This window comes from Erinaceus europaeus (assembly GCF_950295315.1).
Source record: "Erinaceus europaeus chromosome 6 unlocalized genomic scaffold, mEriEur2.1 SUPER_6_unloc_39, whole genome shotgun sequence".
Lineage (NCBI taxonomy): Eukaryota > Metazoa > Chordata > Mammalia > Eulipotyphla > Erinaceidae > Erinaceus > Erinaceus europaeus.
In genome coordinates this window covers 470,080-542,168 of record NW_026647146.1, presented here as the reverse complement: position 1 = coordinate 542,168, position 72,089 = coordinate 470,080, and the positions used below count along the sequence as shown (strand labels likewise).

General features: G+C 44.0%; 1 long non-coding RNA gene and 2 other non-coding genes across 3 annotated transcripts; all 3 read left to right on the top strand.

Annotated features, from left to right (window-relative positions):
- Nucleotides 1-2,098: 2,098 nt before the first annotated feature.
- Nucleotides 2,099-2,205, top strand: LOC132536196 (U6 spliceosomal RNA). Its single transcript, XR_009547859.1, has one exon. It is a non-coding gene; the product is annotated as a U6 spliceosomal RNA (small nuclear RNA).
- Nucleotides 2,206-14,873: 12,668 nt separating this feature from the next.
- On the top strand, nucleotides 14,874-14,980 carry LOC132536195 (U6 spliceosomal RNA). The gene has a single exon (XR_009547858.1). It is a non-coding gene; the product is annotated as a U6 spliceosomal RNA (small nuclear RNA).
- Nucleotides 14,981-23,448: 8,468 nt separating this feature from the next.
- Nucleotides 23,449-57,226, top strand: LOC132536194 (uncharacterized). The gene is made up of 3 exons (XR_009547857.1): nucleotides 23,449-23,507; nucleotides 55,903-56,035; nucleotides 57,166-57,226. It is a non-coding gene; the product is annotated as an uncharacterized LOC132536194 (long non-coding RNA).
- Nucleotides 57,227-72,089: the final 14,863 nt, after the last annotated feature.

Below are 72,089 nucleotides of genomic sequence, written 5' to 3'. Positions count from 1 at the left end.
TTATTATTGTTCTTATTGATGTCCTTGTAGTTGGATAGGACAGAGAGAAATGGAGAGAGGAGGGGAAGACAGAGAGGGGGAGAGAAAGATAGGCAGTGAAGCAGGTCTGCAGGTGTCTATCTTTCTCTCCCCCTGTCTTCCATTCTTCTCTTCTTCCCTTTGTCCCAGCTGCATCCACAGCAGCACCATGGAGCCCTGAGGCCCGCGCCCTGAGACCCTGTCGCCCCCTGTCACATTGAGTAGCATAGCATCACATCACCCCCAGGCAGCATTGAGTGATGTGGCATTGTGTCGCACCCATAGGCCCCAGCGCTGGGGCCTGGGCCCTGCGCCCTGAGCGCCCAGCAAGAACTGTGTGGAGGCCCCGTGTGGAAGTACTGCTGGGGACTCCCCAAGGTGCTGTGCCAGACAGCAGCCAGTGGCCAGGTCCATAGTGCTGGAGCCCATCTAGTGAGATTCCTCCAATTCCAAGTAAGTGGCCCCTGGTTCCTGTGCCCTTGAAGGCTGGGTTGTTTTGCCCGCCTGGGAAGGTGCTGGGTAGGGTGAGGGGCGAAGTCGGGGTACAGCTGCAGAGGGGCCAGTGCCCCCGGACCCAGTACCCTGGGACAGGCGCACCCCTTAGAGGTGGCTGCGCACCCCCCCAAACATCCAGCACCTAGCGGCCTTGAGCAGGGCGCTCCCCGAGATGGAGCCATGCACACCCCCGGCAGGGGCGCACCCAGGGGAGGTGTCCGCTAGCCCCCAGACCCCGCACCCCTGGCAGGGACAACCTGGAAGTATGGCTGCGCGCCCCCAGATCTGCTGCTTTTGGCTTCCGTGAGTGCGAGCGTAGGGACCCCATGCAGGAGGGGACCCCGGAACCCACCGACCTGGCTTCAGGAGCAGCCAGGCCCAGAAAACTTTCCGTGTGTCCGCCCACCTGAAATGTGCACCCGCTGTCCTTCCTCTCGGTGTGGCCCACGACGAGGTCCTCGGGGACGGCTGTTTGGAATCCTGAACTTCGAGTTTGGTCTGGGGCAACATGGCGAGCCAAGCTCCCAAATTAGGGTGAAGGAGGCTGGGGCACGGGGTGCGGGTCCAGGTTGGGGGTCTCCTCGCACTACTAGAACTGGAGTGTTTTCTCTGCCTCTGCCTCTCTCAGAAGAGACATGAATTTCAGAGGGGTGCCCCAAGCCAGCTGGCTCCAACCCTTGTTGAGCCCTGGGCCCGGGCTGTGGATTGGGTCTGGGCTGAAGGTCTGGCACTTCGCAACCTGCTGGTCCTGGAGGGCACTGCCAACACCCACCCCCAACCCCCCTCGTCCTGGTGGCCTGGGCCTGGCAGGGCTCCGTGTGTGGTGGGGGGTGGGCAGGGGTCGCCTGGGGTTCTTGTGTCTGTGGGGACAGTCCTGGGGAGACTGCATTCTGCCTACTCACACAATGGGGCAGCCAGGATGCTGGCAGGTGGGAGCTGCACTAGGAGCCCCACAGAGCCAGGCAGCAGCCGATCTTGGAGCTGGGTAGGAACCGGGCAGGAACCACGGTTTTTTTTTTTTTTAAAGGAAATTAAAAAAAGGAAAAATGTTATTTATTAATACAAAAAAGAGAAGCAGAGCATGACTATGGCACATGCAATGCTGGGATTGAATTCAGGACTTAATTCTTACAGAGCCATTGCCCTAGCCATTCTGCAATTCTAAAGTATAAATAGGTTATTTTATTTTTGTTGTTGTTGTTGTCACCAAGGTCTCATTGTCTCCCTTTCCTTTTTTTCTTGTCAATTCTTTTCCACTCTTTTATATTTTTATTTTTATTTATTTTTCCATTTTGTTGCCCTTGTTGCTTAACATTGTGTGGTGATTAATGTCATTGTTGTTGGATAGGACAGAGAGAAATGGAGAGAAGAGGGGAAGACATAGAGGGGGAGAGAAAGACAGACACCTGCAGACCTGCTTCACCACCTGTGAAGGGACTCCCGGGCAGGTGGGGAGCCAGGGGCTAGAACCGCGATCTTTCCTCTGGTCCATGAGCTTTGCGCCATGTGCGCTTAACCCGCTGTGCCACTGCCTGACTCCAACTGTCTCCATCTCTTAACACTTTTTAAATAAGATTATAATATAGTCCTAGCTTCCGTAGTACATATACTAAAATTGGCATGATACATAAAAGATTAGCATGGCCCCTGCTCAAGGATTACACACAGATTCATGAGGCATACCATATTTTTTCAAAAAAAGGATTATAAAATATATGTACACACATATAAATAATTATAATCTTTTAAAGAGCCAGTTAATGCAACCTGGGAGGCGGTTCAGTGGCAAGAGATCTGGATTTGTATGTGTGGGATCCCAGGTCTGTCTGAACTCTGGTTCTACATATGCTGAAGCTCTTTTAAAAGATTTATTAATCAGTGAGGGAGAAAGGGAGGAGAGAGAGAGAGAGAGAGAGAGAGAGAGAGAGAGAGAGGAAAAACACTATAGCATCAGTCTGGAACATGTGATGCTGGAGGTAGAATTCAGGACCTCATGCTTGAGTCCAAAACTCCAACCACTCTGCCAGCCTCCAGGACTGCAGATTGGCTTTTTTGAATAAAATCATGGTAATATTGTTCTCTTAACTGTAAATCTTTTAAATAATACGAAGTCTTTTTAAATTTTTTTCTCAAATAGTGTGCCTGGGGATCAATCCCACCCAGAACCTTGCACCTGCATGGGACAGCTGAGAGGCCTCCCTGCCAGTCTCCATTCTGTATCCTTTAAGAGAGGGAGACATGCAAAGCACTGCTCCTCTATGCAAGGAGTCCCGCCCATTGCCTGCCTGTGTTTTCACTTGCAGTGTGGAGGATCAGACCCCCAGCCACATGCTATGCTATGTTTTCTTTTTAAGAAACAGACAACCTGCGCCTAGATTTAGGCGGGTAACTGGACTCAACAGTAGGCCAGGCCCATTTAAAATCCAAATTCAACAAATTTAGAACCAAGGCAAAGGAAAGAACAGTCACTATAATTTTTTTAAGACACTGGGTAGCTTCTTTGCATTGGTCTCTCTATATAAACATGTTATTTTCAACATCTCTGTATTGATGATTGAAGTGGGTCAAGCTGACTTAGTTCTCCTTGAGACAGACAACGTGTGTATCTACATTTGGGTCACAATACCCTGCTGTATGTTGATCTTTGAAAGTAAATGAATGTGCTGGGGTGGGATTGGGAGGCAGAACTTGGAGAAAGAATCATCCTCATCAATAGGTGTTGCTACATTCAGCCTTCATATAGGAAACACCTCAAGATATCAGTATCAGAGCAACCATTTACAAGTATTTTTTCAAGGTTTATTTTACTTTACTTGTTTATTGAATAAAGACAGAGAAACTGAGATCGTAGGGGGAGGTAGAGAGAAAGACACCAACAGCACTGCTTAACCGCCTGTGAAGCTTCCTTCTTTACAGGTGCGTCAACAGTTATTACATCTTAAGCTAGGTATCATTTCTTCCTTTCTTTCTCTCTTTTTCTTTTTAATTTCTTTATTGGGGAATTAATGTTTTACATTCCACATTAAATACAATAGTTTGTATTTGCAGAACAATTTCCAGTTTTCCATATACCAATCTATGTATCATTTCTTTTCTTTCTTTCTTTTTTTTTTTGTTGTTATTGGATAGCGACAAAGAGAAATTGAGAGAGAAGGGGGAGATAGAGAGGAATAGAGACAGAGAGACACCTGCAGACCTGCTTTACTACCTGTGAAGTGACTCCACTGCAGGTGGGGAGCAGGGGGCTTGAACCAGGATCCTAAACAGTCCTTGCTCTTTGTGCCATGTGGGCTTAGCCCACTGTGCTACCTTCTGGCTCCCTTAGGTATCATTTCTAAAGCCTGTTAAATCTAAAATGTTCTTAAACTTTTGTAGTAATTTCCTGATTCATGTTTGCTTGTCGTAAATATATTGGTTCTGTTTTGTTTGCCTTGTGGGAACTCCCATCTGTCTTTGGTCTTGGTAATTTTCCAGGGCTTGTAGTTGAATGCCAGCAAGGACGCTCCCAGATAAAAAAAAAACAAAGAAATCGCTCTGCATGTGCTTCGAGATAGGCTTTACCAGAAGATTATAGAGAAAGACGTGTCGACAGCAAAATACCAGAAGAATGCAGGTTATATATATATATATATATATATATATATATATATATATACATTTAAATAAAAGAAAAAAAAGAAAGGTGGGGGTCAGGTGGTAGTGCAGGAGGTTGAGTGCAGGTGGTGCAAATCACAAGGATTGGTGCAAGGAACCTGGGTTGAGTTCGTGGCTCCCCACCTGCAGGTTGTCTCTTCATAAGTGGTGAATCAGGTTTGCAGATGTCTTATCTTTCTCTCACCCTCTATCTTCCCCTCCTCTCTCGATTTCTGTCTGTCCTATCCACAATGACATCAATAACAATAATAATAACCATAATAATGATAAAACAACAAGGGCAACAAAATGGAAAGGAAAAAAATGATTTATTTATTAATGAGAAGGTGTGAGGGAAGAACTAGAGCATCACTGTGACCTATGGAATGCCAGAGATTAAACTCAGAACTTCATGCTTGAGAGTCCAATGTCTTATTCACTGCACCACCTGTCAGGACACTGCAGATAAGATTTATTTAGTAGAATAACTTGACAACTGTTCGAAGAGTCATTCTGCACATGCCTTACATATGGGAGTCCCTCGGATTGATTCCTGGCACCACTGAACAGCAACACAGACACAGCAAGCCAAGTTCAGTGGATGGTAGATCTATGCTTAGGTCTCTATCTCAAAATCATAAGCATTGAACTGAGAGGTAGCTTATTGGTAAATTGCATACTGCACATGCATAAGGCCCCAAGATTGATCCCCAGCATACAGAAGTTCTGAGTGGTGCTCTATCCATAAAAATAAATAAACGAAGGGGTCCAGAGCTTGCTCCCCCAGTAGAGTGCACATCACATCACCATGCTTGCAGACCTGGTGTTTAGCCCTAACACAACATGGGAGCACCAGGCATGATGGCAGGTACTGTGATGTTTCTCACATGCTCTTTATCCCACTTTTTCTATTTCATTTTTTAAAAATTTTAAAGTCAATTTTCATTTATATATATTAATATATTTATTTATTATTGGACAGAGACAGAAAAATAGGGAGGGGAGGGGGAGATAGAACAGGAGAGAGACAGAGAACCACCTACAGCCTTGCTTTACCACTTGTGAAGCTTCCCCTACCCCCTGCAGCTTAGGACCAAGGGCTTGAACCTGGTTCCTTATGCACTGTAATTTGTGTGCTTAACCAGATGCACCACTGCTGGCCCCCTGTATATTTTATTCATTTATTATTTCCTGGATAGAAATTGAGAGGGAACAGAAGATCTAGAAGGGGAGACAAAGAGAGACACCTGCAGTGCTACCTCACCACTTGTGAAGCTTCTCCTCAGCTGGTTGTATCTTGGGCTTGAACCTTAGTCCTTGTGCATTGTAACATGTGCACTCCACTGGTTACACCACCTCCTGGACCCCATTTTTTCATTTTTAAATTTAAAAGGAGAAAACAACTATTGACAACAGTAGAATTATGTAAGTATGAAACTCTGGTGTAAGTATGAAACTCTGGTGTAAGTATGAAACATCTTTTTGTAAAGGTCACTTTGTGAGTGCACATGTTATAGTGTGAGAGGACCAAGGTTCAAGCCCCTGATCCCCACTTGCAGGTGGAAGCTTCACAAGCAGTGAAACAGTATCTTAATGCGTCTCACTTTCTTTTGCCACTCTATCTCCCCTTTCCATCTCCATTTCTTTCTTTCTTACCAAGCAAAAAGAAAAAAAACTTTTTAAAAAGTTTCTTTATATTAAAAATGTTTTTTCATTATTCTTGACCAAGTAAAAATCTCAGGACATATAGAAAATATACTCCGCTGTGAATAAGAAATAACTTGAAAGTTTAGGCTCTCTGTGTGTATGCCAGAAGGGGTTTGCTAAGAAGTAGTGGTTTTTAAATGCAAATTCCTATCTTCAAGTCTACCTACTGATGCTCCTCTGCAATCTGAGACCATCGCAGGCAAGGGATAAATATATTATTTGCACTGTCACTTACACTACGGCAGGCTAAAACAAGCATAGGGAAAGTGGAAAGGCCAAAAGTAGGGAAAACTAAGATATCTAAATCAAAGTGACTTGTGACAGTTATTATAATGCTTACTGTTATGCAGCCCACTTTTCCTAAAATGCTACAAGGTTTACTGCAAATAACTCAAAAACATGGCTATTTTGGGCTTCCAACTCCAAAATTCTCTTTCAACCCCATTCAGGTTTTACTTTTGTTTGTAAAGATTTATTTATTAATGAGAGAGATAGGGGAGAGGAAGAAGGAGAACCGCAGCATCACTCTGACACATCTGATGCCGGAGATCAATCTTGAGACCTCACACCTAAGAACCCCAAAGCTTTATCCACTGCACAATCTCCCAGACAGTGGCAGCCTTTACTTTTTTATAATTTAAAATATTATGATACTTTGCTCACTTAAGAGGCAAAAGATTTATACAATCTGAAGAGAACAAGAGTATACATACTTTGCTTATTTAAATGATACATACACTTTAGTAGAACTTATACATTTGAATAAAACTACATACATATGTAATTCAAAATCTAGGAAATAGAGAAAAATGAAGTGGGGGGAAAACCCTTTCCTGACCCTCGACCTTAGACTCTATCAGTAGTATGGTGTTTTTAAATGAATTAATTTATTTTCCCTTTTTAGTTGCCCTTGTTTAACATTGTTGTAGTTATTGATGTTGTTGTTGTTGGATAGGACAGAGAGAAATGGAGATAGCAGGGGAAGACAGAGGGGGAGAGAAAGACAGATACCTGCAGACCTGCTTCACTGCTTGTGAAGTACCTTTCCTGCAGGTCCGGGGAGCTGGGGCCAGAACCAGGATCCTTCCACTGGTCCTTGCACTTTGCAGTATGGTTTTGGCAGATATATTTATTTCTGAACCCATAGGGATTTGTAATAAATTTTTGTAATAATATGTTTCATTTTAAAACTTGAAAGTATCTTAATTTCCATAAAAAATTTCATAAAAATGACCTTTAAACCAATTTTCTCTTTAGACAGTTATGATACAAATCCTGAATAGAAATAGCTTGAGGAAAAAATTTGAGTTAACACATTAGTAAACTTGCTGGAGAACGGACTGATGAGGGTAAAATATAGTTTTTTATTTATTTTAATTTAATGAATTACAAAAGGTGGTAGAGGGGCACAGAAGCAGCACTCTAGCATATGCAGTGCTTGGGGTTGGACTCAGGACCTAAAATTTAGAAGCTCTAAGTTCTTCCATGGTGCAACCTACCCATCTTCAGAGATATTTTTCTTTTGTTTTGTTCTAAAGATCTTATTTATTCATTAATGAGAGAGAGAGAGGAGCAGGGAGGATCTGCACGTTACTCTGGTATATGTGGCACCAGGGATTGAACTTGGGACCTCATGCCTGAGAATCCTATACTTTATCCACTCTACCTCTTCCTCCCAGTACCACTGATAATTTGGCTTTGATTGGAATTGGAACTACTGAAGAAGCACTATTGGGTGCTGGGTGGTAGTGCAGCGAGCAGGTTAAGCGCACATGGCACAAAGCTCAAGGATAGGGGTTGGGATCCCAGTTTGAGCTTCCCACCTGCAGGGATGTCACTTCACAAGTGGTGAAGCAGGTCTGCAGGTGTCTGTCTTTCTCTCCCACTCATTGTCTCCCCCCCACCCTCAATTTCTCTGTCCTATCCAGCAACAATGATAAACAAAAAGAACAACAAAAGGCGGGGGGAGGGGTGATGGCCTGCAGGAGCAGTGGATTTGTAGTTCAGGTAGAAAAAAAAAGAGAAAAAGAAACACTCTTACTCCATAAGTAAACCTGAGATAACAAGAGTCTTAAACAATTAAATTCCTTCCACTCTTGCTCTTTGTCAATTGTATGTGCCTGACGTTCAGAAATAGAAATCCTTAGAAAAGAATTTGCGGTGCCTTTTCCATTGTAGTAAAGATAGTAATTATATTAAAATGTGAATTCCCTTCTATCTCTGCACAGGTTGGAATAAGAACCTAGTCAGAAAGAATCCAGACCTACAATTTTACCCAGAAGAGAGTCACTGACCACAGGGTAGGATATGAAGTCCATGATATTAAGGTAATATTACTGAATGTGCTTACTGTATCTTTGATTTATTAAGGAATCAAATTTTGGGGCCTGGTTTATTAAGGAATCAAATTTGGGGGCTCTAGCCGGTATCCTTAGGCTGATCCTTGTGCTTTGCACCACCTGTGCTTAACCCACTGTGCTACAGCCCAACCCCTGTTAATATTCTATTATCTTCCTTTCCTTCTTGGCTTGGTCCCTTTATCTTGCTTGTAAATCTGTCATCTGAACGGAGAAGGTTGAAAGAGGAGGGGAGGGGGCCCACTGAGGTAGAAGGATCCAGGGCCACATGTATGCCCTGCCCACTTCACTCCCAGGTCAGACTGGCTTCCACTGCCCCCTGGAGCCTATCTGTGCATGTGTGTGTGTGTGTGTGGGGGGGTGTTTACAAGTGTTTCCTGATGCTAGAACAGTCTCGTTGGAGTGTGACTGCTAACTGCTTTTTGGCAAGATACTATTTTAAATAGTCCTGGGGTCCTGATTGTGGTACACCTGGTTGAGCACACATGTTACAGTGCACAAGGATCCAAGTTCAAGCCCCTGGCCCCCATCTGCAAGGGGAAAACTTTTTGAGTGGTGAAGCCGTGTTGCAGGTGTCTCTGTCTCTCTCCCTATCACCTACCTTCCCTCTGAATTTATGGCTGTTTCTATTCATTAAATAAATAAATATAATAATAGAAAAATTAATTTACATGACAGAAGTCTACATCCAATTGGCATTTGAAATAAGAAACCTCTTTTTTGAGGTCCCCTGTTACAGAGCACATGGGTGGAAACAAACTGCTTCTGGAAAGCCTGTTTTTAGTAGCTTAACTTTTTCCTTTCTTTAATTTTCTTTTCTTTTTAAACTATCTTTATTTATTGGATAGAGACAGCCAGAACTTGAGATGTGATGGAAGGGGGAGAGAGAGGGAGGGAGAGACAGAGACACTTGCAGCCCTGCTTAGTCACTTTTGAAGCTTTCCTCCTGCAGTGAGGATCAGGGGCTTGAATCCATGTCCCTGTGCATTGTTGTGTGTTTAACCAAGTATACCACTGCCTGACTCCCCCCTTTTTTCTCTTGGCTTTTCTTTGTTTGTTTATTTTTCTTTCTTTCTTTCTTACTTGCTTTTGGGCTTATCACCAGGTTTCAGGGCCAGCACTATGAATCCACTGGTGCTGGCAGCCATATATTTATTGATTCATTTATTTATTTATTTTGGCTAAGACAGAGAGAAACTGAGAGGGGAGGGGGTATATAGAGAGGGATAGAGACCTGTTTCTCTGCTTGTGAAGTGTCCCTCTGCAGGTGAGGAGCCAGGGCCTCCAACCAAGATCCTTGCATGGGTCTTTGTGCTTTTATACTATGTGCACTAAACCCAGTGCACCCCCACCTACCCCACCCTCCCATTTGCATTCCTTTATAGGTGAGAGGAAATACAAAATAAGAGGCAAAATCTTCACCCAGCACTTTGTTTAGGGCAGAAGAAACTCTGCAAATGTCTCCCCTCAGCTTAGAGGGAGAGGGGAGTTTCTCTGCATGTGATGCCTCTTTTTTTTAATTATCTATGTCTGGATTGACTGATTGATTAGATAGAAAGAGAAATTGATAAGGGAGGAGCATATAGAAAGGGAAAGAGATACAGACACCTGTAGCTATATTTCACCACTTGTGAAGTTTTCCCCCTGCAGGTAGGGGGCCAGGGGCTTGAACCCAGGTCCTTGTGCACTATGATGTATGCACTTAACCAGGTGCACCACCACCTGCCCCCATTTTTTTGCTTTTAAAGAAGCTTCCACTGATTTTTTTGCATACAACTCTCTATATATGCTATTCTTTTTTAAAGGTTTATTTATAAAATGGAAACATTGACAAGGCCATAGGATAAGAGGGGTATAATTCCCACCACCAGAACTCAGTATCCCATCCCCTCCCAATGGCTTTCCTATTCTTTAACCCTCTGGGAGTATGGACTCAGGGACATTATGGTGTGTAGAGGTAGAAGGTCTGGCTTCTGTAACTGCTTCCATGCTGAACATGGTTGTTTACAGGTGGATCCATACTCTCAGTCTGTCTTTCTCTTTCCCTAGTGGGGCAGAGCTCTGGGGAAGTGGGGCTCCAGGACACATTGGTGGAGTCTTCTGTCCAGGGAAGTCCAGTAGGCATCTTGGTAGCATCTGAAACCTGGTGGCTAAAAAAAGAGTTGACATATAAAGCCAAACAAATTGTTGACCAATCATGAACCTAAAGGCTGGAATATTGCAGATGAAGATTTGGGGTCTCTGTTTTGAAGATAGCTAGTAGGCCTATTTTTAAAACGTTATATTCCAAAGGGATATATATTCCAAAGGGATATTATATTCCAAGGGATATATATTCCAAAGGTATATTATATTACTACTGCTTTGTTCTTCTTTCAGCCAGTCTCATCGTGCAGGTAGCAGGGATGGGTCTGGGCAAAGCCCTATTTCTTTTTCTGACTCTGAGATTTTGAACTTTACATCCTGTCTCTAAACTTTATTCAAACTTAAGTCTGTCTCTAAACCCTAACACCATCAACACAAAATGAGTTGAGTTAGATTCTTAAAATTTATTTTGGATTTGAGTCCCCACCACACCTGCAGAGGAAAAGCTTTGTGAATGGTGAAGCAGTGCTGCAGGTCTCTCTCTCTCTCTTCTCCCTCTTTACTTCCCCTATCCCTTTTGATTTCTGCTGTTACTATCCAATAAATAAAGATAAAAATATTTTTAAATTTTTAAAATATTTATTTTCCCTTTTGTTGCCCTTGTTATTTTATTGTTGTAGTTATTATTGTTCTTATTGATGTCCTTGTAGTTGGATAGGACAGAGAGAAATGGAGAGAGGAGGAGAAAACAGAGAGGGGGAGAGAAAGATAGACACCTGCAGACCTGCTTCACTGCCTGTGAAGGAAACCCTCTGCAGTTTGAAAGCTGGTGTACTTAACCCACTGTGCTACCTCCTGACTTCGCTTAGATTATTTTTAAGGAATTTGTATTTACAATTAAATTTTGATTTGATAGGACAAGGCAATTCATACAAGGAAGGGAGATAATGGAGAGAGAGAAAGACACGTACAGCTCTGCTCGCTTGTCAAACTTAACCCCACCCCCTAGCAGGTAGGCACTGGGGCCTTGAACCTGGGTTCTTAGTCATGGTTATGTGCATGCTCAACTGAGATCACCACCACCTGTGCCTAAATTATTAAAGAATTTCTTAAGAATCCCCTCAACACTTTATCTGTACTATTCCAGCTTAGGTCCATGATTGGTCAACAATTTGTTCGGCTTTGTATGTTAACTCTTTTCAACCACCAGGTTCCAGATGCTAGCATAATGCTGACCAGACTTCCCTGGACAGACAACACCACCAATGTGTCCTGGAGCTCTGCTTCCCCAGAGCCCTTGCCCACTAGGACAAGGGAGAGACAGGCTGGGAGTATGGATCAACCAGTCAACGCCCATGTTCAGCGGGGAAGCAATTGCAGAAGCCAGACCTTCCGTCTTCTGCATCCCACAATGACCTTGGGTCCATACTCCCAGAGTTAAAAAACAAGAAAGCTATCAGGGGAGGGGATGGGATACAGAGTTCTGGTGGTGGTAATTGTGTGGAGTTGTACCCCTCTTTTTTAAAAAAATATTTTATTTTATTTATTTATTCCCTTTTGTTGCCCTTGTTGATTTATTGTTGTAGTTATTATTGTTGTTGTCGTTGTTGGAAGTTGTACCCCTCTTATCCTATGGTTTACTCAATGTTTCCTTTTTATAAATAAAACATTTTAAAAAAAGGGAGTTCGGAGGTAGCGCAGCGGGTTTATCGCAGGTCGCACAGCCTAAGGATCCTGGTTCGAGCCCCCAGCTCCCCACCTGCAGGGGCCTGGCCTCACAGTAGGTGAAGCAGGTCTGCAGGTGTCTATCTTTCTCTCCCCATCTTCCCTTCTTCTCTTTTTCCCAGCTGAGTCCAGCTCAGTGCCATGGAGCCCTGCAGTCCGTGCCCTGAGGCCCCGTCGCCCCCACGCCGCATTGCTTAGCGTCGCGTCACGTCACGTCACGTCACCCCCATGCGCATTGCGTTGCGTCACGTCACGTCACCCCACGCCGCTTTGCGTCGCGTCACGTCACCCCCACGCCGCATTGCGTTGAGTTGCGTCGCACCCATAGGCCCCAGCGCTGGGGGCCAGGGTCTGAGACTTGAGCGCCAGGCCACGACTGTGCGGAGGCTCCCGGTGTGGAAGTACTGCTGGGGAGTCACGACGGTGCTGTGCTGGACAGCAGCGGCCATGTCCATCGTGCTCGGCCCATCTACTGCCATTCCTCCAATTCCAAGTAAGTGGCCCCCGGTGCCACCCGTCCTGGAAGGCTCGGGTGTCGCGCCCGCCCAGGAAGGTGCTGGGTGGGGGGAGGGGCGAAGTCGGGGTACAGCCACAGAGGCGCCAGCGCCGCTGGGCCCCTTACCCCGGGCCAGGCGCACCCCGAAGGAAGAGGTGGCTGCGCGCCCCCCCCCAACCACCAGGACCCAGCGGCCTTGAGCGGGGCAATCCCCGGATAAGGGCCATGCGCACCCCTGGCAGGGGCCCACCCGGGGGAGGTGTGCGCGAGCCCCCAGACCCCACACCCCGGGCAGGGACACCCTGGAAGGGTGGCTGCTCGCCCCAGATCCCGCTGTTTTCGGCTTCCAGGAGCGCAAGCACAGGGACCCCGTCTGAGAGTCTGGGTAGCCGGCCTTCCCTTTCCTTCCAGCCAGGAGAGGGGTCCTGGGGTCCCAGGGCCTTGCCCAGCATGTCCATGCCTGCGGCTCCGAGCGCCCTGAGGGTGAGGACCCGCCCGGGCAGCTCGAGGCCGGGCAGTGAGCCTCCCGCCCACCACAACCGCCCAGGCAGGAGGGGACCCCGGTGGAACCCACCAGCCTGCCTTGGCTTCGGGAGTGGCCAGGCCCAGAGAACTTTCCACACGCCCGCCCATCGAAATGTGCGCCCGCTGTCCTTCCTTGGTGTGGCCCACGACGAGGTCCTCGGGGGACTGCTATTTGGAATCCTGAACCTGAAGTTTGGCCTGGGGCAACATGGCGAGCCGGGCTCCCAGACTAAGGTGAAGGCCTGGGCACAGGGTGTGGGTCCAGGTTGGGGGGTCTCCTCACACCTCTAGAACTGGAGTGTTTTCTCTGCCTCTGTCTCTCTCGAAGAGACATGCATTTCAGAGCTGTGCCCCATGGTGGCTGGCTGGAACCCCTGTTGAGCTGTTTGCCAGGCTGCTGGTTGGGTCTCGGCTGAGGGTCTGGCACTTTGCAAACTGCTGGTCCAGGGAGGCCACTCCCAGTGCCCCCCCACCCCTTTCAGGAGGCCTGGGCCTGGCTGGGCTCCTTGTGCCATGGGGGATGGGCGGGGGGCGCCTGGGGCTCTTGTGTCTGCGAGGACAGTCCTGGGGGGACTGCAGTCCGCCTGCGCACAAGAGGGCGGCCAGGGCACTGGCAGGTGGGAGCTGCAATAGGAGCTGGGCAGAGCCAGGCAGGAGCCAATCTTGGAGCTGGGTAGGAACCGGACAGGAACTGTGGTTTTAAAAAAAAAGGAAATTAAAAAAAAAAGGAAAAAAATGTTACTTATTAATACAAAAAAGAGAAGCAGAGCATGACTATGGCACATGCAATGCTGGGGATTGAATTCAGGACTTAATGCCTACAGATCCACTGCCCTAGCCATTTTGCAATTCTAGAGTATAAATAGGTTATTTTATTTTTTTGGTGTTGTTGTCACCAAGGTCTCATTGTCTACCTTTCTTTTTTTTCTTTTCTATTCTTTTCCACTCTTTTTAATTTTTTTTTTTTTTTTTTGTGAAGACAGGTGTGTGGCACTGTTTTTTTTTAAAACTCTTTTTTTTTATTCCCCAGTTTCCCATTTAACAATACAACCCCCACTATTTAATTCATCATTTTTCATGGACCTGTATTCTCCCCACCCACCCATCCACCCCAGAGTCTTTTACTTTGGTGTAATACTCCAATTCCATTTCAGGTTCCACTTGTGTTTTCTTTTCTAATCTTGTTTTTCAACTTCGGCCTGAGAGTGAGATCATCCTGTATTCATCCTTCTGTTTCTGACTTATTTCACTCAACATGATTTTTTCAAGGTCCATCCAAGATCGACTGAAAACGGTGAAGTCACCATTTTTTACAGCTGAGTAGTATTCCATTGTGTATATATACCACAACTTGCTCAGCCACTCATCTGTTGTTGGACACCTGGGTTGCTTCCAGGTTTTGGATATTACAAATTGTGCTGCCAAGAACATATGTGTACACAGATCTTTTTGGATGGATGTGTTGGGTTCCTTAGGATATATCCCCAGGTGGGGAATATATCCTTTTTAAATTTTTATTTATTTTTCCTTTTGGTTTCCCTTGTTGCTTAACATTGTTGTGGTTATTAATGTCGTTGTTGTTGGATAGGACAGAGAGAAATGGAGAGAGGAGGGGAAGACAGAGAGGGGGAGAGAAAGACAGACACCTGCAGACCTGCTTCACCACCTGTAAATGGACTCCCCTGCAGGTGGGGAGCCAGGAGCTCGAACCACGAACCGCGATCTTTCCTCCGGTCCTTGAGCTTTGCGCCATGTGCGCTTAACCCGCTGTGCCACCACCCGACTCCAACTGTCTCCGTCTCTTAACACTTTTTAAATAAGATTATAATATAGTCCTAGCTTTGATAGTACATATACTGAAATTGGCATGATACAGAGAAGATTATCATGGCCCCTGCTCAAGGATTACACACAAATTCATGAAGTGTACCATATTTTTTCAAAAAAGTTTATAAAATATATGTACACATATAAATAATTAAAATCTTTTAAAGATCCAGTTAATGCAAGCTGGGAGGTGGTTCAGTGGTAAGAGGTCTGGATTTGCATGTGTGGGATCCTAGGTCTGTCTGAACCCTGTTTCTACATATGCTGGAGCTCTTTTAAAAGATTTATTAATTAGTGAGGGAGAAAGGGAGGAGAAAGAGAGAGAGAGAGAGAGAGAGAGAGAGAGAGAAAACACTGTAGCATCTGTCTGTAACATGTGATGCTGGTGGTAGAATTCAGGACCTCATGCTTGAGTCCAAAACTCCAACCATTGTGCCAGCCTCCAGCGCTGCAGATTGGCTTTTTTGAAAAAAATCATGGTAATATTGTTCTCTTAACTGTACATCTTTTAAGTAACACGAAGACTTTTTAAAAATTTTTCTCAAATATTGTGCCTGGGGATCAATCCCACCCAGAACCTTGCACCTGCATGGGACAGCTGAGAAGCCTCCCCGCCAGTCTACATTCTGTATCCTTTAAGAGAGGGAGACATGCAAAGCACTGCTCCTCTATGCAGGGAGTCCCTCCCATTGCCTGCCTGTGGTGTGCACTTGCAGTGTGGAGGATCAGACCCCCAGCCACATGCTACGTAAAGCATGTGCTTTACCCCCTGAGCTGCCTTCTGGTCCTGAGTTTGATTCCTGGCATTGCATGTACCATAATGATGCTCTCATTCTCTTTTATGAATAAAAAAGTTATGTATGTACTTGCATAACAATTCCCAGTTTTCCATAAAGCAATCTATGTATCTTTTTTTTTGTTTGTTATAGGATAGCGACAGAGAGAAATTGAGAGAGAGGGGGGAGATAGAGAGGAATAGAGACAGAGAGACACCTGCAGACCTGCTTTACTACCTGTAAAGCGACTCCTCTGCAGGTGGGGAGCAGGGGGCTTGAACCAGGATCTTAAACGGTCCTTGCTCTTTGTGCCATGTGGGCTTAGCCCACTGTGCTACTGTCTGGCTCCCTTAGGTATCATTTCTAAAGCCTGTTAAATCTAAAATGTTCTTAATCTTTTGTAGTAATTTCCTGATTCATGTTTTCTTGTCTTAAACATCTTAGTTCTGTTTAAGTTTGCCTTGTGGGAAGTCCCATCTGTCTTTGGTCTTGGTAATTTTCCAGGGCTTGTAGTTGAATGCCAGCAACAATGCTCCCAGATAAAAAACAAAGAAATTGCTCTGCATGTGCTTCGAGGTAGGCTTTACCAGAAGATTATAGAGAAAGACAGGTGTCAACAGCAAAATGCCAAAAGACTGCAGGTAATATATATATACATTTAAATGAAAGAAAGAAAGAGAGAAAGAAAGACAGACAGAAAGAAAGAAAGAAAAAAAGAAAGAAAGAAAGGTGGGGGTCAGGTGGTAGTGCAGGAGGTTGAGTGCAGGTGGTGCAAATCACAAGGACTGGTGTAGGGAACCTGGGTTGAGCCCCTGGCTGCCCACCTGCAGGGGGTCGATTCATAAGTGCTGAAGCAGGTCTGCAGATGTCTTATCTTTCTCTCCCTCTCTATCTTCCCCTCCTCTCTCTCTGTCCTATCCACAAACAATGACAGCAATAACAACAATAATAATAACCACAATAATTATAAAACAACAAGGGCAACAAAATGGAAAGGAAAAAAAATATTTATTTATTAATGAGAAGGAGTAAGGGAAGAACCAGAGCATCACTGTGACCTATGCAATGCCAGAGATTAAACTGAGAACTTCATGCTTTAGAGTCCAATGTCTTATTCACTGTACCACCTCTCAGGACACTGCAGATAAGATTTATTTAGTAGAATCACTTAACAACTCTTCGAAGAGTCACTCTGCACATGCCTTACATATGGGAGTCCCTGGGCTTGATTCCTGGCACCACTGAACAGCAACACAGATACAGCAAGCCAAGTTCAGTGGATAGTAGATCTGTGCTTAGGTCTCTATCTCAAAATTGTAAGCATTGAACTGAGAGATAGCTTATTGGTAAATTGCATACTGCACATGCAGGAGGCCCCAAGTTTGATCCCCAACATACAGAAGTTCTGAGTGGTGCCCTATCCATAAAAATAAATAAACGAAGGGGTCCAGACCTTGCTCCCCCAGTAGAGTGCACATCACATCACCATGCTTGCAGACTTGGTGTTGAGCCCTAACACAACATGGGAGCACCAGGCATGATGGCAGGTACTGTGATGTTTCTCACATGCTCTTTATCCCAGTTTTTCTATTTAATGTTTTTTAATTTTTAAAGTCAATTTTCTTATATATATATTAATATATTTATTTATTATTGGACCCAGACAGAGAAATTGGGAGGAGAGGAGGAGTTAGAAAAGGAGAGAGACAGAGAAACACCTGCAGCCTTGCTTTACCACTTGTGAAGCTTCCCCTACCCCCTGCAGCTGGGGACCAGGGACTTGAACATGATTCCTTATGCACTGAAATTTCTGTGCTTAACCAGATGCACCACTGTTGGCCCCTGTATATTTTATTCATTTATTATTTCCTGGATAGAAATTGAGAGGGAACAGAAGATGTAGAGGGGGAGACACAGAGAGACACCTGCAGCGCTGCCTCACCACTTGTGAAGCTTCTCCTCAGCTGGTTGTATCTTGGGCTTGAACCTTAGTCCTTGTGCATTATAACATGTTCACTCCACTGGTTACATCACCTCCCGGACCCCATTTTTTTCATTTTAAATTTAAAAGGAGAAAACATCTGTTGGCAGTAGTAGAATTATGTAGTATAAAACTGTTGTACTAAAATACATCGATATATTCATCTTTTTTTAAAGGTCATTTTGTGAGTGCACATGTATAGTGTGAGAGGACCAATGTTCAAGCCCTTGATCGTCCCACTTGCAGGCAGAAGCTTCACAAGCAGTGAAACACTATCTTAATGTGTCTCACTTTCTTTTTCCACTCTATCTCCCCTTTCCATCTCTATTTCTTTCTCTCTTACCAAACAAAAAGAAAAAAGACTTTTTAAAGGTTTCTTTATATTAAAAATGTTATTTCATTATTCTTGACCAAGTAAAAATATCTCAGGACATATAGAAAATATACTCCATTGAGAATAAGAAATAACTTGAATGTTTAGGCTCTCTGTGTCTGTGCCAGAAGGGGTTTGCTAAGAAGTAATGGTTGGGAAATGTGAATTCCTACCTTCAAGTCTACCTACTGATGCTCCTATGCAATCTAAGACCTTTGCAAGCAAGGGATTAATATATCATTTGCACTGTCACTTACACTACTGCAGGCTAAAGCAAGGGTAGGGAAAGTGGAAAGGACAAAAGTAGGAAAAACTAAGATATCTAAATCAAAGTGACTAGTGACAGTTACTATAATGCTTACTGTTATGCAACCTACTTTTCCTAAAATGCTACAAGGTTTATTGCAAATAACTAGAAAATCTGGGTATTTTGGGCTTCCACATTCTCTTTCAACACCATTCAGGTTTTACTTTTGTTTGTAAAGATTTATTAATGAGAGAAATAGGGGAGAGGAAGAAGGAGAACCACAGCATCACTCTGACACATCTGATTCCGGAGACCAAATTTGAGACCTCACACCTAAGAACTCCAAAGCTTTATCCACTGCACAAACTCCCAGACAGTGGCAGCCTTTATTTTTTTATAATTTAAAATATTATGATACTTTGCTTACTTAAGAGGCAAAATATTTATACAATCTGAAGAGAACAAGAGTATACATACTTTGCTTATTTAAATGATACATACACTTTAGTAGAACTTACACATTTGAATAAAACTACATACATATGTAATTCAAAATCTAGGAAATATCGAAAAATGTAGTGGGGGAAAAACCCTTTCTTGCCCCTTGACCTTAGACTCTATAAGTAGAAAATATTAGAGTATGGTTTTTTTAATGAATTAATTTATGTTCCCTTTTTTGTTGCCCTTGTTTAACATTGTTGTAGTTATTGATGTTGTTGTTGTTGGATAGGACAGATAGAAATGGAGAGAGGAGGGGAAGACAGAGGGGGAGAGAAAGACAGATACCTGCAGACCTGCTTCACTGCTTGTGAAGTACCTTTCCTGCAGGTGGGGAGCTGGGGGCCAGAACCAGGATCCTTCTGCTGGTCCTTGCGCTTTGCAGTATGGTCTTGGCAGAGCTATTTATTTCTGAACCCACAGGGAGTCGTAATAAATCTTTGTAATAATATGTTTTATTTTACAACTTGAAAGTATCGTAATTTCCATAAAAAATTTCATAAAAATGACCTTTACAGACTGGGAGTATGGACCGACCAGTCAACGCCCATGTTCAGCGGGGAAGCAATTACAGAAGCCAGACCCTCTACCTTCTGCAACCCTCAACGACCCTGGGTCCATGCTCCCAGAGGGCTAGAGAATGGGAAGGCTATCATGGGAGAGGGTGGGTTATGGGGATTGGGTGGTGGGAATTGTGTGGAGTTATACCCCTCCTACCTTATGCTTTTGTTCACTAATCCTTTCTTAAATTAAAAATTTAAATAAATAAAAAAAAATAAAAAAAATGACCTTTAAACCAATTTTCTCTTTAGAGAGTTATGATACAAATCCTGAATAGAAACAGCTTGAGAAAGAAGTTTGAGTTAACACATTATTAAACTTGCTGGAGAACGGACTGATGTGGGTAAAATATAGCTTTTTAATTATTTTTAATTTCATGAACTACAGAAAGGGGTAGAGGGGCACAGAAGCAGCACTCTAACATATGCAGTGCTTGGGATTGGACTCAGGACCTACAATTTAGAAACTCTAATTTCTTCCATGGTGCAACCTACCCATCTTCAGAGATATTTTTCTTTTGTTCTAAAGATCTTATTTATTCATTAATGAGAGAGAGAGGAGCAGGGAGAATCTGCACGTTACTCTGGTATATGTGGCACTGGGAATTGAACTTGGGACCTCATGCCTGAGAATCCTGTACTTTATCCACTCTGCCTCCTTCTCCCAGACCACTGATAATTTGGCTTTGATTGGAACTGGAACTACTGAAGAAGCACTCTTGGGGGCTGGGTGGTAGTGCAGCGAGCGGGTTAAGCACCCATGGCACAAAGCTTAAGGTTAGGGTTTGGGATCCTGGTTTGAGCTCCCCACCTGCAGGGATGTAACTCCACAAGAAGTGAAGCAGGTCTGCAGGTGTCTGTATTTCTCTCCTACTCCTTGTCTCCCCCCCACCCTTAATTTCTCTGTCCTATCCAGCAACAATGATAAACAAAAAGAACAACAAAGGACGGGGGGGATGGCCTCCAGGAGCAGTGGATTTGTAGTGCAGGAGGCAAAAGAAAAAGAAACACTCTTACTCCATAAGTAAACCTGAGATAACAAGAGTCTTAAACAATTAAGTTCCTTCTGCTCTTGCTCTTGTCAATTGTATGTGTCTGACCTTCAGAAATAGAAATCTTTAGAAGAAAATTTACAAGTGCCTTTTCCATTATAGTAAAGATAGTGATTGTGTTAAAATGTGAATTCCTTTCTATCTCTGCACAGGTTGGAACAGGAGCCCAGTCAGAAAGAATTCGGACCTACAATTTTACCCAGAAGAGAGTCACTGACCACAGGGTAGGATATGAAGTCCAAGATATTAAGGTAATATTACTGAATGTGCTTACTGTATCTTTGATTTATTAAGGAATCAAATTTCGGGGCCTGGTGGTAGCACAACAGGTTAAGCATACATGGTGCAAAGAAGCCACCTGGCAGCGGTCCCAGTTCATGCAGATGCATGTGGTCCTGGTGATACTGCGGGGCCCATCCATGCTGGCTCTGGGCACAGCTCAGTGCCCCCCATCTGTGCAGTACTTAGGGGCCGGGGAGCCCACAGTGGACCACAGGACAGCAGCAAGACCCCTGTGTCGCCCTAGTTACAACATCTTCACTGGAGTGACTGTCAGTATCACCTAGAGATGCCTGCTAGCCATATGCTGCTGGGCATTTCAGTGTTTGTTTTGCCTTTCTTTTATATTATTTTTATATAGTCTCTTTTGTTGCCCTTTTTTATTGTTGTTGTATTTATTAGTATTGATGTCATCCTTGTTAGACAGGACAGAGAAAAATTGAGAAAGGAGGGGAAGACAGACGGGGAGAGAAAGACAACTGTAGATCTGCCTCACTGCCTGTGAAGCAACTCCCCTACAAGCAGGGAGCTGGGGGCTCGAACTGTGATCCTTCAGAAGGCCTTGCGTTTTTGCCCCACTTGGCTTAACTGGCTGAGCTACTGCTCAGTTCCCTTTTTCCCCGCTTTTTAAAAAAATTATTTATTTATTCCCTTTTGTTGCCCTTGTTTTATTGTTGTTATTATTTTATTTTTAAATATCTATTTATTCGGTTTTGTTGCCCTTTGGTTTTTTTTGTTGTTGTTGTTGTAGTTATTGTTGTTTTGTTGGGTGGGACAGAGAGAAATGGAGAGAGGAGGGGAAGACAGAGAGGGGGAGAGAAAGATAGACACCTGCAGACCTGCTTCACTGCCTGTGAAGCGACTCCCCTGCAGGTGGGGAGCCAGGGGCTGAAACCGGGATCCACATGGTGATCCTTCTGCTTGCGCACTTGTGCTTAACCTGCTGCACTACCAACCAAATCCCCTGTTGTAGTTGTTGTTGTTACTGATGTCATCATTGTAGGATAGGACAGACAGAAATGACGAGAGGAGGGGGTCGGGCGGTGGCGCAGTGGGTTAAGCGCACATGGCGCAAAGCGCAGGGACTGGCGTAAGGATCCTGGTTCGAGCCCCTGGGCCCCCACCTGCAGGGGAGTCGCTTCACGGGCGGTGTTGTAGGTCTCCAGGTGTCTATCTTTCTCTCCCCCTCTCTCTGTCTTCCCCTTCTCTCTCCATTTCTCTCTGTCCTATCCAAGAACAAAGCAATGTCAACAATGGCAATAATAACCGCAATGAGGCTGCAACAACTAGGGCAACAAAAAGGGGGAAAAATGGCCTCCAGGAGCGGTGGATTCATGGTGCAGGCACCGAGCACAGCAATAACCATGGAGGAAAAAAAAAAGAAATGAGGAGAGGAGGGGAAGACAGAGAGGGGAGAGAAACATAGACACCTACAGACCTGCTTCACTGCTTGTGAAGCAACTCCCCTACAGGTGGGAAGCCAGGGGCTCCAACCTGGATCATTACCCCCATCCTTGCACTTTGAGCCATGGGCGCATAATCAGCTGCACTACCACCCAAGTCTCCTCTTTTCCCTTTGTATATGCACTGAGTATGTGCTTGTCTCTGAAGGTCATGTATACCCTATGAGTTTTAGTCTTTTTTTTTTTTACCTCCATAGTTATCATTGGGCTTGGTGGCAGCACTAGGAATCCACTGCTCCTGGAGGCTATTTTTACCATTTCATTGCCCTTGTTGTTGTTGTTGTTGTTGCTATACCTGTTGTTGTTGGACAGGACAGAGAGAAACTGAGAGAGGACAGGAAGACAGAGGGGGAGAGAAAGACAGAAACCTGCAGACCTACTTCACTGCTAGTGAAGCGACCTTCCCCACACACATAAGGAAGTGGGGCTCAAACTGGGATCTTTATGCCCATCCTAGTGCTTTGAGCCATGTGTGCTTCTCCCGCTGTGTACGGCCCAGCCCCCGGTATTTGCCTTTAATGACTTTGGTGTACCTTACTAATAATGAGACTGTTTCTCATATAGACTCAGAATAATACTTTGATCGGACTTTTCAGGAAGCATTTCTTTAGATCATGTTCAGAGTTATATTTCTCTTTTTAAATATTTTTCATGACATGCCCGATTTTATATATATGGAGACAGAGATAGAGGCAAAGGCAGGGACTGAGAGACAGACAAACAGCGTCCCAGCATATACAGAACCTATCTGGCTGAAATGATCACCTAATCTGGCACTCTCTCCGTCTCAGGAGATGTTCTCATCACTACTCCCAGCCTGTCCTGGGACCCTCTTCCTAGTAATTGCTACCTCTGCATTTTTCCTAGTTAACATTAATTTTTGATCATTTGAGAGTTGGTCTCTATTCTTGTAAGTTGCTCACACTTTCAAGGTGTTTCTCTCCTCCCCCCTACATTAAGGAGCACTTTAACTGCTATGTGGATACAATATATTTCCTTGCAAGGGAGTATTTGAAACTATGATCTGTATTTAAAGTTGATTTACAAAGTGCTGAGTTTGCTAGAATATATATCTGTCATTTACAAGGAAACAGTCACTGTGCAAGAAGAAATACAGTGTTGACAGTAGTGTTTCAAATATATAGTGTTCTTATGCACTCTGTCCAAGAGTTACTGAAATCAACAATGTTTACTCTCAAACTGTAGTCAAGTCTGTGGAGCTAAGAGAATTTACATTTTCACTTGATTCATTTTTTGTGAACCTTTGGGAAGCTAAAGACAAGTTTTCTTCAAGTATATCCTGTGAAACGTGGGTTGTAACCCCAGTTTTTAAAAAATTATTATTCAAGGTTGCACAGCATCAGATGTGTCTGACTTCTAAGGAAAATGAGACCCCAGACACATTGATGGGTGAGTGTGAAGATATTTAAGTTGGGATGGTTGGATTTAAAATAGCAGTTCCAAACTCTCTCAATAGCAGCTGTTTAGTATTAAGCTTAATTGTCTTCACACATTTCATCCATCCTGACCAGCCCTTACTGTGGCACAAAACTCAGACCTGCCTTGCTAAAAGTTTTCTTTAGTACACTAAAGAATATACTGATTTGTACATCAATACAAATCAATATAGTTGCTGGGTCTTTCTATTTGTTTTGTCATCTCAGTGTAATTTGTTTTAGGTAAAATACTTAATTAAAATAATGAAAATAGAAAACAGGCATTGTACAATGTAAAGGCATCAATACCCCTGTCCCAAATTCACCTGTTCCCAGTGTCTTTTTTATCCCATTTTCCATGTTTTCAGCTACATGTTCTCAGGGAAAAAAAACAAAACTCAGACCTGCTCCTCTGCACCTCTAACCACACTTGATGGTGTTGTTAGCCAGAGAGGGGAAGTCTCCTATTTTTTTCACCAAGAAGTGCTGTCTTGAAAAAAATATTTTGAGGGAGAGGCTGGGTGGTGGCTCACCTAGTTGAGAGCACATGTTACAGTGCTAAAGGACTCAGGTTCAAGCCCCTATTCCCCACCTGGAGGGGGAAAGCTTCATGAGTGGTGAAGCTGTGCTGCTGGTGTCTCCCTCCATATCACCCCCATTCCTTCTCAATTTTAGGCTGTCTATCCCATCAATAAATATATAAAGATAATAAAATATTTTAAAATATGTATATTGAAGGGGCTGGCAGTGTACCTGGTTAAGCACACATAGTACTCTGAACAAGGACCCATGCAAGGATCAAGTTTCAAACCCCACTCCCCACCTTCAGGGGGGTCGCTTCACAAGAGTCGAAGCTGGTCTGCTAGTGTGTCCGTCGTTCTCCCTCCTCTCACCTCTCAATTTCTTTTTTTTTAATTTTTTTATATTTACTTATTTATTCCCTTTTGTTGCCCTTGGTGTTTTATTGTTGTAGTTATTATCAATGACATTGTTGGATAGGACAGAGAGAAATGGAGAGAGGAGGGAAAGACAGAGAAGAGGAGAGAAAGATAGACACCTGCAGACCTGCTTCACCACCTGTGAAGCAAGTCCCCTGCAGGTGGGGAGCCGGGGCTCAAATCGGGATCCTTTCGCAGGTCCTTGCATTTGGAGCCACATGCGCTTAACCCGCTGTGCTACCGCCCGACTCCCACCTCTCAATTTCTGTATTATCCAATAAAACGAAAAAATAGGCCACCAGGAAAAGTGGATTCTTATTGAGCCCCAGCAATAAGTAACCCTGGAGGCAAAAAAAGGAAAAATCTGTTAATTGATTTATTCATTTACTTCACTAATTATATCTTTCTCTCCCTCCTCTGTCTTCCCCTCCTCTCAATTTCTCTCTCTCCTGTCCAACAACAATGACAGAAATAAAAATCAATAATAACTACAAAAAAGATTAAAAAACAAGGTCAAAAAAAGGAAAAAATACCCTCCAGGAGCATTGGATTTGTAGCATAGGCACTGAGCCACAGCAATTACACGGGGGGAGGGGGGATTAAAGAAAAAAAGAAAAAAAAGAGAGAGGGGGACTTTTAAACCTACTTTACCACTCATTAAAAATCCTTCCTGCTGGTGGGGAGTAGGGGCTCAAACCCAGGTCCCTGTGTATGGTAAGAGCAGTCTCAGCTATGTGCATCACCAGCCATGCCCCATTCTAACATAGTTATCTAGTTGTCTGTGTTTAGGTTGCTTCTATATTTTGACTTACCAGCTATATAGCTATATAAACATAGCTGTGCATATGTCTTGGGACTAGCATACAATTAAATATTAGAAATTAAAGTACATATATATGTTTGTTAACAGACTATTATTATTGGAAAGGGCAGAGAGAAATTTAGAAGGGAGGGGGAGGTGGAGTAGGCGAGAGACAGATATGCACCTGCAGCCCTGCTTCACCACTCTTGAAGCTTTCTCCAACTCAGGCGGAGATCAGAGGCCTGAACCTGGTTCAATGTGCACTGTAACATGTGGGCTCAACCAGATGTGTCACTGCCCGGACCCTAAAAATATATATATATATATTCTTTTTATATTTTTAAAATATTTTTATTAATATTTCTTTATTCCCTTTTGTTGCCCTTGTTTTATTGCTGTAGTTATTACTGTTGTAGCTGTTGTTGGAAAGAACAGAGCGAAATGGGGAGAGGAGGGGAATACAGGGGAGAGAAAGATAGACACCTGCAGATGTGCTTCACACCTGTGAAGCAAACCCCCTGCAGGTGGGGAGCCTGAGGCTCTAACTGGGATTCTGATGCCTGTCCTTGTGCTTTGCACCACGTACACTTAACCAGATGCACTACCAGTGAACTCCCGATTCTTTATATTTTAATGAGAGAGATACAAAAAGAGAAAGATCAGAGCACTGCTCAGCTCTGGGTTATGGTGGAGCTGAAAATTGATCCTGGGACTTCAGAGCCTCAGGCATGGAAGCCTTTGACATACAGAACCATTATGCTGGCTCCCCAGCAGGGTCAGTGGAAGATAAGGAAGTTAGATGAGTGACATGCCTGGAGACAATCTGAGTATTCAAGACTATGGGAAGTTCTCAAAAATTGAGAAAAGTGGGCAGTTAGTGTGTCACCCAGTAGAGCACTTAAGTTGCCATGTTGGTGACCCGGGTTCCAGCTCCAGTCCCCACTCGCTAGGTGGGGATGGCGGAAAGTTTTAGAAATAGTAGAACAGTTCCGCACCTCGGTTCTTCATCTTTGTCTCTACATACGTTCAAAATGAATAAATAAAATAAAGACAGCTGATGATGATGTTAGAGTCCTGTAGGTAATAATAAAAATAACATAAATGATATATTTATTATATATGAATAAAATAAATGAAGACAGCTGATAATGATGATAGAGTCCTATAGCTAATGAGCAGGAGCCGTAGCATTAGCAACAACAATGAAACATCAAAAAGAAAACGACACATGGGCCTTTAGAGTTTTTCAAATATTATGAATAGGGTACAGAAAAAGTACAGGTAGTCAATAAATACATAAAAAGTACAGGTAGTCAATAAATACATAAAAAGTACAGGTAGTCAATAAATACATTAAAATATTACACTTGTTATTAGGGAGGTGCAAAAGAAACTATAATGTTGATTGTATTTATAAGTAGCTTAAAAAGTGGGTCACTATTGAAAAATAGTTACTGTTTTTATTGTTGTTTTAATTATTGTTGTCTTCGTTATTAGATAGAATAGAGAGAAAAGGAGAGAGGAGGGGAAGACGGGTGGAGAGAAAGATAGACACCTGCAGACTTGCTTCACCGCCTGTGAAGTGACTCCCCTGCATGTGGGTAGCTGGGGATCCTTACGCCACTCCTTGCATTTCACGCCATGTGCCCTTAACCCTTGCGCTATTGCCCAACTCCCTGTTTCTTTTTTATTTCCTTTCAGAGAGTTTAAACTTTTAAAAATTTATTTATTCCCATTATTGCACTTTTTAATTTTTTATAGTTATTGTTGTTGTTGACCTTGTCAGATAGGATAGAGAGAAATGGAGAGAGGAGGGGAAGACAGAGACGTGAAGGGAAAGATAGACACCTGCAGACCTGCTTCACCAATTGTGAATCAACTCCCCTGCAGGTGGGGAGCTGGCAGGTCTAACCGGGATCCTTACCCCAGTCCTTCTGCTTTGTGCCACCTGTGCTTTACCAGCTGTGCTACTGCCCAACTCCTGACCTTAAACTTTTATAATTATCAGGTGTGGTCCTAGTGTACACAGGTTTTCATTTTTTAAATTTTGACAAAAGCATACTCTGATATTTTAGAAAATGTGTGCTTTTTATTTTGGAAATGCGTACTTGCTTGTTTAAAAATGTCACTTCTCTTGAAAGAATGTTGGGTGTTATATTTTCTAAAGTTCTTAGTAGGCAATGTAGTACTAAGTTTTCCTAAAAAGAGAAAGTGCAGTCAGGTTGAACAGTGACCTTAGTTTCCCCAGGATGCCAGTTTTGACCTGTGACCTTCTGATCTACATGTGGTGTACAGATGCCAGTGTCAGCATAATGAGTGGCTATTCCATGACCATTTGTCCCCACAATTGGTGACTGTCTGGGAAGTGCTGGGCTAAGGAGTCTTTAAAAGGCTAGTAGCTGAGGGCCTATGGCAGTAGAGGTGTCACCTTGAACTTTGCAGTGAAATGTGTTGATCACAGTAACAGCCATCCAGAAGCCCGAAGTGCGCCATCTTTGGTCTCTGCTACTGTCTCCTCCTGGGCTGACTGTAGACTCAGCCATGTCCTTGCTCTGGCACATGGAACATGAACAAATGGGAAGCAGGCAGAGACCTCAGTGGCTGTCTGGCTATAGTATGGGAGCCCTTCTTCTGGCACTGAAGAAGCTAGGTGCCACCCTGTGGAGATTTGGGGAACAGGCAACACACAGAAAATAGATCCAGTTGAGCTATGAGCTGCCTGCAGACACGTGGGACGTCAGCTAATGCAGAGCTGCCCAGAGGAGCCCACCAAGGTTTCATCTGAGCCCTGAGCAAAGAGAGGGGCCATATAAGGTACAGAGTCAGGGAGTGATATTTATTATAGTAATACAATCAACAAGAAAATACAATAAAAGACTCTATAACTACATACATACAGTGAAAGGAATAAGAGATTTCTGTGAAAAGACCTTCAAAGCAGGATGTAAGAAGGGATCAAGGAAGATGCCTCAAATGAAATGAGCTGGATGTGAAATGTTGACATTTTTCATTGTGACCCCACTAGACAAAAAGTTTAAAAGAACTGCCTTAGTCAGAGGGCTTCATGTCTTCCACCAGGAAGTTTACACATAGATGGCAGGACTGAGAACTAACTCAAAATCCTGCAAAGGATTAAGAAAATAATTGTTCTCAGTTGGATATCATAAAGTAACAGGGAAAAGAAAGGGTCAGTTCTAGAAAGGGGAAGCTGTCTGTTGGCATTTCAGCAGACACCCAGGTGGCCTCACTGATTGTAGATTTGCCAGGGGAGCCCTGAGCCATTATCAGCTGAGTAGGTTGTAGGTAGGGGCTCTCTGAATCCCATTTGGAGAGACCTGAGATGTTCCATCACTGAGCCTTTCTGGAGGCGTCACTCTCCTGGATTGGAATTAGCAGTCTGTCTTACTGTCATGCCTGAAATGAAAAACAGAGAGCTGTCTTAGTTAAATCACATTGTCATATACTAGCTTCTTCTTGATTCCTGAAGATATAAGTTAAGCCAAAGAGAGTATTTCTCCATGGAGATAAATATATGAAAGGGCTAAGTGGTGCCCACCTGGTGAGCACACATGCCACAGTGAACAAGGACCTAGGTTTTTGCCCCTATCCCCACCTGCAGGGGGGAAGCTTCAGGAGCCGAAAAGCAAAGCTGTAGGTATCTCTCAATTTCTCCCCCACTGTCTCTCCCTCCCATCTGAATTTCTATCGCTAGCAATTAGGTAAATTGAATTATTATCAGAAGAGTTAAATATATTAAAACCTAGTCAACATTTCCTCTCAACACAGCAAGATTCTGCAGCCTCCACCCAGAATGTGCTGTCACCAGGAGAATGAGTCAAGTCCTGCCATTGTTGGGATGTGATTCTCTTGTCCTGTTGTAATCAGCCAGAAACCTTTGTCTCACACAGACTAGTTGCTCGAATTAATCTCACATGGCATAAGCTCACCCAGACTCATGGTGTAGATGAGGTGTGTTCAGGAGCCTGGTCACCTTTGTACCACTGGCATCAGTCAGGAAGGAGGTGCCTACCTCTAGCAGGATCAGGGGACTTGGATGGAGGGCCTCACTCCTCCCTGTCTTCCTTGTTAAGCTCTGTGTGGCTGCTGGTGCACAACACGGACATGATGCAGGAGAACTGAGTGATGGTGGCCTTTTCCTTCTGATGTAGCAGATAGACACAGTCCATGATGTCCTCCACTGCCAGATTCACGGGGATGATGGGGTGGCTCAGGGCATAGCTGTAGAGTGACAGCTTGTGGGTGGCCCTGTCTCCACAGCCCATCAGGTATTCAGTACTGAGCTCAGAGGCAGTGAGCTCTAGCAGAGGCAGCCATGAGGGGGCACTGTGCAGAAGGTTGAACACAGAGCTCTGCCTGATGCTTTCCACATCATGGAGGGTGGCATCAGAGTCATCCCTCTGGTCCACAGCCACCAAGATGCTCTTGTGGTGGCCTCTGTAAACAGAGCTGCCCAGGGTCCACGTAGAGTCACCCCCCAGTGCAGAGACCTGTGATCATAGCAGTGGGATTAGCAATGGACAAAGTAGGGGCCCTAGGGAGCAGAGCAGAGGCAGTGAGAGCATGAAGGACGTGGAAAACCAAGGGGTCGAGCGTCCACTTTCTAACTGAAACCTTTGTAGAGGGACAGATGGAGGTAGCAAACCCAGTTATAAGAGTATGACATGATTCCTGCATATTAGCAGGAAAATCTTTGAGGATTTGAGAAAGGAGACCTGGACTCCCTACTTTTGATTGAATTTGAAGGTGTATATAACTGGCCTTGGCTTTTTATTGGAGAACTTAAGAGGTTTCTAGAAACTTGGAAGTAGAAGTTATCATGCTGGGTCACTAGTATATTCTGATCCCATTTCCATAGTGAGGCTGGTTTTCAGTATCATGAGCTTGATTTCAAGAGGGGAGAAATGTCCAGAGAGGTGGCACTGGCAGCAAAGTGTTCAATTTCCCTCTCCTCTGCTGGCCCTGACCTGAGGTCTGGGCTTGTGGAGGAACTAACCTGGGGTGTCCTCAAATAGCTGCTCCAAAAGGAAGGACTCCTGGTGGCTGGAAGCCAAGCCAGAGATTTCCTGATCCTGTGACTGGTCCTCAGTCACCTGTAGTGGAGCCATTCCATTTTCATAGTGATATTCTGTGTCTATATGGAGAGGAATCCAAAATAGGTTCAGGCTGAAGTGGTCGTGATGAGCCCATCGTGACCACAGGATGTAGCTAGAGCATGGCAAGGGATCTGTGTCTTCCTTGGAGATGTGCATGTTTTTCTGTGGGACTACTGGGTCCCTGCCAATCTCCCCACCCCCTTGGGATTGATTTTCAGTGTCATGAGCTTGTTTCAAAAAGGAGGTATGACTCGGCAGGAGGCATGTACAGGAACCCAGCTGGTCTCCACATGTGAGGCTGTGGGAGTCATCTGCTTCTAGTGGAAGCCCCTCAGTGGCTGGCGTTTGACCCCCTTCATGTTTATGCAGATGTTTGACACCTACATGTAGAGAAATTTGAATCTAGATCCAGGCTGACCATAAAGAGACTCATCTCACTGTAGAAGATGACACATGGGCCTTCTTTGGACCTTCTTTGCAAAGAAGGCTGTGTCTCTGTGTCTCTGTGTCCAAGAGTCTGACAGGAAACCCTGACCTAGCATGTGCCCAAGAAAAGAGTTGACAAAGTAAAGAGGAAGATGTTCTTATACATCCCTGTGCCTGGAATGCAATGAATTCCTCATGAGGAAGAGCTTTATATAGCAGTCCTGTCTGCCACAGAGAAGTAGAGAAGCAAGGACTGTCATTAGAGCCTGTTACAGAGTAGTAGTTGGTCAGTGTCTGTTGAATTCATGGAGGCCTACTGCTTGCACTTTTCCCTGTCAGAAGGTATTGAAGCTAAGCTGGAACCCATTTTCCCTGAGCCTTTGTAGTTAATGTCTCACTCCAGTCAGCCTCTTTGTAGATTGCCCTGACACTCACCTGCAGGTGGCTCTGTGGTTTCTTCCATCCTAGAACTCACAGACCCCTGACCAGTTTCTGCAGAGTCCTGGGAGAGAAAGAAGTTAGGGTCACAATAAGCTTTTGGAGTGAGCAGTGGAAGAACACATTTCCCAGCAGCTCTGTTTCCCCCAGAGAGAGAGAGAGAGAGAGACAGACAGAAAGAGAGAGAGAGAGAGAACCCTGTGTCCAGTATCAAACTACTTGACCCCTGGGGGTGACTGTGGTTTAGAATCGCCACTGTAGATTTACATGAATACTTGGATTTTCAGTGCATGTTTAGAAGTGTGATGACAAGGGTATTTGGATTCGTTCCTGCATGCTCTCTAGTCTCAGGATACGCACACAGGTAACTCTCAGTTGAGAGTAATTTGTAATTTAAAATGTCAGCTATCTAATCAAATACTTTTAAAAATATATATCTTCCCCCCACTAGAGGAGAAGAATTTCCTGGTGTTTGAAGAGGCAGGAAACTGGCATCAATGCTGCAGAGTGAAGGCCAACCCTGACATGATGCAGATTTCAAATTATGCAAAAGAAGAAATAAAAAAAGAGAGAGGGCTAGGCGGTGTTGCAGCTGTTTTGGCACACACCTTACCAAGTGCAAGAACCAAGGATTGGGTGCCACTACCCTGCCAGAAAGCCTTATTATTGACATACTAAGCTGATAATGAAGATGAAAATTAAGGAGGAATTGGTTTGAGATAGATCATTAAAAATGATCCCATTCTAATGCAGTAAAGAATTGTAAAAAGAGCACACAGAGTACAAGGGAAATGCAGACAGTATCCATAGATTAAGTATATATGTAAGTGGATCTTATGAGAATATCATAGTGGGATCTCCTAGCATAATGTTCATGCAAAGAGACTGTCATGCCTGAGGCTCCAAAATCCCAGGTACAAAACCCTGGATGACCATAAGCATTAAGCCAAAGCTGAGCAGTGCTGTGGGAAAAAAAAAAAGAGAAAGAAAGAAAGAATGAATGAATCCTCCTCAGGGCCAGGCAAGGCAGTACACCTAGTTAAGTACACACATTACTATGGACAAGGACTCATGTTCTAACCCTGGGCCCCACCTGTAGGGTGACAGCTTCATGAGTAGTTAAGCAGTGCTGTAGGTGATTCTGTCTCTTTCCTTCTCTATCTCCCCTCCCCTCTCAGTTTCTTTCTGTATCTATCCATAGTAAAACAAAGAAACAAAAAAACTCCAAGGGAAGAATATGGTGTCCCATATCTGAAAATGGGGAAAGATTTAAGATGGGAAAGAAAAGATATCTGAGGTCACATGATGGAAAGACTCTAACTGAATGAAAAGTGCATTTACAAATTTGAGAAGATACTCAGAATTACTTTGTTCAAATTCACATGACTCAGTTCTTTAGCCCTCACCTCCTCAATTCATTAAGCATAATCAGCTCCAGGCCCTGCCCCCAAATGGAAGTTCCAATGTACCTCAAGGTTTGTGAGAACTATGAAGTTATCTCTTATGGGAGACACAGGGATTTGGAGTGGGGTGAGCATGGAACTCTACCCCTATACTTGGATAAGCCTATTAACCATTATTCAGTCACTGCTGAAAATGTGGTTAAGAGAATGTCTTAGTTCTCCATAGTAAATGTCTTAGCTATTGTACTGCAATTCCAGAAACCAAATGATACGCAGAGCTCCTGGCTGTCATTCTCTTCTTTTTCGTTTTCTTTGATAGCGGGGAAACGGGGGAGAAAGGGGCAAAGAAAGAGAGAGAGACCTGAAGTACTGCCTCACCACTCATGAAGCTCCCCTGCCACAAGTAGGTCTCAGGGACTTGAACCCAGGTCCTCTTGCATGGTAATGTGCACTCTACTGGGTACACCACTGCCTGGTCCCTCCTAGCTTGCTTTTGGTCCAGTAGCATAAAGAAAAGTGAGGTTGTTATTTTTTCTTTAATTAGTAGAGTCACCCATTCCAGGAAGAAAACATCCACAGGGAGCAATGCAGACCACTCTATATGCAAGATAGGGTTGCATTCAGTCTAAGCTCCCTTTTTTGTGTCTATAGAGAAGTGTGTGTAAATAGGAAAATACATCCTTCCGGGTGGTATGTGCTGAATTCTTCCATCATCTCTAGACCACTTTCTGTGTAAAGCAGGAACTTGAAATGTAAGTTCTAGTCTTAGAAACACTCACACAGGTGTGTTCTGCCTCCTTTTGGTTGATATCCAGGTAGTCCAGAATGGCGGTATAAATTTTGCTAATAGATTCCACAGTGACCCAAAAGAGAGAAGGAGAAATGAGCTGTTAGACTATTATCAAATGAACTTGTGTTTTGGCTAATCATTTCAGCATTTTTCAATGCTTTTTCAAGATATTAAGTTTTTAAAGATATGTGCAAGACTTAATGAGAATAACAGTATGCAAATGTATTTCTGGAGAATGAGACAGATCCCAGAAAACATGTCTGTGGTGTCAGGTCTCTGAGACCAGGGCTGAACACCCCATCCAGAGTCCAGGCCAGAACCTCCCTGGGCTGTAGCTCTGGCAGGTTCATTTGCTTTGAGAACCAGCCCATGGAGAAACCTGCCCTTAAGTCAGGGCCATTTAATACATGGTGCAGGGTGATGTTAGCTCCCATCACAGCATGAAGAGAAGGGGAACAAGAGGGAGGGGCATTGACTGCTTGGACTCTGCATTCTGAGAACTTGAAAATTTGAAATACATGAAATAAGGGCATACTCAGAAAGCTCGTTATACCATTGCTCCATCTTCTCAACTGATCTGAAATCCAAGAGAAGGGGAGAAAAACAGTTAAAATGCACATTCACACAAACATATTATGAGTGTTAGCCAGTGTAAACAGCATCATTGATTGTTATTGGTGGGACTGTGTGATCCAGGAGTCCTGTCCTGGTCACGGTGCTGAGGGGCCCTGCTCTTTGACAGTTTGCTGGGTTGGCAAGGAAATCTTCTAAATGGAGGAGAAATTGGGTTTAGGGCCCTTTGGTGGTGCTGGTGGTTAACTGCACATGCTACCATGCACAAGGACCCGGGTTCAAGCCCCTGGCCCCCACCTGCCAAGGGGTTAGCAGCTACATGTGTTTGCCTGTATCAGAGCCAGTGGGAGCCAATGGAGAGCACAGAGCTGTCCTTGTGGGGGTCAGAGCACCTGTGGCTAATAGACCCCCAGATGGAGCTGTGCTCCCCTTAAGAGTCATGAGGAGACAGGCAGGGCCTGGCTGCAGTCTTACTGAAAAGAGACCACGAAGCTGCGGTCATCCCAGCCTAAGACCAGTGATGTGCGGGCTCTTGCGGCTTTCCTCATGTTGGGTTCCACCCACATGTCCATCAGGGGTGCCAAGTACTTGATTCGGAAGTGACTCTTGTACCTGGAGAGGGAATAGAGCACAGCGCTGTTAGCTTGCATCCCAGCGATCTGGGAGTAGCTGGGTTTCTCCTGAGGAGATGGTGGGTGTGTTTCTTTCTTTAATTTTTTTATTGGAGAATTAATGTTTTACAGTTGACAATAACTACAATAGTTTGTGCATGCATAACATTTCTCAGTTTACCCTGAGATTTTTTCACATAACAATACAACCCCCCCACTAGGTCCTCTGTCATCCTTTTCCTCCCCCCACACCTCCACCCCAGAGTCTTTGACTTTGGTGCATTATACCAACTCCTTGGAGGGAGGTACATACTTTGTGTTGGAGATGAGCAGCACGTTGGAATATAGGATCAGCTGCCTTTTCTGCCACTTCCGACCCTTCTGGAATTTGCCAGTGCCCATGAACTGGATATGGCCATAAGGCAACACTAGGATGTTCTCTTCCAGACTGCCCTCCTCCATAGAAGAGCTGCAACACAGCAGACCCACATGGCAGTTTGTCTCTGGCAGGCAGGACATGGGCTCATTCTGATGTCAGCCCTCACAGAGCATTACAGAGGAGTCTCAGTCCCACAGAAGGGCTCAGTAGCCAAATTCAGGAGTCTTGAGCTCGACAGAGCTCCTGTGATAGTTGAGGTCACTCAGGGCTGGTGGTAATGGAGGGCTGCTTCAAGGAGAGGGCACAGGGACTGTCACTTCAGTGTCAGGGGACAAGAAAGTAGCAGAGTCTCAGGACCTGGTAGAAAAGAGACACTAAAGTGAGTGAGGGGGAGTGAGGGTATTGGGGCCCTGGTGCTTGGTGCTGGGAGAGGACCTGAGTGGGGGTGAGAGTATTCTGCAGACACGCTGTGTAACAAATCACACTGTAGTGAATTAACACTGACCCCCAATATAAGGATAAAAAAATGTAAGGGGACACTAAGAGGTCAAAGGAGAGAGGATGAGAAATGTTTTAAAGAACCAACTCAGGGACACAGGGCCAAGGCCTGAAGGAAGCACAGTGTCTACAGCGATGTCAGAGCATAATCAACCACAGTATCATCTGCGGTTTTAGCCTTTGTGACTCTGCTTCTTTCCCTACCCATTATTCTACCTCTTTCTTTCCTCTTTTCTTCTCTTTTTTATTCACTCTTCCTCTCTCATAAAAATAATTTTAAACAGATCTATGTGTGACCTATAGGGGTCAGATAGCATCGATCCAAGAGTGTGAAGAAGTCATTCCATTGTGGCCTCAGGTTAACATACACACTTAGATAACAGGATTCTGGAAAACTGACTCTAATCTTAAGTCAGTCATCACTTTGGGGTGGAGGGGGGCAGGAATCCCATGATCAGCTGAGAATAAACCAAACATTCAAATGTTTCTCAACTCAAGGAAGTACTAAGCTATTCCTTGGCTGTGCCCTGAGTAAGCCCACAAGACTCTGATGCCTAGGGGTCAAGCCTGCTCTCTGTCATCAGCAGAAGGGAATCTCATGAGCACAAGTAACTGTTGATGACTAGGGCTGAAGCTGAGATTCTGTCAGTGGGAATCACACAGAGCACCTCCTGGGACCACCCTCCTCCTCCTCTGCTGGTCACACAAGGCATGTGAACAGACTGTACCATAAGCAGGGCAGCCAGCGCAGACACGCTGAAAGCCTCAAAGACTTTCTGGTAGATGCAGACATCCTCTACTCTTCACTCCTTGACACGAAAGTGAGAGCTGGGCACAGCACTGTGTACACTGTTTAGCTCAGTCTCCAAGACTGAAGATTCCACTGTAGCCAGGGACCTGGCCTGTGATATCAGTGGTCAAAGGTCATCATCATAACTGACAGCTGACAGAGTGCCCCTTTAAAGCCAGTTACACCTACAGCTTTTGAGTATTTTAATCTTTTCCTTTTGAGATGACTATAGACTTCCAGGCTTTTATTGGAAATAATAGAGATTCTATAAGCCTAGCCCCTATTTCATGCAGTGGTCATCTAATTATATAATTCTAAACAGAGTAAATATCACTGTAGGATATTCACATGGATGCTGTCAGAGACACACTATTTCCAGTAGCGTGTGTGTGTGTGTGTGTGTGTGTATACACACACACACACACACAAAGGCAATGTTATCCTCATAAAACCATTTTTGAAAGAATGAATCCATTGGCAAATGAGTTGTGGACATTCTTTGATGTCCTTCAACTCTAGTGTAAAAGTCCCACATTCAAGGAACCATTGGAGGACTTGATGTAGCCTAGAATAGATGCCTTAGCTTCTTTGTATGTTTTCTCTTTTATTAATTAATTAATTTATCTTAATGAGAAAGATAAGTGCAATGCTCAGATCTTGCCTTTGGCAATGGGATTGAACCTCTGAAAGGACCCCAGATCCTCACACATGAAAGTCTTTCACTTTCTTTTTTTATTATTTTATTCATAGTTCACTGGACAGAGATAGAAAAAGTAGAGTGACGGAGATGGAGGGAGAGAGGAGAGACATCTGCAGCCCTGCTTCAACTGCTTGTGAAGCTCTTCCTCTTTAGGGTGGACCCGTGTCTGGAACCCAGCATGTTGTAACTAGTGCTCTGAGCTAGGTGCATCCCAGCCTTCTATTACTTCTTGTCTTAAACAGCTCTGTAGGATGCACTCCATCTGATCACAGACAAGAAACATCCAGATTAACATCAGTGAGAGAATCACTGTTCAGAAAAAAAAACAGGGTGTTGAGCACCAGATAGTGTGCTTGTGTCTGTGTCTGCTTGTGTGGAGAGATAGGTGGGGAGAAGCCTGTTCTCACTGTCCTGCTGCATCATCTGAGTGCTTGACCAGGCTGAGTGGTTCCTCAGACTTTTCTTTCTTTCTTACCTTCCCTTAATATAAACTGTTTGAAGGAAAATATGACATTCTTACTTATGATGTGATGGTTGAACAATGCTTTTCCTCACTCAGTCCAGGGAAAGTGAGACAGATGTTTGTCTTTGCCATAAGGAACAATTAAAAGATTAGGGAAGCAATGGATCACATGTACAAGATTTCCCTCATGCTGCTGGCACACTGGTAAAGTACAGTCAGGTGGCCGTGATGTCATTCACTTCCCTTGTCTGTCAGAGACTCATTGGCACTTCACCTCTAAAAGGTTCAGGCAGATTGGCTTTAGCTGCAGTTTTGGAATTCAGCCTCTTGAGGGCACTCATCACCTACACAGGGAAGCAAAATGAACAAAACTCACTCAGTTTTTTTCTTCAAGTACTTACTTAGAAAGGAGATTCTTCTAACAGATCCATTCACATAATTTAATTGTGAATGATCAACTTATAACAGTGCATAATGTTGAATAAGAATCAGAAATTCAACATACATGTAGATTGATATTAACTGTCAGATGAAGGCAGTCCACAATATTTTGTAAAATGATTTTTTCTATGGATTATGCTTTTCAGAACTTTGGAATTATCCCATTGCATACTTTAGAGATGCGTGTGGATCTAAATTTACACAGCACTTTTTTGGTTTTTTTAATATTTATTTGTTTTCTCTTGTTTTGCCCTTGTTTTTTATTGTTGTTGTAGTTATTATTATTGTTGTTAATGATGTTGTTGTTAGGACAGAGAGAATGTATAGAGGAGAGGAAGACAAAGAGGGGAGAAGAAAGATAGACACCTGCAGACCTGTTTCACCGCCTGTGAAGTGTCTCCAGCAGTGAGGAGCTGGGGCTTGAACTGGGATCCTTAGCCAGTCTTTGCGCTTTGTGCCACATGAGCTGAACCCACTGTGCTCTCACCTGACTCCCTACACCACACTTTTTATGTGTCCAGCATTAACTACCACAATAATAGTTTGAGTTTCCTTAGGACATTTGGGGTCAGTTCTCTTCCTTGTGTCCAGGGTTATAACCGCTGGGGCTTATTGCAGGCACAGGAATCCACTGCGGCTGGTTGCCATTTTTTTACCTTTTTTTTTTTTTTTTTACTAATTCCCTATTTTTTTTTTGGATAGGACAGAAAGAAATTCAGAAGAGAAAGGAAGGATATGTATATGTATATGTATATGTATATGTATATGTATATGTATATGTATATGTATATGTATATGTATATGTATATGTATATGTATATGTATATGTATATGTATATGTATATGTATATGTATATGTATATGTATATGTATATGTATATGTATATGTATATGTATATGTATAGAGAGAGAGAGACCTACAGACATGCTTCTCCACTTGTGAAGCCTCCTTGCTGCAGGGATGAGCAGGACCTGGAAGGACCTTGACCATGTACTGTGTGTGCTTATCTGGGTGCACTACCACCAGCCCCATAATGAAGTGATTAAATGCACAGCTTTTTACCCTACAGCCTAGGGAAACACCAGTAAGTGCTCTCTTACATCTTAATATGTCATTCATATAGCCATTGAGTAATAACTTTGTCTCATACATTTGGGGCCAAGATTGGAACATGCATTTTTCTTTACATAGTTGTCTGCAAAGGAGATTCTGCAGATGAGAAAGACGGAAAGGATCCAGCAGGAGGCAGCCTTTTCTGGCCTCAAGTTTCAAGATTGAGCCCCAGGGGCTGGTCAGCTCCTGACAGCCAACTCCAGAGAATCTCCACAGGGGTGCTGGGTGGTGGCTCACCCCGATGAGAGCACATGTTTTCATGCCCAGGTACCTATAACAAGTTAGGACAGTAAATATCCAGGAGTCTGGAGTTGGGCTGTAGCTCAGCAGGTTAAGCACACGTGGCAGGAAGTACAAGGACTGGCATAAGAATCCTGGTTCAAGCCCCTGGCTGCCCATCTTGAAGTGACAGGGGAGTCACTTCACAATTGGTGAAGTAGGTCTGCAGGTGTCTGTCTTTGTCTTTCCCCTCTGTCTTCTTCTCTCTCCATTTCTTTCTGTCCTGTCCAACAACAAGGACATCAACAACAACAACAATAGTAACTACAACAATAAAAGAAGGGCAACAAAAGGGAATAAGTAAATATAAAAAAAATAAGACAGTAAATGTTCAGGAGCACTGGCTTCCCTGTGGCTCTGGTTTTTACAGTTATGTATGAGAAATAGTCAGATAGCTTGCTGGAAACAGTCTTTCAGGTACTGCCTTAGATATCAATCCTAAACTGTTGGACATCTGATATGATGTTCCCCCAAGTTTGAAGGTAGACAAGTCTACAGGGCCTGATAGAAGGTTAAGGATGTACTGGTGGCCTTCAACTTCTCTAGAACCAGGATGAAACAGCTTATGTCCTCCACCACTATGTTCTCAGGGAAGAAGGGGATCTCCTGGATAGTAGCTACTGTACAGGAGCAGTTTGGGGCGGCCCTTTCCCCAGAGGCCATCACAGATTCAGGGGTGAGCTCAAGGCACTGAGGAGGAGTAGATTTGGCCAAGTTGGGACCATGGGCGTGTGGTATATGATGGAGTGCTTGCAGCTAAGTTTCCATATCATTGATGGTGGTGATGATGTCACTGTTCTGGTCCACTGCCACCAAGAAACTGTTATGGATGGTGTCTGATGACAGATTGTACAAGGGCCGGGGATAACCCACCCTCTCCCAGCAAATAGACCTGTGACATAGCAGTGTGTGTAATGATGAGCTCAAGTGGCCACTCTGTGTGCTGAGAGGAGGTGGAGAGCCAGGAGGCCACCAGGCCCACTTTCTAGTTGAGAGCATTATAGAAGGAGAGAAGGAAGAAAGCCCAACCAGTCTTACGTCCAGGAGGCGAATGATGTACCTCACCATGGAAATACTTGTGCATGGGCTGATGTCTGAGTTTTGCCTTTGCTACTTTTAACAGAATTTAAGAATTCGAAGGTGGAATCCAGATATATTGTGTTATTCATCTTTCACAGGCAGAATGCCTGTAGAAAGAACGCCCTGCCCCTTTACATACAGTCCTACCTCCAAGGACACCTCTATGAGCAAAGACAGAAAGCAGAGGGCACTGAGTCTTGTCTCATACTGTCTGTCAGGCTTCAGCCTTTTGAATGGACAGTATTTGTTGCAAGAATCACCAGGGGCCTAGCAGTGGTGCACCTGGAGCCCAGGCACTACCTGGCTTTAAGTCCCTGGACCCTAATCCTGGGTGGAGGGAGGGAGTGTAGAACACCTCCCTGTTGGGAACATGTGTGAGCCTGATAGAGCTTAGGGAGAACCACCCCCATCTTTGGATGGAGGTCTGAGAAGATAACCTCTTGGTAAATCTCTCTCAACCGAGGTGAGCATAAGGGGGGAAACTCAGACTTGGTTCTTTCCTTCTTGACTCTCAGGCCCACAGATACCCCAGGACTTCCCTCCATTAACTACAGGCCACATGGCCTCAGATTCACTCATTCAAAGTCACCTTCTGATCATAGAAGAACACATCTTATCACACACTTCATCACACACCTCAGACCCCAGACAAGAGAAATGCCAAACTATATGGCCTTTTGATATCCATCTTCTCTCTGTCTCACCCTACGGGTTTAACCCCTATGCTTCTCTCAAATACCTTTGGATAATTAAGTTGCTTGTGTTATGGAAAATAACTGTCTTTATCTCATCAATTCCTGTCATACCAACCCCCTACCTTAGGGGCATGCTGACTGTTAAGAAACCTGTAATTTCTGTCATATTGCAACAATAATTACCTCCATTGCTTTTCTATTTAACTCATGTCAGTTTTGCTAATAAACGGACTCTAGGATTCTGGGACTCTAAGGACTCAGATTCTAGATTCACGCTAAGAGTCCCCTGGTGTCTTTTACTTCGTGTCACCCCTGTCGTGAGCGAGAAAGAACCAGCCCGTTACCTTTCCCCTGGAGGACACCCTGCCTGAGAAAGAGAGAGACACCCCGAAACCTCCCAAGTGGGTGAGCAGTGCTGCTGATGTCTGCCTTTATCCTTCTCTCCCCATCTCTGTATCTCTCTGGCGCAGCAAATTAGAAAAGGGAAAAAATGACTGTGGAGAGCAGTGGAGTCATTGTGCAGCCAAGAGCCCCAGCAATAACCCCGGTGGTAAAAAAAAGTCATAATAATAAATTATTTAATTAGACATTTTAGTCTGGTTATACTACAAAGCAAGCCAATACACTTTTTTCAATATATAATTATTGATGGGAGAGTATTAGAATGGTATGGATAAAATGTCTCCTAAGAAATTTAAAAATAATAGTAAAAAACATTCCTGTCTTCCTTAAGGGGAGGGAATGGGATATAGAGATCTGGTGTTGGGAATTGTGTGGAGTTGTACCCCTCCTATCCTATGGTTTTGTTAACATCTCGTTTTTTAAATAAATAAATAGAAATTTAAAAAAATACTGGTCAAAAACATTCCTGTCTTCTTTCAGCATAACCTGGCTCTGAGGCAGGTAGGGATGCTAAGACACTGTGGGATGAAATGGAATTTCTTTCTAATGGGAATCCCAATTCTACCACCTCCCACTATCATAGTAGACTCCATGCCTAATCCAGACACTGACTGCATCACTTCCTGGATTGTCTGAGACATTAGAGAAATCTAAAAACATCCCCAATCCATCCATCAACACAGATACAGCATCACTGTAAACAATTTGAGTCTTCCTTTTAGGTCAGTCTTCCAGGATCTTCTCTGCTTTTTCTTGCCACTCTTGCCGAAATCAGTTCAGTCCATTTTCTCCTAGTAGGTCAACTGTGATAGCTCATCCTTGTTTCTGGACACAGAGACCAACAGGCCAACAACTTTTGATCCCACAGACAGTTCTGTCCTAGTTAGTTTCTGGTTCAGAAATGTTCCCGTACAAGGTATGGCGACTGAGGCTTCAGAGGCATGTAGCCATTAGTCCCCCTGGGCATTGCTGGGCTCCTGCCTCTCCTCCCATGGGTGTTAATCCTGGATATTTTAGGATCCAGTGGGAGGCTGTCTGGGGCAGAGTTGTCCAGCAGCAGGGAAGTGACCGTGTCCAGCAGGGCCTCGGACAGAAGTGAAGCTTCAGCCAGGCCAGCTCAGCACTGGTGAGAAGGGAGCCCAGAGTAGATGCTGCAGACAAGGCAGGCAGACAGGCTTCTCCCTGCCCTGGAGAGCCTACCTGGCTGTGTCCAGTTTGCAGATGTTGTGGTGCTCATTCATGCATTTGAAATGCTGTCTCCTAAGTATTTCTGCCTGTGACCATTGAGTTTAGTGGACCTGCTGGAACCTGCGGGGACTGGCATTTTTCTAGAGGTGACCCCAGGAATGCAGGACCTCAGTCTGCTAGGGGAAGAAGCTGCTCAGCTGTGTGGCAGATGGGCACTGACTGAGGTGTTGTGAAAAGTAGAAAGTTTAGTTCATGAGGAGAGAAGCTGCTGTCAGCAGGTTTCTTTTTGGCCACAGGAACACTGAGCTTGATGGTTGAGGACTGAGGTGGATTTGGGCAGTTGGGCAAGAACTATCCTTCAGAAGTCACAGGCAGCAGTTGCAGAGGTAGCACAGCATGGAACTGGATGGTGTGAGAAGATGTTGAACATAGATATTTTAAGCACCTGAACAGAGGCTGTGGTATAAAAGCCAGCCATAACAGGATTCATTCAGAAATATTCAGAAGGTAATTTCACAAGAATAGAGAGTGTGTTGGGCTGGGGAGATGGTACTAGCATTAAAGCTCCAAACATTCAGTCCCAAGATACATGAAGCCCTAAGTTTAATTCCCAATAAGCCATGGCTGATCAGTGCTGTTTGAAACAAAAACAACAAAAAAGCAAGCAAGCAAACAAAAACTAAATTAAATAATACTCTGTAGAGGTAGCCATGAGGGGGCTTTAATCAAAGTGAAATCAAATCTCCTACAGCTAATGGTTCTCTGTCACTACCAGTGCCGGCACCTGCCACCTCCTTGCAGCTCTTTGCCTGCATGATTTTCTCTCTTCAGATACTGGCCTGCAAGTAGAGCTGCACAGAGGATATATAAACAGATCACCAGTGCCTACTTTCAAAATACCCAGTTAATGTATTTGTTTCTCTAAACTGGTCGGTAGTCCTGCATCCATGAAAACTAAATCATAAAATCACGGGTTTCTTGTGTTTTACTCAAAGAGATAGAATAAAAATATTTTTGAGGCCTACAACCCCACAGAGTCTATTCTTCAAAGCTCTTTCTGGACTTTCTCAGATTGATTTACACTGATGGGACCTTGCTTGTGACTACTGGGGACATTCTAACCTTCCCTTGAGTTATCTTTTTGCCTTTCTGTCATCCCATTAACTCAATCCTCCAAAGTTTTACAGAATACTTTCTCTAGAAGTCAGTTATAGTTGAAAAGGCTTCTTCTAAACCCTGGAATCACCTTCTCCTATTCCCATATTTCAATTACCAGAAGCCAGGCTCTAAGGACTGCAGGGTAAGCTCTGCACTTTAGTGCTTATTTTGTTAATTCAATATTTGTTTTTCTTTTCTTTTTTTTCTTTTTAATTTATTTTAATTAATTTATTTATTTATTTATTTTTATTTTTTAAATTTTTTATTTAAGAAAGGATTAGTGAACAAAAGTATAAGGTAGGAGGGGTATAACTCCACACAATTCCCACCACCCAATCCCCATAACCCACTCCCTCCCATGGTAGCTTTCCCATTCTCTATCCCTCTGGGAGCATGGACCCAGGGTCATTGAGGGTTGCAGAAGGTAGAAGGTCTGGCTTCTATAGTTGCTTCCCAGCTGAACATGGGCGTTGACTGGTCGGTCCATACCCCCAGTCTGCCTCTCACTTTCCCTAGTAGGGTGTGTCTCTGGGGAAGCTGAGCTCCAGGACATATTGGTGGGGTCTTCAATCCAGGGAAGCCTAGGCAGCATCCTGGTGGCATCTGGAACCTGGTGATTGAAAAGAGAGTTAACATATGAAACCAAACAATTTGTTGAGCAATCATGGATCCCAAGCTTGGAATAGTGGAGAGGAAGTGTTAGGGAGGTACTCACTGCAAACTCTAGTGTAATCCTGCTTTCAGGTATATATTTTGCAGTAGTTTATGGATACGTGTGCACATACGCTCTCTCTCACAGAAACTGGTGTATATCTAGGTTATGGGACTTTGTTAGAAAGTGAACTACCTGAGATGAAATTAGAGTGTATTATTAAAGGAAAGGTCTCACCCGAGTAATGAAGCTGAAGGGTTGTCATTCCACACGTGAAGTCTCTGGATACAGACTCCTGGGGTTATACCCCAAGGACTCCATAACACCCAACCAAAAAGAGGTGTGTACTCCTATGTTCATAGCAGCACAATTCATAATAGCTAAAACCTGGAAGCAACCCAGGTGCCCAACACCAGATGAGTGGCTGAGAAAGCTGTGGTATATATACACAATGGAATACTATGCAGCTATCAAGAACAATGAACCCACCTTCTCTGACCCATCTTGGACAGAGCTAGAAGGAATTATGTTAAGTGAACTAAGTCAGAAAGATAAAGATGAGTATGGGATGATCCCACTCATCAACAGAAGTTGACTTAGAAGATCTGAAAGGGAAACTAAAAGCAGGACCTGATCAAATTGTAAGTAGGGCACCAAAGTAAAAACCCAGTGGTGAGGGGTAGACATGTAGCTTCCTGGGCCAGTGGGGGGTGGGAGTGGGCGGGAGGGATGGGTCACGGTCCTTTGGTGATGGGAATGGTGTTTATGTACACTCCTAGCAAAATGTAGACATATAAATCAGTAGTTAATTAATATGAAAGGGGGAAATCAATTGTATGTCTCAAAGGTTCTCAAAAGACAAACTGAATCTTTTTAATAGATAGGCTACGTATTTGATATGCGGACTCTCTCAAAAGCCTAGACCAAGTAGATTAGAAGCTTCCAATAGCACAGCTATATACAAGATACTGGGTACTGTACAGCAAACCATAACAAAGGGACTTTTCAAAGTTAACCCAATTAACAAATAATGTGATGATAATATTAACTATTGATTGTCTTTTTGAACCCTAAGACAGCAGGAACCTCACATCTTCACTAGAGAGCCCCTACTTCCCCCAGTCCTGGCACCCTTGGATAGGGCTCACTTTCCCGTATGCATCTCCCAATCCAAACCAAATAATATTGCATCCGCCGATCACAACCTAACCAAAGCAAAGATTGCCATCTCAACATGCTTCACCTCAGAGTGTATCCAGAGACTTCACGTGTGGAATGACAACCGTTCAGCTTCATTACTCGGGTGAGACCTTTCCTTTAATAATACACTCTAATTTCATCTCAGGTAGTTCACTTTCTAACAAAGTCCCATAACCTAGACATACACCAGTTTCTGTGAGAGAGAGCGTATGTGCACACGTATCCATAAACTACTGCAAAATATATACCTGAAAGCAGGATTACACTAGAGTTTGCAGTGAGTACCTCCCTAACACTTCCTCTCCACTATTCCAAGCTTGGGATCCATGATTGCTCAACAAATTGTTTGGCTTTGTATGTTAACTCTCTTTTCAATCACCAGGTTCCAGATGCCACCAGGATGCTGGATAGGCTTCCCTGGATTGAAGACCCCACCAATGTGTCCTGGAGCTCAGCTTCCCCAGAGACACACCTTACTAGGGAAAGAGAGAGGCAGACTGGGAGTATGGACTGACCAGTCAACGCCCATGTTCAGCGGGGAAGCAATTACAGAAGCCAGACCCTCTACCTTCTGCAACCCTCAATGACCCTGGGTCCATGCTCCCAGAGGGCTAGAGAATGGGAAGGCTATCATGGGAGGGGGTGGGTTATGGGGATTGGGTGGTGGGAATTGTGTGGAGTTGTACCCCTCCTACCTTATGCTTTTGTTCACTAATCCTTTCTTAAATAAAAAATTAAAAAAAAAACTATTTTCCCTGTTGTTGTTATTGTTGTTGGATAGGAGATAGAGAAATGCATAGAGGAGGGGATGGCAGAGAGGGGGATAAAAAGATAGACAACTGTTAACCTGCTTCACTGCCTGTGAAGTGACCCCCCCTGCAGATGGGGAGTTAGGGGATTGGACCAGGATCCTTATGCTGGTAGTTGTGCTTTGTGCCATGTGTGTTTAACCCACTGTGCTACCGCTGACTTCCCAGATGTCTTTTCTTAACATAATGGCGTTACCACTATAATCGATTTTACTTTTTTTTCTTCTTAATATTGTGTTCAGGATATTTGCCAGTTAATAACATCTAAACTTGGAGGGTGGGGAGCTAACTTAAAGTTTACATAGAAAGCTTTCATGCTTCAGGTTTCAAGGCTTCAGGTTGAATCCCCAGCTCTCCAGCATAAGTCTGAGCTGAGCAGTGCTGTGCGTTCACTCTGATACACACACACACACACACACACACACACACATACTTATTTATTAAGTATTTAATTTTTTTACCAGAGCCTTTCTCATCTCTGCATCATGGTGAGGCAGGAACCCTAGAGCTTCCAGTATGAGTCTCTTTCCATCAGCATTATGTTATTTAACCCTGCCCATTCTCACACTTTTTGTATCATTCCATTTCTCTAGCTTTCATTACTAAATATAACAATAAAATAAAATGTGATAAAGTAGTAAATAAATAAGTAGGGCTTGGGCAGAAGTGACTGCCTAGTTATCATCTTTCTGTCTTTATATCTATCTCTCATTAGTAAAGAGATATTTAAGAAAGTAATGGAAAATAAAAATATTTTTTAAAAGAAGCCCTTCGACTGGGAGAGCATTGACATCTTTCTCCCCATAACTAAATATAATAATACAATAAAATACAACTATTTAAAATAAAAGAGAGTGGGGGTATATAGCATAGTGGTTATGCAAAAATACTTTCATGCCTGAGGTTCCAAGGTCCCATTTTCAATCCCTAAGACTACCATAGTCCAGAGCTGATCAGTGTCCTGGTTAAAAAGAAGAAGAAGGAGAAGAAGAAACATACCTTGTGTGACCCATATTTGAATGTGGTATAAAACTTTGTGAGTTCTTTAAATAAAATAAAGTAAAATGAAATAAGAAAAACTTGTGCTTAGGAGTTCTGCTGAAGCCTGTCATACCTGTGGCTTTAAGAGCCCAGTTTCAGTTCCCCTGCGCCCCTTGAGCTTGAGCTGACAGTGTTCTGGTGTTTCTCTGTATGTTTTTCTCCCTGGATCTGTGTCTGGTAAAGAAAGTGAAGAGAAATTTGGGAGAAATATGGGAGCCCTTTGGTTGGCTGTAAGGTGCATTCTGCTCTGTGACCACAAGGCGGCAACATAACACAGCAGGGCCCCTCCTGGGCTGACCTTGCTCTCATTGCACTGCCCCTTGGTCTGGAATAGTTGTTACTTTGGGCAGGGTGTCTGCAGTCTGTTCCCAGGATCTGTTCCTGGGAGCTTCCTTCCCAGGGGCTAGAGAGAGGTAAAAGACGGTTCACTGGGCATGGCACCAGGTTTACGTGGCTGAGGCGCCAAGTTCCCTGTCCTGGTGAGGTGGCCACAGAGACAGAAGGGTCCTGGAGCTCTGCCTTTCCCCCCCCCCTTGTGTTTGTGTCATGGGTGTATCCCCTTCCATTTCTTGCACTGCTCCAACCCCTTCCTGGAAAAATGATCTGAACACCTGTGCTGGGCTGCTGGGCTGTGAGGAACCTGCTGGAGTCCCCAGACTTCCCTGCACAAGGACCAGGGTTGGAGCCCTGGTGGTTCCCCACCTGCATGGGGAGGAGAGGTGAGGCAGGTCGGTGGGGGTCTCTTTATCTCCACATCTCTGTCTCTCCCCTTCCTCTCAATTTCTCAGTCGACTTTAAATTCAGAGAGAGAAAAAATGGGATGTTGTTAGGTGGCAGGAGTGGGGTGAGCCATCAGCATCCCTGGGTTCCTAGTTGGAAATGATGTCCAATTAAAAATAGTTGTCAAGGCAAAAAATAGGAATTGAAGCAAGGCATTTATTTATTCTTTTGCAAAAGGGCGTGCCACCAACAGTGGCCTTCAGGCAGCAGCATGTCCCCCTCAGCCTTCTCCCATCTTTTATATCTGAAGCAGAACTGACTCCCCACCCCTGGGCTGGGCTTCAGAGCTCACAATCTCTCCATTGTCTAAAGGAGGAAAGGAGGAAGGGAGTATGAGGGTCTCTGCTGGAGGATTGGAAGGCACTGCAGGGAGCTGACCTAAAGAATACAAAACTACTGGCCACAGGTGGTCACAGATAACAATTTATAAAAAGAATGTTTGTACTAAACAGTTGTTCTATTCGTGTTCTTTTGAAGAGAACACCTAACCATCTCTCACAGTTGATTGACTTTTTCTCTGCATGTTCTTTCTTTGATAACCACAGGAAGGCTCCCTTAACCTCCATGAAAATAAAGAGGGAAAAAATGTAGATGGGAAAGAGCTGCAGTTCAAGTCACAGCAATTCTGTTGATCCTCAGATTCCTTAGAATAAAGCAGAAGTATCTAAAATTCTACTTCAAAAATGTATCAGAAGTACAAGAGATAAAGTTTCTGAAATATGTTTTCCTAGTAGATAAATAACGACATAGTATGGCTTTAACGTTCCCTATTTCTACATGTCTCTATCTATACATACAAATGCAGTTATTTCTCTACCTCTCTGCCCATTTGTGTCCTACCAGAGAGAAATTGAGTAATGAACAGCAAGGCAGGAAGCAAACTCTCACAAGAATATACTAAAAAGTTACGTGTCACACTGTTTATTTGGAGTTATTCGTGACTTTAATCATAAAAGAGGACTGGGAAAAAAAGCAGTGGATGGGACTTGGGTGGTATAGTGTAGTGGGTTAAGTACAGGTGGCATGAAGCATGAGGACCTGCGTAAGGATCCTGCTTTGACCACCCCCGCCTGCCGGGTTCCCCACCTGCAGGGGAGTCCCTTCACAAGCTTTGAAGCAGGTCTGCAGGTGTGTATCTTTCTCTGCCACTCTCTGTCTTCCACTCCTCTCTCCATTTCTATCTTATCCAACAATGACAACATCAATAACAACAACAACTAGAACAAGGGCAATAAAAAGGGAAAAATAAATAAAAAGGGCAAATATAAAATAAACATAAATTTTAAAAATTGAAGAAAAAAAGAAAAAAGCACTTGATACCAGGTCTCACTATTAGATATTTTCACTATTAGGCCAGATTTCACTATTAAACATCCGTGATCAATGTTGGTAAGTTTGCTTGATAACCCAGTGGACCAGAAGTCATTCTGCTTGTGTTCCTACATTAATGACTGGAAACAACACTATTCATTGTTTCCAGTAAAAAAAGATTCATTTAATTCTACAGAACTTTCAAGAATGATTAATACCTATTCCCATAACTTCTTATTCAGTGATCTGTTATTGGCTATTTGCTTTCCTGTTTGGCTACTGTAAGCAGTGCAGCTGAGAACATGGGGCTCAGATACCTTTTTTTTTTTATGTGTTTGCCTCCAGGGTTTTCTGTGGGGCTGGGTGCCTGCACTACAAATCCACTGCTCCTGGAGGACATTTTTCCAACTTTGATGCCATTGTTGCATTGCTGTTGTTGGAAAGGACAAAGAGAAATTGAGAGAGGAGGGGTAAGAGAGAGTGGAGAGAGAAAGACAGACACCAGCAGACCAGCTTCACCCCCAGAGAAGCGACCCCTCCCTGCATGTGTGGAGCAGGGGGCCTGGGGCTCAAGCCAGGATCCTTGTGCTGCCATGTGCAGTTAAGCTGCTGCAATACCACCTGGCCCCTGGGCTCAGATATCTTTGAGAACCAGTGCTTCCATGTCTTTGGATAGAAGCCTAGGGATGGTATTGCTGGATCTTAAGGCACTGCCCTTTTTGTTTGTTTGAGGACTCTCCCTGCAGCTTTCCAAAGGGGCTGCACCAGTTTGCATTCCCAACAGCAGTGTCACTTCTCAGGGCTCCCTTTGCCCACACTTTCCCAGACCCCAGATCTTAAAGGTATGTTGATGTGTGAGCTGGTAGTCTCACTGTGATCCCAATCTGCATTGCCAATGTCCCTGTAATGGGTTGGCCAGTCAGCAGAATTGTTGTGCAAATGACTTGAAAGCCTGGGGCTCTGAGATCCCAAATCCTGTTTCAGCACCAGAATCAGGCAGAGCTGAGCAGGGAGTGAGCAGCTGAGAAAAAAAATCAAAGGCCCCTGTAACCTCTGAGGTCATGACCTTGGTGTCTTCCTGGCCCTTGACTTGGGCCAGTGCTGGTTGGGGACCTGGGTCTCCCCTTCACAGGAGCTCTTGGGGGAGCTGCTGAGCTTTGACACAAGACCTGCCCCTGCTTGCAGCAGCCCCTCAGTCTTCCCTGTGATGGTGGTCAGGAGGACACAGTCCAGGTCACCTGAGTGAAGTGACACTGCTGGGCCCTTATTGGGGATCCCAACACTGACTCACAGCCCCTCCATCCCACACAATTGTTAAAGAGATAATGTGGGGGGGCATCTTCCCCCATTCTGAAAGTGCCTCACGCCAATCTCAACAATGAATTAAAAAGAGAGCATGATTATCCAAGTAAACTAAACTGTAGAGAAAACGAAACATGTTAGTGTACAAGAGAGGGAGAGGGAGAGGAATGAACTCACTTTCTCCTTGATCACATGGTATTCCCCAGAAAGAGAGCAAGCCCCACAAGGTTCACCACTTTTAAAGCCAAAGGCCCCACCTACAGCTGTAACCACTCCCATTTCTGGGTTGTGCCTTCTCTCCCTCAACACCATGACTCATCCAGGAAAGACTCACCCCTGCTCTCTCTATGCCCTGAGCCTCTGCCTCCTGCTCCTGCTCCCACTCCTGCTCCTGCCTGATTTCATGTTTCCACATGGGTCTGCACTTCTGCTCTGAGAGAAGGCACCGGGACCCGGGTTGGAGACCACACCCCAAGTCCACCAGGAGTCACAGTGCACAGGGGGATCCCGTCCTGCTGGATGGTAAGAAGGGGTGCACTCAGTGATGTGGGTCTGAGACCTCAGCCACATGCCTATGACCTTGACGTCACTGCTTCCCACCTGGAGCTTCCAGAAGCTTCTTCAAAGGCGCTTCTGCTTACTGAGGGCAGGAGACCGGGTGTCTCCATAGGTTACAGAGACAGTGATTGGGATTGTGCCCTTATGTCAACTCTCCCATAAACCTGGAGGCGCCCATTAAGATGATGGCAAAAGGAAAACAGACAAACAGCAAAAGCTAGAAGGAAGGCAACAGTGAGGTGAACACTGAACCTTTGAAAGTTCACGGAAATGTTTAGTGTGAGACGGCCTTTACTCTGTGCTTCATTTTGTCCCTCCAGGGCTGGGACTACACACCTGCCCAACTCCACCATTCCTAGAGGCCGTTCTTTATCTTCTTTTTCCAATTTTTTTTTTGATGGAGCACCCAGATGGATGGGGGAAACAGTGTCACACACTATAGAGCTCAGCTAAGATAATGTACAAGGACCCAGGTTTAAGCCTCCAGTCCTCACCCGGGGGGAAAGGAGGCTTCACAGAGCAGTTAAGCAGAGCAGCAGGTGTCTCTCCCTTTCTATAATCTCTCTTTCCACTTTCAATTTCTCTCTCTATTCAAAATAAAGAGAGAAGATGATCGCATGCAACACTGGTCACCTGCTCCTGAGTTCTTACCCCTTCAAGAGGGAACCAGGGACTTGAACCCAGGTCCTCTACTATGGTATCATGTGCTCTCTACCAGAGGAGCTAGCACCTGAGCCATGGCTTTTGCCCTGAGCCCTCTCATCACACATGCCAGGGGTAGTGATGTGTGGATGAAGACACACACATACGCACACACAGAGCCCAAACCTTTTGATTCCTACTGAGTTAGCTTCTGATGTTGGAGTCCTACAGGCCTTACCTATGAACATGACACAGCATAGCCAGGACTGAACACGTTAGGGAAATAACTGAACAGTCTGGGGCCTGGGATTCAGCATCCAAGATACACGCAGATGCACTTGCATTTTCCCAGCAGCTGTTAGAAATTCTCTTCCGTCAGAATGAACTGCATATTAGAATTTAAACGTACTTCTGAAGGAAGCTCAGAGTTACTATTATTGAGGTGAGGGAGCAGAGATTAGTGCAGAGCACAGCGTTCTTAGCACATCAGTGTGCAGAGATGAAGCCTGGCTGCAGGTGGGCACCATCTGAGGAGTTTTTAGACCCCAGAGATTCTGTTCTGTCACAGGATGGACTTCCTCTGGGGGGCCGAGCTCAGTGCTGAATAGCTACAGGTGAAACTCCCTGTGCTGCACATTTATTTGGAGGGACAGCCTCGGGGCTTCAGGGACATTGACATCAACTTAGAGAAGTAGGGTCAGTTAGTCCTGTGAGTGCCCACACACATCTGGTTTGGTAAGAGCATGCTCAGTGAATATGAAGATAAGATTAAGACAGAGCATTGCCTGTGGTGGTGGCCAGGCTGGTGAGGAAGCTGAGATGTGGAGATCGGCACCACAGTAACAGTGTGTGGATTGTTGTTCTGGGGACCCTTCTGAGCAGCTCATGTTCTTTGGAAGCACATGTCAGGCTGTTCTGTAACTTACAGTCTTTCCATTTTTCCTTTAAAAACAGAACCTGATGTGACTTACTTGAACCATGTCTAAATGAAGGAGTGGGGCTTGTCTCACTGACACTGTGGACATAAACATGTTCATGTCTGGGTCCAGGACGTAACACCAATTTTAGCTAAAAATATCAGTGAGAAGTGTAATTTTCCCCCTCAATTTATATCGTTCCTGCAGTTATTCACAGTGGCATTTTAGATGAATTCAAAGTGTGTTTACATTTTGGTAACTGGAGATAGCTCATCTCTTAGAGTGCATGCCTCCCATGTTTGAATCCCTGCATTTGAGCATCAGCACCATACATGGCCTCAGTCTCGTCATGGGTGGTGACAGGTGCTGTGATGATTCTGTCTCTCTTTCTCCAACTGCTCTCTCTCTCTCTCTCTCTAAAAAATTATTTTAAATATTATACAGTTGGGCATTAGGGCCATTCAGTGGCACTGTGCAGATGGCAGGGCCAGGATTATTCCCTGCAGTGATTAAAATAAATCAAGAGCCAGGGAGAGAGCATAATGGCTATGCAAATGACATTTATGTCAGAAGCTTCAGGGTCCCAGGTTCAAACCCTGCTACCACCATAAGCCAGATCTGAGCAGAGCTCTGAAAAAAAAAAGAAATTAAATTCAAATAAGTCTCCTTTCAAATGAGCTCTTCCAAGGAGCCTTCCTTGTTTGTCCTCTCCACAGTGTCAGTCAGGTTTCATTTTTCACCTTTAATCCCTCACTTCCCTCTTTGTTTTTTTCTGGGTAATATTTCCAGGAGTCTAGAATCACATTGTGATTGGTAGTCTCTTCTGTTGAATTTCTGTCTTCCCCATTCAAAAGTTGGTTGCATGAGAATTGGGCCTTTTTTCTTTTCTTTTCTTTTCTTTTTTTTTTTTTTTAGTTCTTACTATAGGACACTATTTCATTTCCTCAGGAAAATAACTTAAATATGTAGGCCAATCTGAAGATGCAGATAAGAATTCATTAGTAGCCACTTGTGGTGGACGGTCATTAGCACCTAGGGGTCCGGGACCTGGACAGTGTTGGAAACTTCCCCTGGAAGCTGCATGGACATGTCTGAAACATATAGTCTTGCAAACCAAGGTCTCATCCAAAACTGTGAATGATGCCTGACAGAGGCATAATGTTGAGGTGGTTGTGTGTCTAGTGGTAAATAAAAGACAGGCGTCCATCAAGCTTCCTGAACAACTAGAAAAACCACAGCCCACATTTCTCCAGTTTAGGACCTATATAGCCCCCATTTGGAAGCAACCCAAATGCCCTTTGACAGATGACTGGATAAAAATGTTAAGGGACGGGGGTCGGGCGGTGGCGCAGTGGGTTAAGCGCATGTGGCGCAAAGCGCAGGAACTGGCGCAAGGATCCCAGTTCGAGCCCCCGGCTCCCCACCTGCAGGGGAGTCGCTTCACAGGCGGTGAAGCAGGTCTGCAGGTGTCTATCTTTCTCTCCCCTTCTCTGTCTTCCCCTCCTCTCTCCATTTCTCTCTTTCCTATCCAACAACGAATTGCGTCAACAAGGGAAATAATAATAACCACAACGAAGCTACAACAAGGGCAACAAAAGGGGGAAAAAATGGCCTCCAGGAGCGGTGGATTCATCGTGCAGGCACCGAGCCCAGCAATAACCCTGGAGGAGGGGAAAAAAAAGTTATGGGACATATACTCAATGAAGTATCCCCTAGGAAAGTAAAGATGATGTTGTATCCTTTGGGATAAATAGGATTATGCTTGGTGGATAAGTAAAGAGGTAAGTGACAGCTACACAATGGTTTTTGGCACTGGGTAGAAACAACTCAGCAACATAAATCTCAGGTCTGGTCTGTGGCACTGCATACGCTTGTGTCATGTGTCATTCTATCTCTTGTCTCTCTCATCAATCAACAAATGGAGCTTTGAAGTAGGCTACCTGGTGATCTATTCCTCTCATCCTAAATAAATACTTGAAAGAAACTCTAAATAAATTTATTTATTTCATTCTTTTATGAAAAAGCTATTGAAATCTTTTTTTCAATCATGTGTTCTTATCTGTGAAGGCCTGAAATAATTTAGAAGGCCCGAATTTAAAAGTTCATCATTTCTACTAATGTATGAGGTTTAGTAATGTAGTATATACATTAAGTGTAACAAAGTATAAATATCAGAAATTCAGCAACAGGAAAGGAACGCTCAGCATTCTCTGAATGGCATTTGTGAACCCAGAAGTGAAGAGTGCAGCCACACTGGAGCCTCAGCTCTGAGGGCAGGACCTTCCTGCCTGTGGTGTGGTGTTTCCAGGGTCAGTCAGCACACACAGTGCTCAGGCCCCTCTCCCCACCCTTGCTGAGCTGCCAGATGAGGACAGAGCTGCAGAAGCTCATGGGTTGGGCTAAGAGCAGAGGGGAGAATGACAGAGTGCTTCTCTCTGTCTCTCCAAGTTTGAAAGGAGCTTCAGGATCAAGCACTCAGTGCCTCTGCTTAGCCTGTGGGTGTCTGCCTACTTGCAAAGATCCAGGAGAGCCACCAGCAGAGACAAGAAGTCACTGGTTCTAGGCTGGCCCAGGAACAGCTTCGTGGTTACTTTCTCCTAAGACCTCCATCTTGATTTTCCATGTGGTCGTGACTTTTACATTTAAAACCTTTTCATCTACTTGTCTGTAAAGCCAATGGCTCAAGCATGAAGCTTTAGTCTTTGTTATTCTCTCTCGTTCTCTTCTGAACATTAAAAGGGAAAAACAAAAGAAAACACGGGTCATCTGGCACAGTGTAATCATGCACAGGAGGCCCACAGATAAAAAAAAGGAAATATGGACATCAGTACTTTGTGGAGTTGAACTTATTTCTTCCCAGTTTCTTGCACTGCAGGTCTGTGCAGCAAAAACAAGAGTGGCATTCCTGTCTGGAGAGGGTGGAGAGGAAGAGAGTCAGACACCTATAGCACCGCGTCATAGCCCATGAAGCTTCTCCAGAGCAGGTGGAAGCAGGGAACGGAACCCAGGTCCTTGCTCTTGATAACATTTGTACTCTAATGGGTATACCACCTGCATGCTGTGCAGTTGGTTTACTAGGGAAACTACAGATATTTATGTTTATGGGAAACTGTAAAGGCATAGGAAGCAAAAGGAATTCTTAGTGGCTCTACAGCCTAAATATAGAAATAATGTTGCTTATTAAATTCCATAATGTTGATCAGGCTCTTCCTGATGTCAGTCATCATACTCCTTGTAAGGAAGTGAGTTTGAGGGCCAGGTGGCCATGTCCTGAAAAAGCACACACATTACAGTGCACAAGCACACAGGTTCAAGCCCCTGTTGAAGCTTCTGGAGTAGTGAAGCAGGCCTGCAAATGTCTCTGGCTCTCTCCTTCTCTGTATCCCCTCCTCTCTCAATTTATCTCTGTCTCTATCCAATGATACATATTTTTTTTTAAAAAAGGGAGTGATGTTTACTAACTGGAAATTCCTACAAGAATCAAAGAAATTTTCTAAAAGCAGGGGAGAGGCCCAAAGCCCTGTGTTCAAGGGAGATAGCATATGGCTCAGGGTGAGAGTTTCTACACGTAGTTTAGGGAGATATGAATGTGAACCCATCAGATGACTACAGTCTTGCAAAACATCATTCCTGGGGGCCAAGAGGTAGCACAGCAGTTTAAGCGCACATGGTAAGAAGTGTAAGGACCAGGTTAAGGATCCAGGTTCTAGTTGCAGGCTCCCCACCTGCAGGGGCCACGCTTCACAGGCAGTGAAGCAGGTCTGCAGGTGTCTGTCTTTCTTTCTCTTCCCCTCTGTCTTCCCCTCCTCTCTCGATTTCTCTATGTCCTATCCAACAACAGCAACTATAACAACTACAACAATGGGAAAAATGGCCTCTAGGAACAATGGATTCATAGTGCAGGCACCAAGCCCCAGCAACAGCCCTTGGGGGAAAAATAAAAAGTTCCTCAGCATAAACAAATAACAGTTTCCCTCAGTTAATTGTCATCCTTACAAATGGTGTTTTCACAGGTCCCTGTCCCTTATGATTTACTGAGGTAACCTAGAAAAAAATGGTAAATGTAAAAGGATCATTCAGAATCCCCTCAGGTACTGTATCTGGACTCACCATTTCATGGTCTTTTCCCACCCTCAAGGAGCCCTTCCATCTGGAGCAGATGACTTCAGAGACCCCAGGGCAGCAGGTCTGCAAGGCCAGGCAGTAGAGAAGGATCCAGCAGGGGAGAGGTGAGCCCCAGCCTTCCCAAAGTGCCTCCTCTGGGATGTCTCCCTTTCTGAAGCAGGATCATGACACAGGACCATTCGCATGTGGGGGGTGCGGGGGTTCAGGGAAGGTTACAGGCAGGGACCCAATTCTCATCCCAAGTCATTTCTAGAAAGGTATTTTATTTTGGGAATTGCTCTAGGTCAGTGTGGCCAACCCTTTTTCTGCCAGGGGTGACATGGATATTTAAGAGATAATTTACAGGCCCTACAATTATCTGCTTGAACATGGGCATTGGATGCTATGTGCTGACTTTGATTCCCAGATTAAATGACTCCCTGGGTCTCATGTTGTCCACAGGCTAGAGGTGGCTTTTATTCCAGATGCCCAGATCCTGTCCTCCATGGGCTTCTCTGTAGGTGCATTGTTCTGTCATTAGAGCAGGACCTTTAGGGCCTGGGAAGAGGCCTTCCCCACCCCAGTGTGTGTCCAGTATCCTGGCCACCCTGGGAGCAGATGCACTGCCAGGCCTGTCAATCCATACTTGTAGTGGGGAACTCCCATGCACAGAGAGTATTGGGGGGGTGAAATGGACTGAGCACAGCCTGGGCTGAAGTGGCCTTGACTCAGCTAGAATGTGGCTCTGACCTCACTCCACTGACTTACTTCTCACATATTGACTGGATGTTGATTGTCAGGACTATTTGTTTTTAATTCAACAGCTTCATATTCCCCCATGATTCCATGTTATGCTTCTAATATTCCTACTACAGAGAAAAAAAAAAGATTTGATAAGCTTTTGCATCAGTGGAAGGGCAAAAGGCTCTCTTAGATAAAGCACTACCTTGCTTTTGTATGACAAAGCCTCAAGCCTAGACCCTCCATGTTGAAAAAAGCTTTGGCACCATCTCTCTCTCTGTCTCTCTGTCTGTCTATTTGTCTGTCTCTTCGCCCCTCTGTTTTTCTGTCTCTATCTTGAGAAAAAAGATCTTACACCAAGAATGAAAATCGTATAACATACCGTTTACTAAGATGACTCTTACTTTATTAACATATAGTTCAGCTTTTTTGTTCTTGTTGTGGTTGTCAATAATATTCTTACTTCACTGAAACCTGAGGAAACTGTACTTGAATCTTGCCTTAACAGATGATGAAGGATGAAGTTGCATTAAATTAACTTGTTTAATCATCTCCATTTGCCCTGCCCCCGCAAAAATAAAATAGACCATCTATTGTCATCAGTCACAGAAAATCAGAGTCTACACCAGGGCATGTCTATCTGTAATTAACAATACAGCTGAGCCTGACAGTCCTTCTCGGGATGAGACTCCTTTTCTGACTGTCTGTGTTCTGGAGTCACTATTGTAAGATTGCACAAAGGCTCTGTTCCATCAAGGAATAGAGCGTTCTTGCCGAAAGCCTTTGTAAGGGACTATATTTGGGTTCCATTTTAGAAGTCTTGGGTCTCAGGTAGGAAAACCAGGATGCGTGTATCAACTCATCTATAAACAAATATTCCCATGATGATGTAGGAGAATCCCCTGATGTATTAAATAGGAGTTTGCTGTCCCCTCCTGTCTGTCCTACTGAGCCTCAGTAGGAAGTGGACCTGCCCCAGGCCCCATATTTAGCTGTCCTCCATTCTCTCCAAGCCTCTACTGAGCAGACAGGAACCTCCTCCTCTGCTCCTCCCAGAGCTCAGTGTCTTGTTCACAGGTGTCCTTGCTGATGGGCGAGTCCCCTGGTTGGGATTCCATGGCATTACCAGGAACTCCCAGGCCCTGGGAACCCTGTTGGATGAGCAGAACTTCTCCCCTTGTATCAGCAAGAAGCCACCTGGCAGCAATCCCTGTTCATGCAGATGCGCGTGATACTGTGGTGCCCGTCCATGCTGGCCCAGGGTGCAGTTCAGTGTCCCCCATCCGTGCGGGTCTGTAGTAGCCTGGGTGCCACAGTTCACCACAGTACAGCGGGATGGCCCTGCATTGCCCCAGTTACATCTTCATTGCAGTGACTGGCCTCATAATATGTGTCAGTATCCCCTAGAGAGGCCCGCTAGCCATATGCTGCTGGGCATTTCAGTGTATCTTTTCCCATTTGTTTATATATTTTTTATATATATTTTCCCTTTGGTTGCCCTTTTTTATTGTTGTTGTAGTTATTAGTATTGATGTCGTCATTGTTACACAGGACAAAGAGAAACAGAGGAGGGGAACAGACGGGGAAAGACACCTGGACATCTGCTTCACTGCCTGTGAAGCGACTCCCCTACAGGCAGGGAGCTGGGGGCTCGAACTGGGATCCTTCAGCAGGTCCTTGCATTTTGCGCCACATTGGTATAGATTGCGCTGCATCCTGCATGAATAAAGAGATACTGCATACAGCTCAACCATGAGTCCCTTGTCATCTGTTACAAATCCACTGCTCCTGGAAGCTGTTTTTCACATTTCATTGCCCTTGTTGTTGTTGTTGTTGTTGTTATTGTTATAGCTGTTGTTGTTGGATAAGACAAGAGAATCTTAAAGAGGACAGGAAGCAGAAAGGGGGAGAGAAAGACACCTGCAGACCTGCTTCACTGTTTGTGAAGTGACCTCCCACATACTCAGGTTGTTGTTTTCGACGGGCTGGCTTCACAGGTGGGTAACAGATGACAAGGGACTCATGGTTGAGCTGTATGCAGTATCTCTTTATTCATGCAGGATGCAGCGCAATCTATACCAAGCTAAGCTAAACTAACACAACTACCAACTCACAACTCACTAAAACGAACAATGTTGTCTTTATATACTTTCCAAGTAGGGTGTAAACAAGATGTGACATACAGAGGGTGGAGAGAAAAGTGACTGGTGAAAATCAGGGTATGACAAGGAGAGGGGGCAGAGCAGGCAAGAATTCTACCACTGAACCACCAATGCCCTGGAGGGAGGGTGGTGCTTGTTAACAGAGGTTATGTCAATAGAATACAGTGTTATGTAAATAGAATGCAGTGTTAAGCAGGGGGTATTTAAACCAAATGAAACAGAAAAGGTTTTTAGAAGTAGAATTAGAAACATACTAACAACAGGTGAGGTTCTGGGGCCTCAAACTGGGATCTTTATGCCAGTCCTTGTGCTTTGAGCCATATGTGTTTTACCTACTGTGTACCACCAGCCCCCAGTATTTGCCTTTAATGACTTTGGTGTACCTTACTAATAATGAGACTATTTCTCATATAGACTCAGATTAATAATTTGATCAGTTTTTTCAGAAATGCATTTCTTTAGATCATGCTCAGAGCTATATTTATCTTTTAAAATATTTTTTATGAGATGCCTGATTTTATATATATGGAGACAGAGGCAAAGGCAAGGACAGAGAAACAGAGAGACGGCATACCCAGCACCCATCTGGCTGGAATGATTCCCTAAACTCTCTCCCCTCTCTCCAACCAAGGAGATGTCCTCATCCCTACTCCCTGCCTGTCCTGGGACCCTCTGCCTAGTAATTACCACCTAGTTTTTTGCCTAGTTAACATGAATTCTAGATCATTTGAGACATGGTCTCTAGTCTTGAAAGTTGCTCACACTTTCAAGGCATTTACTCCTCGCCCCTACAATAAGGAGCACTTTGACTGCTATGTGGATACAATATATTTCCTTGCAAGAAAATATTTTAAACTATGATCCGTATTTAAACTTGATTTGCAAAGAGCTGAATTTGCTAGAATATATCTCTCATTTACAAGGAAACAGTCACACTGCAAGAAGAAATACAAGTGTTGACATTAGTCTTTTAAACATATATTGTTCTTATGCATTCAGTTAAAGAGTTACTGAAATCAGCAATGTTTACTCTCCAACCATAGTGAAGTCTGTGGAGCTAAAAGAATTTATATTTTTAGTTGATTCATTCTTTGTGAACCTTAGGGAAGCTAAAGACAAGTTTTCTTCAAGTAGATCTTGTGAAAGGTGGGTTGTAACTCCAGTTTTTTTTTTTTTTTTAATTCAAGGTTCCTGTACAGCATTAGATGTGTCTGACTTCTAAGGAAAATGAGACTCCAGACACATTGATGGGTAAGTGTCAAGATATTCTAAGTTAGGATGGTTAGATTTAAAATAGCAGTTCAAAACTCTCTCAATAGCTGCTGTTTAGTATTAAGCTTTATTGTCTTCACACATTTCATCCATCCTGACCAGCCCTTACTGTGGCACAAAAGTCAAACCTGACTTCCTAAAAGTTTTCTTTAATACACTGAAGAATATACCAATTTGTAAATCTTGGGAACAATATAGTTGTTGGGTCTTTCTATTCATTTTGTAATCACAGTGTAATTTGTTTTAGGTAAAATGCTTTATTAAAATAATGAAAATAGAAAACAGGCATTGTACAATGTAAAGGCATCAATACCCCTGTCCCAAATTTACGTGTTCCCAGTGTCTTTTTCATCCCCTTTCCACATTTTTGGCTACATGTTCTCAGGAAAAAAAAAAAAAAAAAAAAAAACCTCAGACCTGCACCTCTGCACCTCTAGCCATGCTTGATGGTTGCTAGCCAGAGAGGTGAAGTCTTCTCTCTATTTTTTTTCACCAAGAAGTGCTGTCTTGAAAAAATGTTTTGAGAGAGAGGCTGGGTGGTGGCACACCCATTTGAGAGCACATGTTACAATGCTAAAGGACACAGGTTCAAGCCCCTCTTCCCCACCTACAGGGGGAAAGCTTCATGAGTGGTGAAGCTGTGCTGCAGGTGTCTTCCTGCATATCACCCCTTTCCCTCTCAATTTTTGGCTGTCTTTATCCCATCAATAAATAAATAAAGATAATAAAAATTTAAAAAACATATATGTTGACGGGGCGCTGTACCCTGTTAAGCACACATAGTAGTCAGCACAAGGACCTATGCAAGAATCAAGGTTTATCCCACTCCCCACCTCAGGGGGGTTGCTTCACAATAGTGGAAGCTGGTCTGCAGTTGTGTCCATCATTCTCCCTCTCTCTCCTCTCTCAATTTCTGTATTATCCAATAAAATTAAAAAATAGGCCGCCAGAAAATGTGGATTCTTATTAAGCCCAAGGAATAAATAACCCTGGAGGCAAAAAAAAAAAAAAACAGGAAAAGAAAAAAAATGTTAATCGATGTATTCATTTACTTCACTAATCATGTCTTTCTTTCTTGATGTTTAAAGAAATACAGATTACACTCTCTATTCCTCACAGCTTTTTATTTTCAGTATGGGATTCCGCTAGTCTATTTATTTATTTATTCCTTTTGGTTGCCCTTGCTAGTATATTTCTTTACAAAAAAGGCCCTTGTATTTCTGAGACTCCTTTCAAATGAGGTCACACCTCTGAGTCTACACAGAAGTATTTCTTGAACCCCGGTTCCATGGCAAAATGTCCTCAGCATTTGAACATAGCGAGATGCTAGTGTCCAGGCTCAGGTGTTCATGTGCTGAACGCCTGCACTTGGTGTTTCTCAGACTGAGTTCCCAGCCCTCTTAGTGATGTGCATTTACAGTCCAAGTTAAATTCTCAAGAAGATCAGAATGGAAAGAGACTTTCCTCTCTATACCTCAGAAATGAGCTCCATTTCCCAGACTGCGATCTAGAGCATTGTCAGAGGACTGTGAGCTGCTTAGTGCAGCATCCTCAGTGCCCATCTGCCAGGAGCCATTTCTCTGCTTAATAGATGATAAGCTTTGAGACAATGGAATCCCTGGAGACAAGTGTTAATTCCCCCCTGGGCAGGCCATTTTCCCTCAGGTAAACCATTTATCAGTAATCAAGTGAGTCAACACACAGTTTGGTTTCTGCCATTTGTTGCAGAAGTTTCTGCCATTCTGCTTTGAAGTTTGCTCCCCCTCCCCCTCCTCCAGCATTCCCTCTCCTTCCCTAAAGCCTTATAATGCCTGTGAACACAATCAAATTTTGCAGCTTGATCAGAAACCTGTCTTGCTGTCATTCTTTGTGTCTTGTGTCCCTTTTATTGCAGGTTTTTTAGGTTCCTAGCCCCTGTTCACCGCCCTGCTGGTCGGGGCACCCATCCAGAATGACGTTCTGCAACTTTCTTTCCTTCTCCTCCTCCTCCTTTCTCTACTCTCTCTCTTTCTCTCATTAAGAAATGAACCGTCCCACCTACAAAGGAGTCACTTCACAGGTGGTGAAGCAGGTCTGCAGGTGTCTGTCCTTCTCTCCCCCTCTCTGTCTTCCCCTCCTCTCTCCATTTCTCTATCCTATCCAACAATGACAACATCAACAATAATAACTACTACAACAATAAAAACAACAAGGGCAAGAAAAAGGAAATAAATAAATAAATAATTTAAAATGTCTTTAAGAAAACATTTTAGGGGAAAAAAAGAAAAAGAAATGTACCACATTTTTAAAACTCAAATCCACACCACAGCAAACTGTCTTTCTCTAATTTGGGAAGGGCAAGGGAAAGCAATCCTAAGCATGAAGTACTAGCCACTGTTTTTATGTACAGTTACTCCCTGTGTCAGCTCTGGCTTTGTACTTGGCTTCTGGGTTTTCAGTCCCCTGTGTTCTCTCTTTGGTGACTTCATGGGCTGGGAGGAGCAGTGGGATGGGAGCATAGAGCAAGGTGCCTGCTGTTCTTTTGTAGCCCTGACAAGGAGAAGGACACTCTAGGACTGGCACAGAGCTCCCACAGCAAAGTTCATTTTATTGTGTAGGAAGCCCCAGGTTCACACCCTAAGTGCACATCAGATCAGCTCAAACAGCACAGAGGGGAGACTCCATGATCAGTGGAGGCTTGCAGTGAGCCTGGATCTCTTATCTCAAAACATCTGTCTCTCTCTCTCTTTCTCTGCCTCCAGGGCTATTGCTGGGGCTCTGTGCCCTGCACTATGAATCCACTGCTCCTAGAGGCTATTTTCCTCTTTTGTTGCTCTTGTTCTTTATTGTTATTATAATAGTTTTTGTTATTACTATCATTGTTGTTAGACAGGACAGAGAGAAATCTAGTGAGGAGAGGAAGAGAGAGAGGGCAGAGAAAGACATACACCTTCAGACCCGCTTCTCCACTTATGGGCCAGGGGCGCGAACCGGGATCCTTAGGCCAGTCCTAGAGCTTCACACCATGTGCACTTAACCTGCTGCACTAGCGCCCAGCCACCTTGTCTCTTTTTAAAGGATTCAAAAGAAAAGATCTTCTGGAATAGTGGGTCACAAGACATAGCAGTTAAGTAAATAATAAAAGAAAAGAAACATTTAAAGTCTCTTAGACTGACCTCATGTGTCAGTATAGTGAGCAGAGCAATTCCACACAATGCGTTGCAGTTATTTAATCACAGCAGCCATCAGTGTTCCTACCTTCATTTGTTTGACTCCTTAACAGATCTCTGTAAAGGAACAGTTTAGAAGGGCAATGTAAGTTTACAGGCAGTGGCATATCTGGTAGAGCGCACAGATTACAGTGCACAAGCATCCAGGTTCAAGTCTCTAGCCCCCACCTGCAACAGGGAACCTTGATGGACAGTGAAACAGAACTACAGGCTCCAGTCTATCTCTCTACCCCCCTATCTCTCCTCTCAATATCTCTTATCTTTATTCACAAGAAATAGTAAATCAAATCTTTTCTAAAGAAGGACACATTTAGTGTCAGAACTGACAAATAATCTGCCATAGATATAAAGCTCTCAATGGTATTGAGCATGGATGAGCAGGAGTGTTCTCAGGCAGGATCCTATCAGAAGTTACTAATGGGCCCAGGGGAAGAGCCCTCATACTGCACAGTCGCCTGCTTTTCCTGTGCCAGATCCAGGTTCAAGCTTAATCCTCATCACATGATGGAAATAATTGTCAGTGTTGTGTTGCTGCTTTTCTCTCTCTCCCTCTCCCTCTCCCTATCTTTATCTTTCTCCCTCTCTCTCTGCTATCCTGTAACTCAGTGGAGCTGGTTACTGGCACCATGAATTCACTGGTCCTGTCAGTCATTTTCCTTTTTTTTTGTCTATTTTATTGAATAAAGATATATTGTAGGGGAAAAAAGAGAATAGAGAATGATAGACACCTGCAGCATGTTTCATCTCTAAGCATGTTGGGAACTTGGACTCAAACCCAGATCCTTGCACATGGTCATGTGTGCACTCAGCCTGGTGCCCCACCTCCCAGCCTCTTGTTGTCATTTTTGATCTATCTCCCTCCTCTACTGGAAGAAAGACAAACCCAGTGCAATGTCACCCCAGATATCACGTAATATAAAGTTCCTATTGCACCCTGTACCAAGGGATGTCTGCATTCTAAGCAAGGGAACCTGGGAAGCCTGCTCCCATGGACTCAGCAATTTCTATGCCTGGGCACCTGCTTTCTGTAGGGTTTCCCTGGCTGAGTGCAGTGATCCTCCCACAGACACAGTGGCTCCATCCTGAGGCCCAGTGGGAGGACCTAAGGCACCATGTGGGCACTAGCTTTAGGTGAGTTGGCCTGATTGGTACCATTCTTCAGCCTGAGTCTGCATGTTGACTGTTCTCGCTGTAGGGCATCAACAAGACTGTGGATAGGAAATGAGTGAGCTGCCAACTATTGAGCTGCTGAGCCGGAGACCACAAGACTCCACTTCTGTCCCCATCATCGCAGAGCCCTGCCATCTGGAGCAGACCTCTGAGGAGAACTCAGGTCAGTGTGTCCTCAGGCCCAGACACTGAGTAGGAACCAGCAGGGAGCACTGGTGAACCCCAGCCATTCTGCAAGTGTCCCCTCTGGGCCCATGACTGCCATCCTGATGTGGCTCCTGACATTGAAAGCCACCTGTAGGGGTGAGGGGGTGGTACAGGCAGGGACCAAGACCCACCCACAGTCCAACTTGGGGACACTTCCTGTTGTGAAATCAGACCCAGCTCACTGCTAGGGAGGGTGTTTATTTTTCAGTGGCTGTAGGTAGATAGTGGCTCCTCCTCTTTGTCTCTGGAGCCTGTCTCACACAGGACTCTGTCTCTGTGCACTGTGTCTCTTACCAGACCAGAGTGCAAGAAAGTGAAATGTATACATATCATAAATCCTCGCATTTCCCCTTGTAAAGGGCCCAGGGATTTGTACTCAGTCTTCATGCTGGGGAACATGTACTCTCTGTTATCCCAGATTCACCCTGGTCCCTTTTGGAATTTCTGAAAGCAGCAAGGTGTTCATCACCTCCTGTTCGTGAAAGGCTCAGGCTGTAGCTAGAGGACCGACAAGTCCAGGCTCCCACAGTGGATTAAGTTCAGACATCACAGAATATTAAGGGAGCCATTGTGTTAAAACCTTGGCTGTTCAATTTCAGTTGAGAAGTCACTATAAACAACCTGTCTGCATTGCCTGTCCTGACCAGTCTGAACACTTGCTAGAGTCTGCTGGTTACTGGTAACTTTGCAACAGTTACTCAATTCACACAAGGTAGCAAAGGGTATTGATGAGGTGCTTTCTGGTCATAAATACATGTGGCAGTATACAAATATATATATAGAGAGAGAGGAAGAGAGAGAGGGAGAGGGAGAGGGAGAGAGACATGAAGGAGGGAAGAGAAGGAAAGTATAAAAAAAACAAAAGAAATGAGAACTAAGGAACAATCTGGCCCATTTGATGTCAAAGAGAGGAATCTGACTGATCCCCACTAAAGAGAGACCAGGTGGCAGTGCTGGCCTTGTGATTGCAGACAGATAGACACTGTGTCACACAGGGACTGTGGGCCCTTTCCCACATTGGAAGCCCAGAGCGGGCCAGTCAGAGTCAGTGTTACATTAGAAGCATTTGAATGAAATGTTGGTGTCAGGTAAGTTGAGACAGCAATGCCTTCTAGTTGTGGGAAATACACATACACACATACACACACACACACACACATACACACACACACACACACACACACACACACACACACACACACACGCGCGCGTGCGCGCACCCAACTTAGGCACACACAGAAAGGAAATAAGCAGAGGAATTAAAAAACTGCCGTGCAAAAGGAGACAAATAGGTCTCCAAAGTGATGAGTGCACAGGTGGGTCCAAATCCGGGAGCAACCCCGAAGGTTAACAGAGGGAAGTGTTTTAAATGCTTGTGGTCCATATACACAAGGGAAGTCTACTCACCCATTGAAGATGGAGAAATCATCCTCTTGCATCCTGCTGTATGGAACTTCAGGTGGCCATGTTTAGTACCATTTGTTGGAAGGAGAAAGATGAGTATTTGGCAATCTCACTTATAGATGGAACTTAAGAAATAAGGAAGAGGTTCAAGGCCCTGGCTCCCCACCTGCAGGGGAGTCTCTTCAAAGTCAGTGAAGCAATTCTGCCAATGTCTATCTTTCTCTCCCCCTCTCTGTCTTCCCCTCCTCTCTCCATTTCTCTCTGTTGTATCCCACAACATCAACATTAACTACAACAATAAAACAAAAAGGGCAACAAAAGAGAATAAACCAATAATTATATTTTTTAAATGCCCTTTCCCTTCATTTAAAAAAAATTATCAAGAAAAAACCAGATACATGGCAGAATTTAGACCGGGCTTGGCCTGTTGCAACAAGACCAGGCCTTGTGCTGTAACAGGAAGAGGAAGAGTGGGTGCTGGAGATACCCACTCTGCCCAAGGGTGGCAGAAAGGCTAAGATGGCTGTGGAGTCAGTGTGCAGGTGACTGTCAGAGACGGGGAGAAATTGTGCCCACTTGATAACTACTATTTTTAAATCATTCTTTCCCAAGTAGAAAAAAAAAACTGAAAGGAATTTTGAAGATTAACAATAGGCTGTTTTGAGTTGAGGTAGATTCATAAACCAGTGTTTCAGAAATTGATATCTTCCCTTTTTCAAAATGTGTTGCAACACCTTATCTTCCACCAGAGTCCACTGAACTCCCTGCACCCCATCTGCAGACTCTGGGGACTAAGCACTAAACTCTAGTTTTCCACAAAAAGAACTTCTACTGTCCTTAATTTAAACTAGATTTTATGGACAGATGTTACTTTCCTAATTCAGGTGGCTCACTTATGTATTGTTAGGATTAAACTGAAGTTATGTAGAATACAGTTTTTAGATCAGTATATAGTGCATAGTAATAGCCTCTCAGTCATTTATTTTTATTTCCCCAAATGTATTCTTAATTTTACAAATACCTCATGTGTTTTAGATTTTGCCCATTTGGCTTTGGCTGGAATTCAATTACTCTGCCGGTCCTTGTCTCATCATCTAGTGGGTAACAACCTTTTCCAAAATGGGCCAGGGAGTGAGTTACTGTTGTTTCCTTTCTCTTAAAGTTAATAATACCGGGTGGGGGAGAGAGCATAATGGTTATGCAAACAGAATCTCATGCCTGAGGCTCCTAAGTCCCAGGTTCAATCCCCCATGCCACCATAAGCCAGAACTGAGCAGTGCTCTGGTGTTTCTCTCTGTGTGTGTCTCTCTCTCTGCATTGCTCTCAAAAAATAAATAAAATTAATTTAAAAAAAAGATTAGAATACCATTCCAGGCACACACGAGAAAACTCCATTTATTCTGGACTATGGATGCCCTAACACAGTAAGGATTAATACTCTTCTGAAATCGCTTCTAGAAAGGTTTTGCAGTACATCTGGTGTCTCTGCTAGAATTATTTTATCTCCAAGAATTTAAAGTAATAACTTAGTGCTATTAGTCATAGGAAATATTCAAAGGCTGTATCAATACAAAAACCATCCTTGATTAGGTAGCATCATGAATGAATCTCAGCTTGTAAGGAAGTGTGTATCTGTATATATACACATACACATAGTTGTATGAGAAGTTTTTGCTAAGGAACTCAGTGTTCTAAGAAACATTTAAGATTGTTTTATGTACTGCATAATCCTGAAGTGTGAGGGATTTATTTACATTTATGGTTTTTCATTCCATCAGTGAATGTCCCTCTCTAGTTAAGTGGAATTGAACTGCATTTTTACTTCAAGCATTATTAACCTTGTGGATCTAGGACCTCCTGTATGCTTGATTTCACCACTTATAGGCTGCTTTTTTCATTCAGACAGAGGGACAAGAGAGGTGAAGAGAGACAGATGGTGTACTGACTACATTCAAACTTCTCCTGGTCCATTCTCTTCCCATGTAGGGCCAGGGCCCAATTCTGGGCAGCCTGCTCTATTTGGTGAACTATGTGTGTTAAAGGGTTCATTTTCCACATTATTTTAAACTGTTTTTCACAGGTAGCATTTGCAAAACAGTGTCTTGGAATGAGGATAGGTTGACTTTAGATGCCAGTTATAGGCATAGCTGCTCTTTACAAATTAGTGAAAATTCAGTTTTCTACATCATGGATATTACTTTTCTTTATTATAAATTCCCTTTTCTTTATTATTCCTCACTCCTTCTCTCTGTCTCTCTGTATTATTTGTTTGTTTGTTTGTTTTACCAGAGCACTGCTCAACTCTGGCTCATTTTATGATGGTATGAGCTGCTGAGCCTGGGACTTTGGAGTGTCAGGTGTGAGAGTATTTTTGCAGAACCAATGTGCTCTCGACACCTGCTGGAACAGTGACTTCTTTGTGTCAAATTCTTCTCAAGAGAACATACCAGAGCATCATTCTGGCACATTCAGAGCTGGAACCAAATTCAGGATACTCTGCTTGCAGGTCCTGCTTTCTGACTTCTGAGCTCCCTCCTGGGTCACAGTAATTCTGCTTTTAAAAACAACCAGAGCACCTCTGAGCTTTGCTTGTGGTCATGCCAGAGGTTCCACTGGGACACCAGAGCCTCAGGCATGAAAACCTTTTGTATAACCACTATGATGCCTCCCAGTCGCTGCAGTTGTGTTTGTAAAATGGACTTGTAGCACCAAGGTTTGGTGCAGGGACCTGAAGGAGCAAGGAGCAGCCCTGAGTGCTGCCATGTAGCTGTTGTGAGCTGAAGCTGGGTTTGGAGGTTAGTTTACCATGTCAGGAAAGCTTCACGGAACTCATTGTGACACCTGTGCTTTTCCTCCCTTTATTATGCTTTCATCAAAGTCTAAGTGTTCTTTAAAGGAGGCTTGGTACTCTTCTCTTTTCAGACCCACTAGAATTCCTTTCGTCATGGTACTCTCAGCATCATGACTGCCATTGGTTTGAAGCTCATCAGTAACTCTTTAGAATCACTGCTGCTTGAATGTTGCTAACATTATGCTTGTTTACACTTGAATTGTGGCTTCTGGTGGGCAGAAGATGTGTGCTTTCTTTCCTCTCTCAGAGGAAAAAGTCGTGTCTGATACTACGCAGTTGTAAAATCACTAGTAGCCACAAACAACTTTTCATGCTTCTCTTTCCTGTTTTCGTATTAGTATAAGTAGAGATTGCTCTGGCTCTGTGCATGTCTTTTTTCCTTCCCAAGGTATTTTCTGATTGAGTATGATATGTAGTTATTTTCTGTTGTTTTCATTTTTATAACTTACAGGTTTAAATTTATTCTGATTTGCAATGGCACTTAGTCTTCCCGAGTTAAAACTGCAAAAACTGTTTTAAAAAGACCAGGGGCATAAAGGAGGAAAATGATAGTTATAACTAAATATCTTTTTTAACATTTGTATTAGGGATTTAGTAATGCTTTATAAGATTATAAGATGCACAGCCATGATGTGACACCAAACCTGTTGCCAAAGTTCTGTACTGCTGTCCACAAGAGGAACAACCATAGTTTTCACAAAATCTTAGAAGTTAGCTTGGCTGCTGCTGTTTCTTTCACTTTTTTCCAAGTTCATTTGTTTCAGTTTTCTATATTCCTTGTCTAGAAGGACATTGTGCTATCTCTTTTTTTAAATTATAAAATATTTTTCTATTAACTATATACCTGAAATTATTATTATTATTTATTATCACCAAGTTTATCAGTGGTGTGGTAGAATGAGTAATGGTCATTATTTTTCTGTTTTATGGGTTAGAACAGAGAGAAATTAAGAGGTGATTGGGAAGAAAAAAAGGAAGGGGACAGGTGTAGTGGGTTAAGAGCCCATGGTAGGAAGTTCATGGACCAGTTTAGGAATCTACGTTGGTGCCACCCACTCCCAACCTACAAAAGGGTCACTTTACATGGGGATGAAGCAGGTCTGCATGTGTCTGTGTTTCTCTCCCCCTCTCTGTCTTCTCCTCTCAGTTTCTCTTTGTCCTGTCCAAAAACAATGACAGAAATAACAATAATATTAACTACAACAAAGATAAACAACAAGGGCAACAAAAGGAAAAAATAGCCTCCAGGAACAGTGGATTTGTAGTACAGGCACTGAGCCCCAGCAATTATCTTGGGGGGGTAATTAAATAAAAAGAGAAAAAAGAGAGAGATGGACTTTTAAACGTACTTCACCACTCATTAAACATTCTTCTTGCTGGTGGGGAGCAGGGGCTCAAACCCAGGTCCCTGTGTATGGTAAGAGCAGTGTCAGCTGTGTGCATCACCAGCCATGCCCCATTCTAACATAGTTATCTAGTTGTCTGTTTTAGGTTGGTTCCATATTTTGACTTACCAACTATATAGCTATATAAGCATAGCTGTGTGTCTTGAGATTAGCATACAATTTAATATTAGAAATTAAAGTGCATATATATATTTTTAACAGACTATTTACTTATTATTGGACAGGGCAGAGAGAAATCTAGAGGGGTGGGGGAGATGGAGAAGGCAAGAGACAGAGAGGCACCTGCAGCCCCACTTCACTGCTCTTGAAGCTTTCCCCACCTCAGGCAGAGACCAGAGGCTTGCACCTGGGTCACTGTGCACTGTAACATATGCGCTCAACCAGGTGTGCCACTGCCTGCACCCTAAAAATATAAATATGTAATTTATATTTTTAATGAGAGAGAAAGAAAAAGAAAAAACAGAGCACTGCTCAGCTCCAGGTTATGGTGGAGCTGATAATTGAACCAGGGACTTCAGAGCCTCAGGCATGAAAGC